Source organism: Homo sapiens, chromosome 2, assembly GCF_000001405.40.
Source record: "Homo sapiens chromosome 2, GRCh38.p14 Primary Assembly".
Classification (NCBI taxonomy): Eukaryota; Metazoa; Chordata; class Mammalia; order Primates; family Hominidae; genus Homo; species Homo sapiens.
This window is the reverse complement of record NC_000002.12, coordinates 207,326,609-207,398,697: the sequence shown is the minus strand read 5'-3', so window position 1 is coordinate 207,398,697 and position 72,089 is coordinate 207,326,609. Positions and strand designations below refer to the sequence as shown.

At 40.1% G+C, this 72,089-nt stretch overlaps 1 long non-coding RNA gene across 1 annotated transcript, besides 4 other annotated features; it reads right to left on the bottom strand.

Annotated features, from left to right (window-relative positions):
• Positions 3,115–4,314: an enhancer, noted in NCBI's record as "BRD4-independent group 4 enhancer chr2:208259108-208260307 (GRCh37/hg19 assembly coordinates)". NCBI's record gives its function as "activates an origin of replication core promoter dependent on BRD2, P300/CBP, MED14 and CDK7 cofactors, and independent of BRD4, by STARR-seq in HCT116 cells {active_cell/tissue: HCT116}" and the evidence as "EXISTENCE:reporter gene assay evidence [ECO:0000049][PMID:35650434]".
• LOC105373851 (uncharacterized) lies at positions 40,179–64,338 on the bottom strand. The gene is made up of 4 exons (XR_923809.3): positions 64,016–64,338; positions 58,448–58,480; positions 55,172–55,418; positions 40,179–46,860 (listed from the first exon to the last, which is right to left on the bottom strand). It is a non-coding gene; the product is annotated as an uncharacterized LOC105373851 (long non-coding RNA).
• Positions 63,716–64,125: an enhancer, noted in NCBI's record as "active region_17035". NCBI's record gives its function as "activates an Ori minimal core promoter by ATAC-STARR-seq in GM12878 lymphoblastoid cells {active_cell/tissue: GM12878}" and the evidence as "EXISTENCE:reporter gene assay evidence [ECO:0000049][PMID:35858748]".
• Positions 64,386–64,435: an enhancer, noted in NCBI's record as "active region_17034". NCBI's record gives its function as "activates an Ori minimal core promoter by ATAC-STARR-seq in GM12878 lymphoblastoid cells {active_cell/tissue: GM12878}" and the evidence as "EXISTENCE:reporter gene assay evidence [ECO:0000049][PMID:35858748]".
• Positions 67,613–67,792: an enhancer, noted in NCBI's record as "active region_17033". NCBI's record gives its function as "activates an Ori minimal core promoter by ATAC-STARR-seq in GM12878 lymphoblastoid cells {active_cell/tissue: GM12878}" and the evidence as "EXISTENCE:reporter gene assay evidence [ECO:0000049][PMID:35858748]".

Here is a 72,089-nt window from a genome sequence, read left to right as displayed (position 1 = left end):
TGCTTTCCCTTAAAAAATTCCTCAAATTTATTTGTTAAATTCATATGTAAATTGTTTAGAAAACATTCTCAGGCCTCTTATAAACTCATTTCACCTAGTTACAGATACACTGTAGCTGGATTTTGACTGGAAAGGAATTTTGGATGTATGAGCTGTGACATGACTGTATTCCTATCTTAACTCAGCATCTCACCGGTGGCTTTTCATTACTACAACTCTAACTGGTTTATTGAGGGTGGAGTTTAACTAAGAAACAACTTTTATCCTTCTTCCACGTCTGGCCTTAATTATTATACTTGATCAGATTTCCTTTCTTTGCCTCCTTGGTGACAACTTGCACAAACCGCACAGTCTTTCAGTCAATTTCAACGTGTTAACAAACAGGCTCATTTTCAAGTATAAAATAAAATAGCACAACCCAATCTAATGTAAAAACTTAAATCTTCCATTTAATGGAAGCTCCTTCCCCAACACACCCCCTTCTCCACTTTGTCCCAGGGTCTCTCAGAGGAAATGTGACTCCTCAGGGCTGTAGACAGGCAACGAAGCATGGCCTGATTCCCTTTTTTGGTTCTCCACTTGGCTCTTTCATTCTCAGCCCCACATCAGCAGGTTGCTCTCAGACTCTTACAGAGTTGGGCTGTCAAAAAGGGAGGAGGGGTAGACGGTGACCGAGTTTCTAATTTGGCTGCTACTCATACAACGGTGTCAGAGTTCCCTGTGTGGCAAATGCCCCATTGCCGAATTTCTTTAGTTGGTGTATTTTGTAGGTAATTGGGGACCCTCCCCACCAGAACCCCCGACACAGGGGACTCTGTCCTGCATAGGGGAGTGTGTTCTCTGGCTGACCTCTTGTGACACCCTCTCAGTTCTTTGCTCCATTCATATACTCCACTGAACTTTCCTTTGCTGGGGGGTCCCTGATCCTGATTCCTGTCAAGAGGCCCCTAGAATGGGTACCCCTAGTGGCATCACATGGCCCAGAAAATCTTCATCCTGCCTTGGGCTGATAGAGGTGCAGTTGACTCACTCTATTGTCTTTTCAGCTCATTTATTCTCCAGGGACAGTTATTATCTTGGAGGGCAGTCCAGGTTCTCTCAAGGACTCTTTCTTGCTCCATCTCCTAAGATCATTTCCTAGTGGACTAAGATGCTGGTCTCTCCAATGCAAGGGGTTGTGTTGAAGCCCCTTCCACTTGACTGGGAGGGTTTGTGGGGAATTGGGGGAGGCAGACCACCCTCCTTTCCTTTTCCATGGAAATGGAGACTGGAAAACCCACTCCCATGAATTTCTCTGAAGAATCTTCTCTCTTGTGTGCAGCAGGCTGTGAATGATGGGCTAAGATTCCCAGACCAGTTCGGGCCACTTCTTACCTCGCTAGTCCTGCAAGGAGGGTCTTTGAAATATGGGACATGTAACTCTTCTGGTTTTAGTCTTGGAGATGTCAGATGAAGTCTCAGTTAACACCATGTCATGATACAAAAACAATTTGTGGCACTAAATGTCTCATGTTCCCTTAGTGAAAAATAAAGTATAACTACACACATTCCTTCAATGTTTTTTCCAGATTCTTCTGCGTGATCCTTATAGGTGAAGCAAGGCATTTCCAAAGCCCAGATGTTTATTCCTTTCTTATTCTAATATCATACCTTTTACCACCAAATTCAAAACATATGATTACAAAATTAGATAGGTAAATATTAGAGTGTAGACTTGTTGAATAATATTTGAGTTCAGTATTCTTCATGTTGACACCTCTTTTGGTTGAACAGTTAATATTTACATTGAAATATTCTTTAGTGAAGAAAACCTGCTATAAAGAGAATCATATTGTGTGCAATTCTTGGCTTAAGCGATTCTGATTTCTCATATGTTTTTGAGATATCTTAATGCTGAGAATTGGATTAACTCGCACAGAGCTTCATATCAGGTGAACTGCTCAGGTTTGTAACCTTAGACAAAGCATTTTTATATGGGACTTGGTTGTATAATTTTTAAATTGAGAAGATTTCACTGGGTAATCTTTAAAGTCCTTCAAGCCTCGAATAGTTTGCCACATTTGGATAATATACATTCATGTCGGTGTGAGTTGAAAAGGAAGCTTAAAGAATGGTAACTGGTTTTTAAAATATATCTGATTCAATATTTGCACTGACAACAGTGTTGTTAGACACAGAACTTCGTCATTCACAGATTCATCATACAATTCATTCAGCCTTTAATTTTGTTATTTAATGTTGCTATACTTTTAGTAATGAAAAGCTAATGATCAGTGACTTTAATTATGTGCGTGTTCTTTTTTTTTTTAATTATACTTTAAGTTTTAGGGTACATGTGCACATTGTGCAGGTTAGTTACATATGTATACATGTGCCATGCTGGTGCGCTGCACCCACTAACTCGTCATCTAGCATTAGGTATATCTCCCGATGCTATCCCTCCCCCCTCCCCCCACCCCACAACAGTCACCAGAGTGTAATATTCCCCTTCCTGTGTCCATGTGATCTCATTGTTCAGTTCCCACCTATGAGTGAGAATATGTGGTGTTTGGTTTTTTGTTCTTGCGATAGTTTACTGAGAATGATGATTTCCAGTTTCATCCATGTCCCTACTAAGGACATGAACTCATCATTTTTTATGGCTGCATAGTATTCCATGGTGTAGTATTCTGTCTTCACTGGTTGTAAAAGAAGTTACTAGATGTTTCTCTTAGGCTATATATATGTGTATGTGTTTACATATATATATTTGCACAACCACTAGATAATAGATTAAGGTTTCTTATGAACAGTGAGCATAACACCACCAAAACTAAACTCAGAATATCTCCCTTGAGTCTGCTCCTCAGGCTTTCCTACCAGATGAAATGACACCAAGCCACAAACCAGGAGTCTCCTATGACTCTTTTCTTTCCCTCACCTTTGACATCCAATCAGCTAGAAAATCCTTGGCTCAGCTTTCAAAGTTGATCTCAGATTACTTCATTCCTCTCCACCTCCTCTGTTTCACCAATCTGCCAGTCCTTCCATGGATTAAGGCAGAAACCGCTTCAGTGTTCTCTCAGCTTCTTTTGCCCCTAGGCTCTGCATAGCAACCACAGTGGTCTTTCAACACCTAAACCACTTCACTTTCCTCCTCTCCCTAAAACCTTCCAGTGGCATTTGCTTGCACTTAGAATAAAATCCAAGTTCCTTATTGTGGCATGTTAGTTAAGGTGATACTGGCTGTGGTGGTGAATACAACTCTAATGTTCAGTGCTTCCTTCACACATGAAAACATATCCCTGGCTCAGGTAATAGTTTGGTGCACGTGTCCCTGGTTTTGAGCAATTTTCCTCCACATGGTGATTCAGGGACCCAGGTTTTTTCTTCTTGTGATCGTGTCGTCTGCTATGGCCTCAGAGCCTTCTACATCCAGCTGGCAGATGGAGGAAGAGAGAATGGAAAAGGCACACCCATTTTTTAACTGCTGTAACATTAATATGACCCCATTACAGCAACTCACATTCCACAGATGAGAACTGGTCATGATAACCTACAGGCCACATTTGGCAGGCTTCCAAATTACCACCCCACCCCGGGGGAGGTCTTATGATTCATGGAGTATATCCTGTCCTGAGTGAAGAATCTTATTGTGAGTTCTTCAAACTGTTAACACACTGATTAATACGTATCCTACTGACAGTGAAAAGGATGCTGATGTGTTTCTGAATCACGAAGTTTTGCTGATTTGTTTCTGAATCATGAAGTTTTACTGATTGTCTTGCACGTAGCACATTTTAGCCTGTATGATGTCACCTGCAGCCAATGATTGTAACCTCTGTATTGTAGCCTCCACTGAACAGGACAACTCTGGTATAAGGAGTCCTCCTCCCTTCTTCTAAACTTTCCCATAAAAGCCTTCCAGCTTGTAGCAGCCTCTGGCACACACACAACTTTGTTGGCCTGTCTTCCCGGGGGGACCCTCACAAATTATTTCTGTCTCAACAGCCTTAATTTCAGTTAAGAGTCACATGAACTTCCCTAGAAGCTAGTGGGGGGAGTGAGAAATGTAGTCTCTGTCAGGGAGATGCTCTCTAGGCAGTGAAAAGCGCTATGGAGGGCAGTCTGAATCCTTGGTGGCCAGCCAGCTAGCCATCCTGCTGCACATGGTCTTCCAGCCCCCCCATGACTTGCCCTTGCCCTCCTTTCTAACCTCCTCGCAACCCCTTTCCCTGGCTATGGTCCAGTCACACTGGCCTCCTTCCTTCTGTAACCTCAGACTCATCCTTGACTTAGGACTTTTGTGTTCTCTCCCTTCTGCCTGGAAAGTTATTGTTCCCAGACCTTTGCCTGGGTATTTCTCTTTAACACTCAAGCCTCAGTTCAAATGCCATCCCCTCAGGAGCCCTTCCTGACTATGCAATACAGACACATCACCAGGTTTAGTTGTCTTTACAACATGAATCAACTATCTGGAATTATCTGTGCTTTTTAACTCGGTTATTGTCTACTCTGCCCCTACTCGCCATCTGTGTAATGTAAACTCCATGCCTGACTGTCTTGCTCTCTGCTGTCTATATGTCCAGCACACAAAACCTGACTGGCACATATATGTCACTAAATACATATTTATTAAATGAACGGATAAAATCTTTTGGTCCTGGGTTCATATCAGTGAAGAAGAGTTGGTATAGGAACACCAGTGCCACTTTACATTTTCAATCACTAAGGTTCAGTTGTGCTGATCAATCATTCAACCAGTAAAATCAACCATTTCTTCTGCATTAAATCCTCATTGTACCATCCTGGAAGAACCTGGTGGTATATCTTAATCTAGTCAACCAACTAACCAACCAATCTATATCCTGTTAGAAATCCTTCTGTGCAAATTATTTTAAAATGTACTTAGTCTTTTGGAATTTTTTAAATAGTCTTTTCCTGACTAAATGTGAATCTGCATTACAAGTGGTACATTTTGCTTGCAAGTAATTCTTATTGCCACTAATAACACTACCGGGGAATACAAATAAACCAATGCAAAGCAATTCTAATGTCTGCTCCACCAGCCAGTTTTAAAGCTGCTAATGGAACTTGAGGCGTTAGAGTTTTGTGTGTGCTCAGAATTTCAGAATGACTTCTTAATTCCTTTTCCTTATTATTTCCAGGGTGGAAATTCAAAGCCCTTTTGAATTCTTATTGATGAAATTACTGGCAAAAATATGGAGTTTTATGAGCATATATTTTATTCTACTGCGAGGCAACATTAGACAATGAAACAAATATTTGTTTCAAAGCCAAAAGTCCTGAGTTTGAATTTTTTGGGTCTGCCATTTGTCAGCTGTGTGACCTTGGGCAGGTTGTTACTTTTTTTCTGTGCGTCATCAGTTTCTCAATCCATACAAAAACAGTGATAATCTTCACAGGGCCTTTGTGAGGAATAAATATGAGTGTTTAGCTTAAAGCCGACGCTTAGTAGGTGCTCAAACGATGTCAATTTTTCTCCTTTATGGTGTTCTTTACTCCATTTAGCCCAAAGTTCTTTAGAAGACAAAGTCTGAAAGAGCAAAAGTTTTAAAAAATATAGAACACTTTAACATAAAATTTCTCATATATGCTCAGGGTTGAATTAGAAATGTTGGGGTCATTTCTTTCTGTCTTGCTCATGTATCTCATAAGTTATAAGTCATGTTGAGTCTACTCCTGAATTATTCCTGGAGACCATCCACTTATCTCTGGATACTATACCTCCTTTTTCAGTAGGATAACTCCCAACTGGTCTCTTCAGCGCCTTCTTTTTCAACTCTATCCTCTATATTGTGTTACTGTTAGTTTTCTAAAATACTGATATAAACATATTACTTTCCTTCTTATGGCTCAGAGCCTTCAGTTGCCCATAGGTTAAAATTTGTCCATGTAAATTCTTAGCACGGTTTAGCTCTAAATAATTTCATTAGCCAAATTTTCTTCCTTTGTATTCTCACTCACCCTACATTCTTGTTATACTGACCTTTTCATTATTCCCCACTCTGTCTTCTGTGAGCCTTTCTGCCTTGAAAAGCAGTTTATTTTCTATCTAGAATATTCTACCTTCTCTTCTTTGCCAGGTTAACTCCTACTCATCCTTCAGGATCCAAGTCACATATCACTTCTTCAGCTCTGTTGTACATGTGGACCATGGCAATGTCTGTGCTCTACCACTATGTCTACTGCTGGAGTCCAGGCTTGTCTGGGTGAATCCTAAGGACTGGGATGGGGATGGGTGGCCCCTTCTGCTGACAACCCAGTAATGGCACATAAACTTTCCATAAAATTTAAAACATTATTAAATTCATTTTACATTATATTGCTTAATAAAGCAATTCATGTATTTCAGATTTGGAATCTGAAATAGAATTCAAATCAAAATATATAATATTAAGATGCTAAAAGAAATCACATTTAGCAATAAGAGATCTGCAAGTTCAGTCAAGGAAAAATAACATAAACCATCTTCAAAAGCAACTTACTCAACAATAAAATTTGATCAAGGGTACAACATTAAAATCAGATACTGCTGTGTATGATAATTATAAAATATATAAAATTTTAGCCTGTGATGAAAACCTCGAGTGAAAGGCAGATAAAAGAATAAGGCTTAAGTCGATGATATTGCATCTCCTGATAATAAAAGTATATAGCATCTATTACAAATGTGGTCTGGAAACTTAAAAAAAAAATAGTTATTAATTGATCTGCATGGAGAGAATGTTGCTTTTTACTGCTTTAGTCTGTCTGCCAAAAAGCAGTCAACAAACAGTTTCAGGGTATTCTCTATGCTTCGGGCACTGTGCTAGGCATTGTGGAGATTATAAAGAAGTGTAAAAAGGTGGTTCCTGGCCTCAAGGGGCTTTCAGTCTGTTTCTTGTTCAGCTTAGCTTAATCTCAGATTCCCTCTCCTAACCTTGTATTCAAGGGTTTGGTTAATGAGTACCATTCTCTATCCACACCCTTCTTCTAAATCCAGTATCAGCACTTGCATTCTTTCACATTTCACATCAGCTTGTCAAGTCCCACTCCAGTTAGGAGCACTCTGGCCTGCATCTGTCCCTCTTCCACAAGGGGTGCAATTAACTGGTTAATACAGCCCCCATCTTGCCCCAGAGCTTTCACCACTGTTTATAAGAGTTAAGGCCCCCCATTTATATCTAATTACCTTCACCTCTATTACCCTAAATCTTTCTCTACATACTCATGTTTCTGGAAAGAAATGAATCTTAATCCCATCTTCAGTTCTCATCTAGAAAGAGCTTTGTTTTCTTCTCCTTTTTTCTCCAGAAGACTCTTGAACTCCAAAATTACTCAGGGGAGGTGCTGTGTTACAAGTTAAGCTCTTTGACCTGAGTTTTCACTAAGATCTTATCGGGAGAGAGGATGAATGAAACATAGGGTAGGTGGAGGGAGGTAATTTAAGAACTTGGAGTGGGGTAGAAACTCCTGAAGGCACGAAGTAGCAGTTGGCAGAAGAGGTGGGAGAGAGAAATAGTGATATGCTATTTAGTTTACAGTTTTTTCTAAAGTCTGGTCTTGAGTATTGAAATGGCTCCTCTCTTTAGGGTCTAGTTTCATGAACTCTGCTGCTAGACATTTTTTTCCAGTGAATATTTATTACCCCAACTGTAATCCTTCATTTAACATAATATAAAAATTGTGGAAAAAGAGAGCAATTAGTAATAAATCATTATCTCATCCATTAGCAGTAAATAATACCACTTTGTCAAAGTCAATCATCAAGCAGTCAGCTAGAGGTGATTATGTGTGCTACCCAAGTGGAATCAGTCCAAAAACAAACCACAGCTCCCGTTTATTATCCTAATTATGCCGTAATATGATGCCATCTTTTTCTCCCATAAACTTGATGACAATAAGAGGGTAACAATGAAAATTGACAGGATAAGTGAGCAAGGAAAGGTAGCCTGAGATATGTCCCAGCCCTGCCACTTATCAACCTCTCTAATTTCTGATGCTGAAGAAAGCTCTAAGACTCAAGGAGGGAGTTGAACAGAACAGGGAAACCCTTGGTGTGTTGTATGTACCATTATATGGAATAATCTTTTGCCATGAGACTATTAATCAAATCAGAATACAGGCAGTTCTCACTTTCCATGGTACCATGTCGACTGAATTGTGTGCGTAGCAGAACTGTGTCATCATTTTACATGGTTCAGTGGCAGCTGAGATTGTTACCATGGAATTGTGCAAAAGAGAGGACACAGTGCCAATATGCACACAATTCAGTTAACATAGAACCATGCAAAGTGAGAACTGCTTGTAGTCTGTGTAAAATAGCCCTTCACCCCAAACCTTTATTAACTTGAATTTTATCAGACTCTTGGAAGCAGTGGCATTGATGGGTGAATAAATGCAAAAGGTTTCTATGACATCCTAATCTGTTATCTAGGATGAAAGATGCACATCAGCTGGATTGAGTGGATCCATGATAGGAAGATGAGACTTCTGTGCTGGAGAAGGTGAGAGAAGTATAGGGTAGGGGCCCAAAGCATAGTTTAAAGATCAGAGTTAGTTGGAGAAACCAGGTTGAAGGCTAGAGAAAGAATACTGGTATGGTGATTAATATGAAACGTCCAGCTAAAGAAAATTAGGACATTCTCCAGAACCAGGAGAAGGCCAGTTAAAGATTTGTTGGGTTAAAGTCTGGGGAATCCTCCCTGAATTAGCTGCTCAGGTGATGGTGCTGTTGGGATTGCAACCTGTCGTGGATACCTCCATAGAGGATTTGCACAGCCTAAAACACCCTCAACTGGTCCAACCAGCCCCAGTGGTTTGACCCGTGGGGACACTCCTGACAAGGTGACTCTGCTCCCTGGGCACATGGAATTGTCCAAGGGTATTCCCCTAACCTGAGCTGGACCAGAGTCCTTTCCCTGTAGATTTGGAATTGAGAATGATTGAAAACAGTCAGATTCCTATGTGGGGGCTGGATCATTGAAAGCTTCCTTGCTGTGTGGTGGGTATTTCTTCTCTGCCATGCACACCAAAGATGCAGAGCATGCCTTTTAGCTTTATTCTTTGGTCTCTGTGACTTGCAGATGGAAGCAGAGATAAGAGATGAAGAGATGCTCTTGAATGTTCTTCTGGTTCCTGAATCCACTCTCTTTTGAGGCCAAGATGTGCCCCTGTCTTGAGTTTCTGTAAGACATTCATGTACCCCATGTTAAACTCAACTTTTTGATTTAAACTTGTCTGAATACATTTCTGTTACTTGCAAGTAAATAATTACAACATATGATAGGAGTCTAAAGGGCATAGGATAGATAGAATGGGAATTAATGAGATCTTGATTGGGAGGAAAAGCAGTTTAGATGAACAAAAAAAAAAATTACTGTGATCCCCATTCCAAGGGCTGAGTCTGGGAGAGTGGCCTGTGGTCAGAAGGTTCACAAAAACCTTCAGTGAATAGAAATAGTCTTCAATGATCCAAGCTTATGCCATGTTGAGTGATGTGAGATTTATTTATGATGGGCCTCAACTGTACATAGTCGGTGCCCTGTAATTCAAAAACCCCACCAAACGAGGTCTAAGATCTCTGGTCCTTATTCTTGAGTTTCATGTCCAGTCATTTTCTGCCTCACGTCCTTTGCACCAGCCAATGTCCAGCTGAACTTCTTTCAGGTCTTTTAATAGACCATGCGGTTCACAGCCCCTGTGCCTCCCACATAATATTCCTCCTGCCTGGAAGTCCTGTTTCTTTTCACATTTTCTACCTGGTGGTCTGTGAGATGTCCTTCCAGGCACCTCTTTTCTATATACCTTCCCTGAACCCTCAACGCAGAGTAGATCTTTTCTTCCTTTATCTTACATACTGTCTTGTCTACTTGTTTATACGTTTTCCAAACAGACTCATAGTTCCTTCAGGGCAGACAGTATATCTTAATCATTTTTATTTCCTCTATGTGAGCACAGTTCCTGGACCATATTATATGCTCAATAAATATCTATTGACCCAACTTAATGAACCCCCTCAGGTTAGAATACAGATGAAGATTGTGCATGAATTGCATCAGTGTGCTGATGTAGACTTGCTGAGGAAGGTAGACCTCTAGCAATCTGGAGATGAGAAACAGTGGTAACTCTTCAGGCATGGCTGTTTTGAAGAGAACAGCTTCTCTCTATCTGATTTTAAAAAACCTCTTCCAGGTTATGGAAGTAAAATGTCACTCGGGTAAAAGTCAGAACATAGGCTGTAGGAACCGTCTTTTTGGGGGAGGCTCTGAAAATAAGCCATCTAATCACACAGACACAGACAGCCCAGGATTGGATGGAAACAGGATTTTGCTGATGCCTATTAAGCTGCAGTGTCTACATCTGAATCTCTAGTCATGACTTCTGAGTGTCATTACCACATTTTCAACCGCTGAACGGACATTGCCATCTTGAGTGTTTCCATAACTTCTGACTTAATGAATGTAAAACTAACTCATCAGAATACCTTCTACCCCAACTCCTTCTCTAGCCTCATTAAGGTGTCATCATTCTCTCATTCATCCAGTCTTAAATGCTGCAGTTTTTTCTCGTAGCATCTGATTAACCTGAATCTTTTCTTTCTCCTATTGTGATGTCTTTTAATCCATTCCCCCTCTCCAGTTTTACTGTCACCATCCCCCTTCATTCTTGGACTTTTACAATAATGCTAAAGTCTCCTAGCCTGAAGACATTTCACTCTACAATCTATCCTATATGCCACCACAACTAAATTAGCCTTCTATTCTCCTCATGTCAGTCTCTTGATAAAAATACTCGAAGCATCTAGTACAGTGTCATACAAAAAAGTTAATTAAAATTATAAACTTTATTGCAAGTGGGAATTCTGTCCATAATATAGAGCATATGAATTGCTGCCATGCCTATATTATTATAGATAAAAACATTATTTTATAGATTGTTAATACATTGTGCTATAAAAAAGGCTTTTTCAGTATTCTATGACCCTATGAGGTGGAAGCTGTATAAAGAGAAAAATAGTAATCATTCATATTGAATGGAGCAAGCAAGATACTTACAATGCAATTTGTTCCATTCCAATGTATCTATTTATTCCGTATATATTTATTGAGTATTTACTGTGTGCATGGTGGTAGGCTCTTGGGAGTGTTGAGGAGAGAAATATTTGAGTGAGGGGAGAAAAAGGAGAATGAGACCCAGTCCCTGTCCCCCTACAGCTTATTGTCTTCTGGTCTTATCTTTTCTATTGGATCAGGAACTATAAGACAGAAGACAATGTCAGGATGATTGGCAGTTTGATAGGTGGATATGGTGGCAGCATGAATGTGGGTGGAGTAGATCGGTTGAAGTTGTGGTGACAGAAGGATCAGCTTGCCTAGAAGTGTGGCGTGAGCAAAGGTTTATTCATCATTCATGATCTCAAGAAAAAGTCAAGGCCATCAAACTTGACTTTGGGTTTCTGTTTCTATTAACTGCAATAGTGATTCTGCATGAGAAGCAGTAAGTTGGCTGTGATGACACTGTCGGTTTTTTGGGAAATTTTTAAACTCTTGTAATCCCACTGCCTTAAAGGCTCAGATGACATAATAATGTGCCTATTAGCTTGGTCTGGGCTTCCTCTGAAAGCAGAGCCTAAGATGTGAGTATAAGTAATTTATTTAGGCAATGATCTCAGAAAACAGAAGTGAGGGAACAGGGGAACAAGACAAGAATGGAGGAAAAACCTGATAAAAGAGCATTCCTGAGTTGTTTAACACTGGGACAATTGGGGCTCCATCTCTCTGGGAGACCCTCTGAGGAAACTTGTAGGCCATCTCTCAAAATTGTGCCTAGGAGGGGGACATTTATGAGCCAACTTTGTCCTCCTTTGGAAGAGTACAGTGCCCTACACTTCCAGAGTGTCCTACTGCTCTGGCAGAGAGAGCATCATTGGCCAAGGCAGAAAATTGGAGATATGTCACTGGACCCTAATGACTTGCATAGGAATTGTTAACCCATGCTGGAACTTGAGGCAGCTGAGGACATATGGCTGGATGCAAAAGTTGCCTACCATGCCTATGCATCTCACCTGGAGTGTGTATACCTCTTTAGAAATGAGGCAGAGTGTCCAGAGTAATTAAAGAGGGCTAATAAACATGGACTACCTTCCTGAAACCACCATTTTTATCCACAGATTTTTTTTGGGGGTTAAAAAGCCTCCACATTATTTATATGTAAGAACAAATATGGATATACTCTAGACTAAAATGTTAACTATGCAAAAAAATTTAACCCAAAAACCAAGACTTCAAAGAAATGCTGCTTCAGACTGGCCTCAAAGATGCCTGTATTTTATTTTTATGTTCACTCCCTATGATGGTTAGTTTATGCCAACTTGGCTAGGAGATGGCAACTAGTTACGCAGTAAACACTACTCTAGATGTTGTTGTGAAGGTCTTTTGTAGATGTGGCTAATATCTATAATCTGTTGACTTTAAGTGAAGGAGATTATGTTCAATAATATGGGTGGGCTTCATCCAGTCAGCTGAAAGGCCTTCAGAACAACAGTGAGGTTTCCTGAGGAAGAAGAAACTCCGCCTCAAGATTACAGCATCAGCTTCTGCCTGAGAGTTCCAGCCTGCTGGCCTGCTCTACAGACTTCTGACTCACCAGTCCTCACAACCACAGAAGCCAATTCCTTGAAATAAATTTGTGTTTATATATGTGTGCATATATATAGTATATATGTATATGTGAGTATATGTGATATATATGTATATATACTCATATATGTGCATATTTGTATATATATAATCTTCATACATTGGTTCTGTTTCTTTGGTAGAATCCGGACTGATAATACAGTCATACTTCAGTATCCATGGGGTATCAGTTCCAGGAACACCCCAACCCTGTGGAATGCTCAGGTCCCTTATATAAGATGGCATAGTATTTGTGTATATCCTATGCATATCTTCCCATATACTTTAAACCATCTCTAGGTTCCTTATAATACCTAATAAAATCTAAATGCTTGTAATAGTTGTTAATACCATATTGTTTAGACAAGAAATACAATGTATAAATGTATCATATGTATACATTTATACAATTATACATTTATTTATACAATGTATAACTATTTACATAGCATCTATACAATGTATAAATAAATGTATAAATGCTGTGAAAATAGTTGTTATACCATATCGTTTAGGGAATAATGATAAGAAAATGAATTCCCATATTTTTCTTTTCTGCATATTTTTTATCTATGGTTGGTTGAATCTATGGATGCTGAGCCCACAGATACAGAGGGCCAACTGTAATTCTCTTCTGTTATTAGAAGAGCTTGGTAGAAATGTTTGGAAGGTACTAAGGAATGTTCTTTCTTTATATTTCTCAAAGCACTGCTGAGGAAGGGAAATAGGATCTGTCTCTTGTTTTGTTCTGCCCAGCGTGCTTTTTCTTTCTCCTTTTTTCTGGTAATAAAATTCCTTGGTCTTGTGGAGATTCTTGGCCCTGCACTTTTTTTTGTTCTTGTTGTTCTTTTGTTTTTTTAATTGGTGCATAATAGATATACATAGTTTGGGGATACATGTGATAATATATTCATATAATTTGAAAGATCAAATCAGTGTACTTGAGATATCCATTACCTTAAACATTTGTCTTTTCTTGATGCTAGAAACATTTGAATTACTCCGTTCTGCCTATTTTGAAATGTACAATAAATTATTGTGAGGTATAATCATCCTGCTGATCTATTGAACACTAGATCTTATTTTTTCTGTCAAACTGTGTATTTGAACCCCTTAATCAACTTCTCTTCATCCCCCTCGCCCCTACCCTTCCCAGCCTGTGGTAACCACTAATCTACTCTATCTTTATGAGATCAACTTTTTAAGCTTTCTCATGAGTGAGAACGTGGAATATTTGTCTTTCTGTACTTGGCTTACTTCACTTTACAAGTGACTTCCAGTTTTATTCATGTTGCTATAAAGAGAAGATTTAGTTCTTTTTTATGTCTAAATACTGTTCAATTTTGTATACATACACCACATTTTCTTTATCTTTTTATCTATTGATATTTTGGCTATTGCAAATAGAGCTGCATTGGAGGTGCAGATGTCTCTTTGATATATTGTTTTCCTTTCTTTTGGATATATACCCAGTAATGGAATTGCTGGACCATATGTAGTTCCATTTTTAGTTTTTTAAGGAAGCTCTGTACTGTTCTCCAGAGTGGCTGCACCAGTTAACATTCCCACCAACAGGGTACAAGAGTTCCCTTCTCTGTACATCCTTGCCAGCATCTTTATTGCCTCTCTCTCTCTCTCTCTCTCTCTTTTTAAAGCCATTTTAACTGGGGTGAGATGAGATGATATCTCATTGTGGTTTTGATTTGCATTTCTCTGATGATTAGAATGTTGAGCATTTTTTCATATACCTGTTGGCCATTTGGTATGTCATCTTTTGAGAAATGCCTATTCAGATCTTATGCCCATTTTTAAATTGGATCTTTTTTTTTTGTTATTGAGTTGTTCAAGCTCCTCATGTATTCTGGTTATTAATTCCTTGTCAAATGGATGGTTTGCAAATATTTTCTTCCATTCTGTGGGTTGTCTCTTTACTTTTTTGATTGTTTCCTTTGCTGTGCGGCAGCTTTTTAGCTTGATGTGATCCCATTTGTCTATTTTTTATTTTATTATCTGTGCTTTTAAGGTCTTACACAAAAAATCTTTGCCTAGACCAATGTCTGGGAGCATTTACCCAATGTTTTCTTTTAGTAGTTTCATAGTTTCAGTTCTTAGATAAGTCTTTAGTCTATTTTGATTTTATTTTTGTGTATGATGAGAGATAGGATATCATTTCATTCCTCTGTATATGGATACCCAGTTTTCCCCACACCATTTATTGAAGAGACTGTCTTTTCTCCAGTTTATTTTCTTGGCACTTTGGCAAAAACCAGTTGGCTGTAGATATGTGGATTTATTTTTGAGTTCCTTATTTTGTTCCATTGATCAATGTGTCTGTATTTATGCCAGCATCATACTGTTTTGGTTACTATAGCTTTGTAATATATTTTGAAGTCAGGTAACATAATACCTCCAGCTTTGTTCTTTTTGCTCAGGATTGCTTTGGTTATTCTGGGTCTCTTGTGGTTCCATACAAATTTTAGATTTTTTTCTATTTCTGTGAATAATGTCATTAGTATTTTGATAAGGATTGCATTTAATCTGTAAATTGTTTTGGGTAGTATGGTCATTGTAACAATACTAATTCTTCTAATCCAGGAATATGGAATATCTTTCCATTGCTTTGTGTCTTCTTCAATTTCTTTCATCAGTGTTTTATAGCTTTCCTTGTATAGATCTTTCACTTCTTTGGTTAAATTGATTTCTAGGTATTTTATATTCTTTGTAGCTATCATAAATGGGATTGCTTTATTTATTTCTTTCTCAGATTGTTTGCTTTTGGTATATATAAATGCTACTGATATTGGATGTTGATTTTGTATCCTGCAACTGTACTGAATTTATTTATTAGTTATAACAGTTTTTTTGTGGAGTCTTTAGATTTTTCTAAGTAGATGCTCCTGTCATCTGTGAACAAGACTAATTTGACATTTCCCTTTCCAGTTTGGAAGCCTATTTCTTTCTTTTGGCTAATTGCTCTGGCCAGGACTTCTAGTATAATAATAAACGAAAATGACATTCTTTTTATTACAGATTTTAGAGAAAAGTCCTTCAATTTTTTCCCCATTCAGTATGATATTAGCTGTGGGTTTGTCATATATGGCCTTTATTATTTTGAGGTATGTTCCTTCTAAACCCATTTTATGAGGGTTTTTTTTTAATCATAAAGAGATGTTGAATTTTATCAAATGCTTTTTTGTCATCTATGGAAATAATCATATAATTTTTGTTCTTGGTACTGTTAATGTGATGTACCATGTTTATTGATTTGCTTATGTTGAACTATCCTTGCATGCCTGGGATGAATTCTACTTGATTCTGGCGAATGATTTTTTTTTCTTTTTTTGAGACAGAGTCCTGCTGTGACACCCAGGCTGCAGTGCAGTGGCACAATCTCAGCTCACTGCCAGCTCCACCTCCTGAGTTCAAGTGATCCTCCCACCTCAGCCTCCCAAGTAGCTGGGATTACAGGTGTGTGCCACCACACTCAGTTAATTTTTGTATTTTTAGTAGAGGCAGGGTTTCACCATGTTAGCCAGGCTGCTCTTGAACTCCTGGCCTCAAGTGATCCTCCCACCTCAGCCTCCCAAAGTGCTGGGATTACAGGCATGAGCCACCATGCCTGGGCATGAATGATCTTTTTAATGTGTTGTTGAGTTCAGTTTACTAGTATTTTGTTGAGGATTTTTGCATGTATGTACATCAGTTTTGTACTTTCAGACAATTTCTTATGGCTCATTAATGTCCATTTCTTTCTGATTGAAGAAGCCCCTTTAAGATTTCTTGTAGGACAGGTCTGGTGTTGATAAAATCCCTCAGCTTTTGTTTGTCTGGGAAAGTTGTTAGTTTTCCTTCATGTTTGAAGGTTATTTTTGCCAGATATGCTATTCTAGGGTAAAAGTTTTTTTCCTTCAGCACTTTAAATATGTCATGCCACCGTCTCCTGGCCTATAAGGTCAGACTTTTCCACTGAAAAGTCTGCTGCCAGATATATTGGAGCTCCATTGTATGTTGTTTCTTTTCTCTTGCTGCTTTTAGGATACTTTCTTTATCCTTGACCTTTGGGAGTTTGATTATTAAATGCCTTGAGGTAGTCTTCTTTGGGTTAAATCTGCTTGAAGTTCTATAACCTTCTTGTGATTGGTATTGTTATCTTTCTCTAGGCTTGGGAAGTTTTCTTATTTTCACTTTGAGTAAACTTTCTATCCTCATTTCTTTCTCTACCTCTTCTTTAAGGCCAATAACTCTTAGATTTGTTTTTTTGAGACTATTTCTGGATTCCATAGACATGCTTCATTGTTTCTTATTTTTTCTTTTGTCTTCTCTGACTGTATATTTTCAAACAGCCTTTCTTCAAGCTCACTAATTCTTTCTTCTGCTTGATTGATTCTGCTTTTAAAAGACTCTAATGCAGAGGGAGGGGCCAAGATGGCTAAATAGGTCTGCAGCTCCCAGTGAGACCAATGTAGAAGGCTGGTGATTTCTGCATTTTCAACTGAGGTACCAAGTTCATCTCAATGGGACTGGTTACACAGTGGGTGTAGCCATGGAGGGTGAGCAGAAGCAGGGTGGGGTGTTGCTTCACCCAGGAAGTGCAAGGAGCCAGGTACCTCCCTCCCCAAACTAAGGGAAGCTGTGAGGGACTGTGCTACCTGGCCGGGTTACTATGCTTTTCCCACGGTTTTTGCAATCTGCAGATCAGAAGATCCCCTCGTGTGCCTACACCACCAGGGCCCTGGGTTTCAAGCACAAAACTGGGCAGCTGTGTGGGCAGACACTGAGCTAGCTGCAGGAGTATTTTTTCATATCCCAGTAGTGCCTGGAACCCCAGCAAGACAGAGCTGTCCACTCCCCTGGAAAGGGGCTGAAGCCAGGGAGCCAAGTGGTCTCGCTCAGCAGGTCCAACTCCCATGGAGCCCAGCAAGCTAAGAACCACTGACTTGAAATTCTTGCTGCCAGCACAGCAGTCTGAAGTCAACCTGGGATGATTAAACTTGATGGGGGGAGGGGTGTCTGCCATTACTGAGGCGTTAGTAGGTGGTTTTTCCTGACAGTGCTAAGGAGGCTGGGAGGTCTGGGTTAGGCGTGGCAAAGTGGCTGTGACCAGACTGCTTCTCTAGATTCCTCCTCACTGGGCAGGCCATCTCTGAAAGAAAGGTAACAGCCCCAGTCAGGGGCTTACAAACAAAACCCCCATCTCCCTGGGACAGAGCACCTGGGGGAAGGGGCAGCTGTGGGTGCAGCTTCAGCAGATTTTATCGTTCCTGCCTGTTGGCTCTGAAGAGACCAGCTGATCCTGACAAGAGGGATTCTCCCAGCACAGCACACCAGCTCTGCTAAGGGACAGACTGCCTCCTCAAGTGGATCCCTGACTCCTGTTCCTCCTCACTGGGAGAGACCTCCCAACAGGGGTTGACAGACACCTCATACAGGAGAACTCTGGCTGGCATCAGGCCAGTGCCCCTCTGGGATGAAGCTTCCAGAAGAAGGAGCAGGCAGTAATCTTTGCTGTTCTGCAGCCTCCGCTGGGGATACCCAGGCAAACACGGTCTGGAGTGGACCCCCAGAAAACTGCAGCAGACCTGTAGAAAAGGGGCCTGACTATTAGAAGAAAAACTAACAAACAGAAAGCAACAACATCAACATCAACATAAAGGACTCCCACACAAAAACCCCATCCAAAGGTCATCAGCCTCAAAGATCAAAGGTAGATAAATCCATGAAGATGAAGAAAAACCAGTGCAAAAATGCTGAAAATTCCAAAAACCAGAATGCCTCTTCTCCTCCAGAGGATCACAACTTCTCTCCAACAAGGACACAAAACTGGATGGAGAATGAGATTGATGAATTGACAGAAGTAGGCCTCAGAAGTTGGGTAATAACAAACCCCTCTGAGCTAAAGGAACAAGTTCTAACCCAATGCAAGGAAGCTAAGAGCCTTGATAAAAGGTTACAGGAACTGCTATTAGAATAACCAGTTTAGAGAGGAACATAAATGACCTGATAGAGCTGAAAAACACAGCAGAGGAACTTCATGAAGCATACCCAAGTATCAATAATCAATCAAGCAGAAGAAATGATATCAGAGATTGAAGATCAACTTACTGAAATAAGGCATGAAGACAAGATTAGAGGAAAAAAAATGAAAAGGAATGAACAAAGCCTCCAAGAAATATGGGACTATGTGAAAAGACCAAACCTATGATTGATTGGTGTACCTGAAAGTGACGGGGAGAATGGAACCAAGTTGGAAAACATACTTCAGGATGTTATTTAGAACTTCCTCAACCTAGAAAGACAGGCCAACATTCAAATTCAGGAAATACAGAGAACACCACAAAGATACTCCTCGAGAAGAGCAACCTCAAGACACGTAATCATCAGATTCTCCAAGGTTGAAATGCAGGAAAAAATGTTAAGGGCAGCCAGAAAGAAAGGTCAGGTTACCTACAAAGGGAAGCCCATCAGACTAACAGTGGATCTCTGCAGAAACCCTATAAGCCAGAAAATAGTGGGGACCAATATTCAACATTCTTAAAGAAAAGAATGTTCAACCCAGAATTTCATATCCAGCCAAACTAAGCTTCATAAGCGAAGGAGAAATAAAATCCTTTACAGACAAGCAAATGCTGAGGGATTTTGTCACCACCAGGCTTGCCTTACAAGAGCTCCTGAAGGAAGCACTAAATATAAAAAGACAAAACTGGTTTCAGCCACTGCAAAAACACACCAAAATATAAAGACCAATGACACTGTAAAGAAACTGCATCAACTAATGTGCAAAATAACCAGGTGGCATCATGATAACAGGATCAAATTCACACATAACAATATTAACCTTAAATGTAAATGGGCTAAAAGCCCCAATTAAAAGACATAGACTGGCAAATTGGATAAAGGGTCGAAACCCATCAGTGTGCTGTATTCAGGAGACCCATGTCATGTGTAAAGACACACATAGGCTCAAAATGAAGAGATGGAGGAATATTTACCAAGCAAATGGAAAGGAAGAAAAGGCAATGGTTTCAATCATACTCTCTGATAAAACAGACTTTAAACAGAGACACAATAAAAAAAGAAAATTTCAGGCCTATGTGCCTGATGAACATCAATGCGAAAATCCCCAGTAAAATACTGGCAAACTGAATCCAGCAGCACATCAAAAAGCTTATCCACCAGAAACAAGTCAGCTTTATCCTGGAATGCAAGGATGGTTCAACATATGCAAATCAATAAACATAATCCATCACATAAACAGAACCAATGACAAAAACCACATGATTATCTCAATAGATGCAGAAAAGGCCTTCAATAAAATTCAACACCCCGTCATGCTAAAAACACTCAATAAACTAGATATTGATGGAACATATCTCAAAATAATAAGAGCTATTTATGACAAACCCACAGCCAATATCATGTTGGACAGGCAGAAGCTGGAAGCATTCCCTTTGAAAACCAGCACAAGACAAGGATGCCCTCTTTCACCACCCCTATTCAACATAGTACTGGAAGTTCTGGCCAGGGCAATCAGGCAAGAGAAAGAAATAAAGGGTATTCAAATAGGAAAAGAGGAAGTCAAATTGTCTCTGTTTGCAGACGATGTGATTGTATATTTAGTCTCTGTTTGCAGACGATGTGATTGTATATTTAGAAAACCCCATCATCTCAGCCCAAAAACTCCTTAAGCTGATAAGCAACTTCAGCAAAGTCGCAGGATACAAAATCAATGTGCAAGAATCACAAGCATTCCTATACACCAACAACAGACAAGCAGAGAGCCAACTCATGAGTGAACTCCCTTTCACAATTGCTACAGAGAGAATAAAATACTTAGGAATATAACCTACAAGGGAAGTGAAGGACCTCTACAAGGAGAACTACAAACCACTGCTCAAGGAAATAAGAGAGGGCACAAACCAATGGAAAAATATTCCATGCTCATGGATAGGAAGAATCAATATCATGAAAATGGCCATACTGCCCAAAGTAATTTATAGATTCAATGCTATTCCCATCAAGCTACCAGTGACTTTCTTCACAGAATTAGAAAAAACTACTTTAAATTTTATATAGAACCAAAAAAGAGCCCCTATAGCCAAGACAATCCTAAGCAAAAAGAACAAAGCTGGAGGCATCACATTTCCTGACTTCAAACTATACTACAAGGATACAGTAACCAAAACAGCTTAGTACTAGTACCAAAACAGATATGTGGACCAATGGAACAGAACAGGTACCTCAGAAATAACACCACACATGTACAACCATCTGATCTTCGACAAACCTGACAAAAACAAGCAATAGGGAAAGGATTCCCTATTTAATAAATGGAGCTGGGAAAACTGGCTAGCCATATGCAGAAAACAGAAACTGGACCCCTTCCTTACACCTTATACAAAAATTAACTCATGATGGATTGAAGACTTAAATGTAAAACCCAAAACCATAAAAACCCTAGAAGAAAACCTAGGCAATACCATTCAGGACATAGGAATGGGCAAAGACTTCATGACTAAAACACCAAAAGCAATTGCAACAAAAGCCCAAATTGACAAATGGGATCTAATCAAACTAAAGAGCTTCTGCACAGCAAAAGAAACTGTCATCAGAGTGAACAGGCAACCTACAGAATGGGAGAAAATTTTTGCGAGCTACCCATCTGACAAAGCACTAACATCCAGAACCTACGAGGAATTTAAACAAATTTACAAGAAAAAAAAAAATAAAAAAATGAGCAAAGGATATGAACAGACACTTTCCAAAAGAAGACAGTTATGTGGCCAAGAAACATATGAAAAAAAGCTCATCATCACTGGTCATTAGAGAAATGCAAATAAAAACCACAATGAGATACCATCTCATGCCAGTTAGAATGGCAATCATTAAAAAGTCAGGAAACAACAGATGCTGGCGAGGCTATGGAGAAACAGGAACACTTTTACACTGTTGGTGGGAGTGTAAATTAGTTCAATCATTGTAGAAGACAGTGTGGTGATTACTCAAGGATCTAGAGCTGGAAATACCATTTGACCCAGCAATCCCATTACTGGGTGTGTACCCAAAAAATTATAAATCATTCTACTATAAAGATACATGCACATGTATGTTTATTGCAGCAGTGTTTACAATAGCAAAATATTGGAAACAACCCAAATGCCCATCAGTGATAGACGGGATAAAGAAAATGCAGCACATATATACCATGGAATACTATGCAGCCATAAAAAAAGAATGAGTTTATGTGCTTTGCAGGGACATGGGTAAAGCCAGAAGCCATCATTCTCAGCAAACTAACACAGGAACAGAAAGCCAAACACCACATGTTCTCACTCATAAGTGGGAGTTGCACAATGAGAACCCATGGGCACAGGGAGGGGAACATCACCCACTGGGGCCCATTGGGGGGTGGGGGGCAAGGGGAGGGAGGGCATTAGGACAAATACCTGATGCATGCATGGGTTAAAACCTAGATGACGGGTTGATAGGTGCAGGAAACCACCATGGCACATATATAACTATGTAACAAACCTGCAGGTTCTACACATGTATCTCAGAACTTAAAGTAAAAGAAATAAAAAAGACTCTAATGCATTCTTCCATATGCCAATTGTATTTTTCAGCTCCAGAATTTCTGCTTGATTCTTTTTAATTATTTCAATCTCTTTGTTAAGTTTATTCGATAGAATGCTGAATTCCTTTTCTGTGTTATCTTGAATTTCTTTGAGTTTCTTCAAAACAGCTGTTTTGGATACTCTGTCTGTAAGGTCGCACATCTCTCCTTCTCCAGGATTCTTCTTGGTACCTTATTTAGTTCATTTGGTGAGGTCATGTTTTCCTGGATGGTCTTGATACTTGTAGATGTTCATCTGTGCCTGGGCATTGAAGAGTTTGGTATTTATTGTAGCCTTCACTGTCTGGGCTTGTTTGTACTCATCCTTCTTGGGAAGTCCTATTCAAAAGGATTTGGGTGTTATAGTCTAAGCTGTATCTGCTTTAGGGGGCATCCCAAGCCCAGTAACACTGTGGTTCTTGCAGACTCAGAGAGGTACCACCTTGGCAGTCTTAGGTAAGATCTGGAAGAATTCTCTGGATTATCAGGCAGAGACTTGTTTTCTTCTCTTACTTTCTTCCAAACAAATGGAGTCTCTCTCTGTGCTGAGCCACCTGGAGCTGGGGGTGGAATGACACAAGCCCCTCTGGGACCATGGCCACTTAGACTACACTGGGTCAGACCTGAAGCCAGCATAGCAATGAGTCTTTTCCAAGGCCTACGGTAACTACTCCCTGGCTACTGTCTATCTTCACTCAAGGCCCTGGGGTTCTACAATCAGCAGGTGGCAAAACCAGTCAGGCCTGTGTCCTTCCCTTCAGGGCAATGAATTCCTCCAGGTCCTGGGCAGGTCCAGAGGTGACATCCAGGAGCCAGAGATTAGAGTAAAAAACCTTAAATGTCTACCTGGTGTTCTATTATACTGCAGTTGACCTGGCACTCAAATCACAAGATGCAGTCCTTCTCACTCTTTCCTATGCTTTCTGAAGGCAGAGGAGCCTCACCTCATGGCCAGTGCTACCACAGTCCCATGGGAAGTACTGCCAGACTGCTACTGATGTTCCTTTAAGGCCCAAGGGCTCTTCAGTCAGCTTGTGGTAAATCCTGTCTGGCCTGGGACTCACCCTTCAGGCAGTGGCCTCCCCAGGAACCAGGGCAGGTCCAGAAATGCCATCCAAGAGCCAAATCCTGGAACAAGGGACCTCAAGAGCCTGCTTAGTGCTCTATCTTCCTGTGGCTGAGCTGATACCTAAGGTGCAAGACAAAGTTCCCTTTTCTTTTCCCTCCACTTCTCTTAAGCAGTCTTGCCTTGTAGCTACCACAGCTGGGAATGTGTTGAGTCTCACCTGAAGCCAGCAAATCTCAGAGTTTCATCCAAGGCCCTCAGTACCTGGGTATCTCTGCTGGTTATTCAGGGCCCAAGGTTTCTTCAGTTAGCAGGTAGTGAATCCTGTCATGACTAGGTCCTTCCCTTCAAGGCAGCAGTTTCCCTTGTGTCCCAGGGTGTGTCTAGAAATGTCATCTGGGCCTAGGGCCTGGAAAGGGGCCTCATGACTCTGACTGGTACCCTATCCTGATGTGGCTGAGCTGCTATCCAAGATGCAAGACAAAGTTCTCCCTGCTCTCCCCGCTTCTCTCCTCAAGTGGAAGGAAGGGGTCTCTTTTGGAGCCACGAGCTGTGCAGCATAGGGTTAGGTGAGGGCTGATTCTAGCACTCTTTTAGCTGCCCCAGCTGGTGTCTCAGTAGGTCATATGCCCCCGAGTCCACTGACTCTGGGCCCAGTTCAGCACTAGAAGTCACTTGGGAGTTGCAGTCCTTGTGGCCTAGCCTGCCTTTCGAGTTTATTTAGAGCTCCAGAGTACTTTAGCCCATGGTAGTGAGGCTTGTGAGAATTCAAGTTCTGACCACTGGGATTGGTGATTCGCCTCTGGCTAGGGCTGGTTTAAATGCCGCCTCCGTGGGCAGGCATCAGCTGCATTTGGTCCTATTTTACTTTCTGCTAGAACAGCACAGCACTAAGTTCAGTGCTTCACAATGTTTCTGGGCACTTCTTCTCCCCAGTGCACAGAAATGCTCTCTGCACCATGCTTCCATGGTTGGGGGTTGTGGGAAAGGGGTGGTGTTGGCAATCAGTTGGCAAAGACTGATTTTCCTACCTCTTTGGTGCCTCTTTCAGCAATATAAAGTTAAAACCAGGTACTGCAAGTACTCACCTGATTTTTGGTTCTTAAGAAAGTGCTTTTCTTTTGTGTGTGTGTGTAGATAGTTGTTAAATTGGTGTCCTCGTGGAGGAGACAGTCAGTGGAGCCTTCTATTCTTCCATCTTGTGCCACCTCCCTCATGTATGTGCATTAGTAGTATTGGCCTATAGTTTTATTTTTTGTTGTGTCTTTGTCCCGTTTTGGTATTAAGGCAGTGCTTGTTTTGTAGAATGAGTTTGGATGTTCCTCTTCAATTTTTTTTGAAAGGGTTAGAGTAGAATTGGTATTAGTCCTTTAAATGTTTGGCAGAATTCATCAGTGAAGAAATTAGGCCCTGGGAGACTTTTTATTATGGCTTCAATCTCATTACTCATTATTGGTTTGTTGAGGTTTTCTATTTCTTCATGGCTCAATCTTGGGAGGTAGTATGTGTCCAGAAATTTATCAATTTCTTCTGGGTTTTTAAATTTGTTGGCATATAGTTGTTCATTATAGTCTCTAATGATTCTATGTATTTCTGTGTTCTCAGTTGTTATGTCTTCTTTTTATTTCTGATTTTATTTGAGTCTTTTCTCTTTTTTAGTCTAAGTAAAGGTTTGTTGATTTTATTTTTTCAGAAAACCAAATTTTCATTTCATTGATCTTCTGTATTTTTTAAAATCTCAATTTCATTTATTTCTGCTCTGATCTCTATTATTTCTTTCCTTCTCCTAATTTTGGGTTTGGTTTGTTCTTGCTTTTCTAGTTCCTTGAGGTGCATCATTAGCTTTTTAATCTAAAGTCTTTTTAATTTTTTGATATAGGCATTTGTTACTATAAACTTTCCTGTTAATAGTACTTTTGCTATGTATCCCATAGATTTTGGCATGTTGTATTTCTATTTTCATTTGTTTCAAAAAAATTTTTAATAGCCTTTTAAACTTCTTCTTTGACCCATTGCTTGTTCTGGAGCATGTTTTTAAAATTTCTTTGTGTTTATGTATTTTCTGAGGTTCTTCTTGTTACTGATTTCTGGTTTTATTTCCTTGTGGTAGGAAGAGATACTTGGTATGATTCCCACGTTTTTGAATTTTTTCAGACTTGTTTTGTGGCCTAATATATGGTCTATTCTGGAGAATGTTCTATATGCTGATGAAAAGAATGAGTATTCTGCAGCAGTTGGGTGAAATGCTTTATAAATGTCAGTTATGCCTATTAGGTCCAGTGTGAAGTTTAACTCTGATATTTCTTAGTTGATTTTCTGTCTGAATGATCAGACCATTACTGAGTGGGTGTTAAAGTCCCCTACTATTATTATATTGCAGTGTATCTCTCCCTTTAGATCTATTAATGTTTGCTTTATATACTTGGGACCTGTGGTTTTGGGTGCATACATATTTAGAATTGTTATATCCTCTTGTTGAATTGACCTCTTTATCATTATATAGTGAACTTCTGTGTCTCTTTTTACAGTCTTTGATTTATAGTCTATTTTATCTAAGTATAGCTACTCCTGCCCTTTTTTTGGTTTACAGTTGCATGGAATATCCTTCCCACCCCTTTTCTTTCAGTCTATTTGTGTCTTTGTAGGTGAAGTGGGTTTCTTGTAGGCAACATACAATTGGATCTTGTCTCTTTATTCATTCAACCGCTCTATGCCTTTTAATTGTTGGAGAATTGAATCCATTTACATTCATTGTTGTTACTGATGAGTAAAGACTTAGTACTGCCATTTTGTTGTTTGTTTTCTGTTTGTTATATAACTCCTCTCTTTCTTTCTTCCTTTATACTATCTTCCTTTGTGGTTACATGACTATCTCTGGCAGTATGTTTTAATTTGTTGCTTTTATTTTTAGTGATTCTATTATAGGTTTTTGCATTGTAGTTACCATAATGGCCCTGTACTTCGAATGAGATTGACTGACTCACTTCAGGAGTAGGCACTTGACCCACTCTAGCCAATCAAAAGAACACATTTTCTAGGCCACAGTGAGTGGTTTAGGAATGGGAATGTGACTTAAGCTGGGCCAATAAGATTTCCCTTGGCATTTTTGCTTCAACTCTCAGGAAAGTGGCAGTTTATTGTATGGAATTTGCCATCTGAAAGGGCAATGTAAAGCTGGAGCCATGGACAAGGCCATCTCCTCTCCTTGTTACAGACCCTGCCTGAGAATAAAATCAGCAAACAGGAAAAAAGGCAGATTCCTGATGACATCATTTCAACCTTAGAATCTAGCTGTGCCCTAAATTTTTGTTACATGTCCCAGGAAAATCATCCCTGCCTCTTTTTTAATTAGTTTAAGATGGTTTGAGCTGTGTTTTCTGAAACTTGTAACCAAGTTTTGACTAACAGGGAAATTGAGCAGGAAAGCCATGCAGTGGTAGAAGAGGTTACCATTATAGAGGGGGCTGAAAACAAGGCAAAAACTGTTGTATCAGAAGACATAAGAAAGATATTATAGCATGAAACATAGGACACTGAAATAATTCCTCAATAGGGAGGTGGTTTTGCTCTTAGTGAGGCAATCAAATCATAAGACAGCAGCTAAAGGCAATTTCCTAGGGATTCAATTGCAATTTGAAGAATGCAGGTAGAAATTTTTTCCCCAAAATATAAAAAGATATTAAAATAGTTTTTACATATAAGTAATTTAATTGAATAGCGTGAGTTGTTTTTAGGACCAGACCATATGATAAATCCCATAGTTAATTTTTGAAAATCTTGTTATTAGGATATTGATAAAAGCAACATCAATTCTTGGTCAGGTTGATCCATCCGTATTTTAGATACTAGGTGGACCCAATGGCCATTTCTTTAACACTTAGATTCTGATTGGCGAAAAGTTATGCTTTCATTGACTAGTGAAAGGAGCAGCTCTGAACTAGCATGGTAGACAGGTAAGTGGACTAGCATTTACTGCACAATAGCATGATAAGTACTATCTTAGAGGTAGGTGCAAGAACATTAAGAACAAAGAGCAGGGATATCTAGATCAGAGTGGGAGTTTTGGAAAGGTTCCTGGGAGATAAGGCTTGAACTGCTATTATAGGATGAGAAAGAATTAATTAGAGATGGGGTGGGAGGATGAGGACATCCCAGACATCAAAAGTACAGAAACATGAAAAATGTTAAGTAGCTCAGGATGGTAGAAATAAAATGTACCTATGGAAGAGGTGGGAAATGATGGTAGGAAGATAGGCAGAGGGCAGCCACTAGGGAATTTGTGTGTTAAGCTTCAGAATTTGAACTCTGAACTGAAATTTATGGGGTACCACTGAAGAATTTTTAAACAGGATATTGATCATTTATTTAAATTCTCTAAGACATAGACATATATTTTAAAAGCTGTAATCACAGTTGAGGTTAGTCATAATTGCATGGCAAATAAGGAAATGAACAATTGCTCTGATCTGTAGGGTGTTATAGGGAAAGCCTTGACTATCTATGAGGCTCTGATCAACAGGGCTTCCAAGGAGTGACTGGGTCATTGTTCTTATGGGGCTTCACCAAACGCCTTGAGCAGAAAGACAGCACTTTGAGAGAAGGAGGCTTTGTACCAGAGGGTGGTTACTGATTCAAATTCATGTATGTTGAGTCCCAGCTGGGGCCTTGACATTGATATTCTGTACTCCTGGATCTGAAATAAATTCAGAAATACAGTTCTTTGGAATGAAAGCAAAAATAAGGGTGGGAAAGAAAGGCAGAATACAGAAAAGAATTAGCCTTACTTTAGTGAGACATTCCCAGCAGGGCATTCTTTTAAGTAGCATGTACTCTGTTCTATTCCATTAATTTTAAAAGCAGGACCACTAGAAATGACTTATCTGAGTAACCCAAAAGATTCAGATCAGCTAGTCAACTAATGGGACCCAGGTCACCTTTTACATGAATGATGCATGAGTAGATGATAGATACAAAGAGCTTTGCTAAGTCTGCCGATGTTTAGTGTCTAAGAAATTGAAGGGTTTCAGTCAAATGAATAAAGATTCTTTCAATATAGTGATTTCCTGTGTTTTGGGAGACTAACTAGTGTATGCTTCTGCTAGCAGTTTATTTTTCTGCTCTGACAAAGAGAAAAAAATTAAAGAAAAAGAAAGGTTGGTGTGTACACATATTAGAAAGATGGAGGATTTATGGAACTGCACTATTTTACTGTTTCTGAACGACCCTTTTTTAATGGAAAAGAGACCTGTGACCTCATTTGCATTTCAAATATTCCTGGAGTGGAATGGTGAAGATCAATGAATTGATTGTCAGAGGAACAGCATGAGTGACAAATTTCTTAGTAAAGAAAAAAGAGACACAAAGAAGAAGGATAGTGAGGTCTTCTTGATTTAGGAGTAATGGAACAAAAAGGTCTCAGTTCTATTCTTCTCATTTTTCTAAAATTTGAATAATCTTAGAGGATAAAATAAAAATGCTGACCTGAAAGTGTGGTTAAATATTTTCTCAGTGTATAATTATGTGGCACTTGAATATGTCCCAACATATATTTTAGTGGTGGGCTCTAGTTTCCCTTGTCTGGGGATATTTTGAGAGGCAATGCAATGTAACAGAAAGTGGATTACATTTGGAAGCAGAAAGCCACTTTTCTAGAAAGCCAGGCCTCAAATGTTTAAGGCCAGAGGTTGTACTTCTTTTCAGAAGGATTAATAGTAGAAACATTTATTATATTCAGAGGACATTGCACTCCATTGTCTCCAACAAAATAATCACTTTAGCACATAATTGTCCCAAATCTAATCCTTAGCAGTCATCAACCGGGTTAGGGTATTTTGAATAGCATCGCATGTTTAATGCCAGTTGTCCTGAGTATGTGGAGCTGCAGCAAGTTAAGCACAGCTCCTTTTTATGACCCTTCTCCAATTCAAGGTGAAGGTCTGGTCTGTGCACTTCCCTTCAGTTTGCTACATCTCGTTAACCAGTTTGGACAAAAAGAGACTTAGATAAGGAGATGAAGATCTACCCTGATTCATGGGCATGTCTGATGGTTTGGCAGGTTGGGCAGTGACTTGGCAAGAACAAAGGTGGAGATTGTTGACCTAGAGGTTTGGGGACCAGCTCTCTGGTTAGAAATCTCAGAATGAGCCCAGTGTTAGAGAATTTGTATATCCTATGTGGATCTCATTGTAGTGGGTTGATTTGTGTCTTCCTCCCAAAAAATACATCTAAGTCCTAACCTCTGGTACCTGTGAATGTGATCTTATTTGGAAAGAGGGTCTTAATAGATGTAATTAAGTTAATGATTTCAAGATGAGGTCATCGTGGATTTAGGGCAGATCCTTAATCCAATGACTGGTGTTCTTATAAGAGAAAAGAGAAAGAGATTTGAGACACAGAGCTACACTGCGAGAAGGCCACGTGAAGACAGAGGCAGACATTGGAGTCAGGCTGCCATAAGCCAAGAAGCAGCTGGAGCCACTAGAAGCCAAAAGAGTGAAGGAAGAATATTCCCCTGGAACTTTTGGAGAAAGTGTGGCCACGCCAACACCTTGATTTCAGACTTTTCCTCCACAATATCCAGAACTGCAAGAGAATACATTTCTGTTATTTTAAGCCACCAAATTTGAGATAATTGGTTATAACAGCCCTGGGGAAAAACAAACCCTTACTGGAGACTCCAATTACTACCTCATGCCAAAAGGGGTGAAAAGGCCAAAGCGGGGGGCTGCAGTGTTGCTGGGTTGAATGACAGACATGGAGAAGAACTATATATTCCAGGGAATGCCTCATACTTTTTTTTGTGAGCAACTGAGGGAAGAACGGGGACATGGAACTACTGAGTCCCCAGGTGTTCTAGAGGGGCTGTCTCTTCATGGGGAATGGGAACAGTGGAGATGGCACTGTATCAGCAGGAGAGCACAAGAGACAAAAAAGCCACATGTTTCAGGCAGTGTGAGTGTGTGTGTGTGTGTGTGTGTGTGTGTGTCTGCATGCGTATGTATGTGTAGAGATTTGACAGAGTAAGAGGCTCTGGAGAAGTTAACAAATCAATACCTAGAGAGAAGAGAATATGGGGATTTTTAAAAAGTGTTTTTGTGGATAGGTGCGGTGGCTCGTGCCTGTAATCCTAGTGCTTTGGGAGGCCAAGGTGGGTGGATCACTTGAGGTTAGGAGTTCAAGACTAGCCTGGCCAACATGGCGAAACCCTGTGTCTGCAAAAAATAAAAAGATTAGCCAGGCGTGGTGGCAGGCACCTGTAGTCCCAGCTACTTGGGAGTCTGAGGCAGGGAATTGCTTAAACCCGGGAGGTAGAGGTTGCAGTGAGCTGAGATCGTACCACTGCACTCCAGCCTGGGTGACAGAGCGAGACTCTGTCTCAAAAAATAAATAAATAAATAAAGTGTTTTTGTGAGTCATACATTTAATTTTCTCTAATACTCTTCAAAAGATAAAAGCAATTTGGATTGCTTTTTTTAAAATGAACTTTATTTTTTAGAACAGTTTTAGATTTACAAAATAATTGAGAAGATGGTAGAGAGTTTCCATATCCCTGTGGTTGGTTTCCCCTATTATTAACATCTTACATTAGTATGATACATTTGCTATAATTAATAAACCAATGCTTACATTTTTATTAATAAAATCCCATAGTTTATTCAGATTTTTTTATTTTTTACATAAAGTCTTTTTCCTGCTCTAGGCTCCTGTGTTAGCCTGTTTTGCATTGCTATAAAGAAATACCTAAGACTGGGCAATTTATAAAGAAAAGAGGTTTATTTGACCGACAGTCCTTCAGGCTGTACAAGGATGGCACCAGCATCTGCCTGGCTTCTGGTGAGGCCTTGGGGAGCTTTCACTCATGGGGGAAGGCAAAAGGAGGAGCCAGTGTGTCACAGGGCGAGAGAGGGGGCAAGAGAGAGGGAAGAAGGTTCCAAACTCTTTTAACAATCAGATCTTGTCATAACTCATTACCACAGGGAGGGCACCAAGCCATTCAGGAGGGATCCACCCCCATGACCCAAACATCACCTATAGGCCCCACCTCCAACACTAGGGATCACATTTTAACATGAGATTTGGAGGGGACAAACATTCAAACGATATCAGATCCCATCCAGGATACCCCATAACATTTAGTTGTAATATGTGTTTAGACTCCTTTTGGCTGTGGTGGTTTTTTAAGCTTTCCTTTGATGTTCTTAATAGTTTTGAGGAGTACGGGTCAGGTATTTTGTAGGATGTTCCTTTATTGGAATTTGCCTGATGTTTTTCTTATGAGTAAACTAGGGTTCTAGGTTTTGAGGAGGAAGACCACAGAGGTAAAGTGCTATTTTTTGTTACGTCATATCAAGGCTACAGATGACTGCCCTTTAAAGTCACCTGTTTATTGAACTTTTCTTTTCTTTAATGGAGCTCTATGCAACAACTGGGTCTGAGGAACCACGGGATTTATTCTGGTTACAATGAACATAGAAGAAACACCTTCTCATTAAAAAAAATCAACAAGCATTACAGAAATATTATATATTGCTTTTAATGAAGACTGTCACAGTATATAAAGACTGCTATTGAGCATCTATATTACATTTCCTAGCTTGAGCTCTCTCTCCTTCCCTGGGCTCTGTTAGAGTTTGGAAAATGCTTTTGTGTATGTAAAGTTTTGATCCCAATAATAAATTTGTGAGACAGATAAACCATGTATTATTGTCCTGGTTTTATAGGAGAGGGTCAAGGATTCTAAGTAACTTGCCCAATATGACACAACAAGTGAATGATGAGGATAGAATTCCACACAAGGCCTGCTAGCTGCAAGTTATTACTCCAGTGCATTAGTTTGCCAGGGCTGGCGTAATGAAGTACTGTATGGCACAAACTGAGTGGCTTAAACAATAAACAGTTATTGTTTCACCAGTCTGGAGGCTAAAAGTCCAAGATCAAGGTATTAGCAGGGCCATGCTCCCTCTAAGGTGCTGGGGAAGGATGTGTTCCAGGCCTCTCTCCCAGCTTCTGGGAGTTCCTTGGCTTCTGGCAGCACAATTGCCATCTTCACATGGTGCTCTCCCTGTGTGCATATCTATTTCCTGCGTTTCTGATGTTAATTGTTGAGCTGCGCTGCCTCTCTGAGTGTCCCTTATTTCTTTTATTAGCACCTCGCTGTTTGGTTTCCACCAGAGGTCTAGCGCAGAGTTTGGAGGCACCCTGATTTCAGAATCTCAAGATTGCATCTCCTGTGAGTGGGAAGAGTTTCTCCCCTGCATTTAGTGTTCTGCAAAGGTGCAGATGTTCCAAACAGCCCTGCTGACCAACTTCCTTTTAAAATGCCAGAGCCATTAAGTACAGTGAATTTGTTCTACTTGAGAAGGGTGGGTTGCAGTCAGCAGGAGTAAAAGCCTGTCACTTATTGGTCTAAAAACGTGTTTAGCAGCTACAAATAACCCTTTGGATTAATGGAATCAACAGTCTTTAGGTCTCCAGATGTAAAGAGGCCTTTTATTAGACATGCATTCATTTATTCAACAAGCCCTGGTGGCGGTTTGAGTTGAGCTAATGCTGATTTGAGGCTGATGTCCTTCCTCTTAAGGCTATCTTCAATAATTATTCTGTTATTGACACATCACTGACCCAGGCATGACTAATGGTTTAGTATTACTGAGAGATGCAGCTAAAGGTCAACTAAAAGGGGACGTGCGGGGAGTCGCGCTGACATTTCTACTGTACAACGGTGGAGCAAATGGAGATTTTAAGGGGGTAGACCCCACTCAGTATTTACAGCAGACTTGAGTGCCATTACAGTGCTGCGTAATCGAATTTCTCCCTTTTCTGAAATCTTTGTTCTGCTTATTAATTAAGTGAAATGACACAACAGGGTGAGCACTGGAGGTCTGTGGCACACTTAGGTGCATTGTTAGGCTGGCGGCATGGGCTTGATTACAGTCAGTGCACACAGTAGCACGTTACTTATTGGGTAATAACACAGACCCAGGAGTGTCTTTTTAAGAGTTGAGAGAGGCATTTTCAGATACAGAAAAAAAAATGTTTTTAATGAAATTTAGAAAATGGGGTCAGAGTATAATTTATCGACTATATCATTCCCTTCAGCATCTGCAAAGATAGAAGCCAGGGAGGAAGAAAGAATTTAGAGCTCTAGGGTATTTCTCATTAGCTACATCCCCCTTTTTCACGTCCACCTATAACCCTATGTCAATGCATCGACTGTTTTTCTAGGCAAGGTTTACTATCATCTCCTCAAGATGCCTTTTTATTTTAAATACTGAAGGGCTTGCCTGTCAAAGACTCTGGTCAATTGCTTTTTGCTGTTATCAGTTTTCTAACGTGTAAAATGGGCAGGCGAGTCCTTGAGGCAGTACTGCCTCACAGAGAACTTGGGTGAGGCAATGGGCCCAAAACTCTTTGTGTTCTGTGCTTGAAGACTTGCTGGAAAACATTAAAGTAAACCATAATCACAGATCCGTGCCATGCCCATTAAAATGATACAACACATGTTTCCTGAATGCACACAGGAACCTGAGTGGGACTTTTCTCCTTGTTCTCCGTGGTGGACGTGGAGATGTGCTGCTTAATCGTCTTTCAGGACTTAGGTCTGACTTCCCAGCCACTGGTCTGCAAGCAGATGGCTCACGGCATTCAGTTCCTTTCAGGGATGTCTCAGATGAGGAGAGCAGCCTTGAAGAGGTCACAGCCCCTTCCTGGGCAGCTACATCCAATGACTGGCTGATGAAGGGGTAGAGAGGCCTGGCTCTCTCCCCAACTGGAATAGCATTGAGAGGTCAGTCCATCTTCAGAATTCCCCAGTGGGCCAGCGAGATGTCCACTGAAACTTCATTGTAGCCCAGCTTTCTCCCTCTGCCTAGTCTTACTCCCTTCCTTTCCTACCCCTTCCCTTCCCTTCCCTCCCCTCCTTTCCTCTCCCGTCCCCTCTTCTCCCCTTTCTTTTCCTAAGAGTTAAATCCTAACAGCACTCCCTAAAAATGTTCTGCACACTAATCTCTGTCTCAGAATCAGCTTCCTGAAAACCCAAGCTGCAACATTCATAAAATTATATATGTATCATGTACTAGGCTCCAAATACAGAAGAGATTTGAGGACCGACTGGATGGGGTGGCAAAGACAATATGCTCCTCATTGATGAGAGAACTCTGGTTTGTGATTAGAGCTGTTATGTGGAATTTGCAGGCTGGAACACAGCTGCTCACAGCCCCCTGCTTTAATCTGGGATCTCATGGCCACAGCCCCCTCAGAGCAAAACTCCTTTCAATTCTCTCCCCTTGAAGGCTGAACCATGCTGGGCCTGGTTTACTGGAACCATGACTGTATTCCACAGCAGATGTTAATGAAGAATGGGCACATGAGGTGGAGAGTACTTTCTGATTGGCTAGTGCATTTTGAAGAGAACATTGAATCTATTAAAATGTGTAATTGGGAAACAGAGCCTATGATGCCAACTACATATTTTTTGTGACCTTTGTTTAAAGGGTTTCATTCAGTTCTCTAATAAGTGAAGGGAACAGTTCCAACAGTGCCATCTATTTATTTTCTTCCCCCTTTTCCCTTTTTCAGAGCAGACAACATGATGCAGACCTTTCCTATGTCCCAGATCTGTGTTTATTTGCTCCTGCCATTTGCTTGGCTCTATTGTTAAAAGAAGAGAATATGGGAAAAAGAAAAGTTATGCTCCTTAGAGTCTTTTCTAATTAACTGTTTGAAAGAGACTTTAAAAAATGCCTAAGTGTGAGGTTATTTGTATGTCTAATTTCGTTTTTATGTTACACTTACTTTTAAGTGTAATTTACCAAGGCTTAACACTTGTATTCTTTCAGGGGCATTACGAAGAGCATTGCACATTTATTACAACCCTTTAAATGGCTGTGTTTTATTTCCATATGCTTTTAAATGGTTATTGAGTGGATTTGGTGCTCTTCCTGTAGTTAAAGTGCATTTTTTTATTGTACATAAATGGTAAATAATTGATACCTGCCATATGCTTCTCTCCCTTTCTGAGCTCCCCTTTCCCTTTCTCCTCTTCATTCTCTTCCCTTCTCTCTTCCTATTGGTTTATGCTCTTATTGTGCTCGCCATCCTTTCCTCTCCTCTCTGCAGGTTTCCACTGCTTTCAACACCATTTTCCTTGCCTCTCAATGTGCTCATTTGAGAGAGAATTTTCACATGGGTTCTGAAGACCGTTGCATTATCCTGTGGGGGTGAAGTGGGGAGGGTAAGGGCAAACAGCTTTATTAGGTTATTCCTGAATCAAGAATTTTAAATAAGAGAGTGGTTTCAGAGAACGTTTTTTAAAAATTATTCCTTTCTTCAGATTGCCGAATTGATATTGGACTAATTCTTGTTGGCTGTCCCTTTTTCTCTGGCCAGTGAGAGCCTCTAGAAGCCTGAAATTAAGGATGATGTGGCCAAGTGTCTGAGAGCATTCTTAGCAGGCAGTTTCTCAAGGCCAACAGTTTTAAAAGATCTCTCATTAGGGAAATGAGAAGAAATTGTGCAAGAGAAAATTTAAAGAATGTTCAGTCTTTGATAAACTTGTTTTCAGGAAATTCCTACTATATTAAGGACACAGAACTATAGAAATTTTAGATTTCTTTGCTTTTAAGTCTAAAGAAGGCAACAATTAAAAGCCATTTATAGATGTTGCAACCCACTAACACTAGAATAGTTTTCCTTTTTGAGACAAGAAGGAGTTGAAAATTCATATGGAAATGCAAGGGACCCAGAATAACCCAAACAATCTTGAAAAAGAACAAAGTTAGAGGACTCACACTTTCCAATTACAAAACTTACTACAAAGTAACAGTAATCAGGACAGTGTGGTTCTGGGACAAAGATAGGCATATTGATCAATGGAACAGAAATGAGAATCCAGAAATAAACCTACATGTCTATGGTAAATTGGTTTTCAACAAAAGTGCCAAGTTCATTAAAAGGAGAAAGAATGGTCTATTCAACAAATCGTGCTGGTGTAACTGGATAGCCACATGCAAAAGAATGAAGTTGGATTACCACTTTAAACGATATACAAAAATTAACTCAAAATGAATTGAAGACCTAATGATAAGAGCAAAACTATAAAACTCGTAGGTGAAAACATAGGGGTGAATCTTTGTGACCTTAGATTTGGCAATGGATTCTTAGATATGACACCAAAAGCACAAACAAAAGGAAACAAATAGATAAACGGGACTTCTCTAACATTTAAAACTTCCCTTCTTGTTCAGAGAATACAAGAAAGTAAAAAAGACTGACAGAAAGGGAGAAGAAAATATTCAAATCATATATTTGATAAGGGACTTATATCTAGAGTGTTAATGCTTACAGCTCAATACTAGATAACCAGACATTAAAATGGGCAAAGGATTTGAATAGAAATCTCTCTAAAAAAGATATATAAAAGCCCGACAAGCACAAGAAATGACACACAACACATTATTAGCCATTGGGGAAATGTAAATGAAAACCAAAATGAGATACATTTCATACCCACTCTAATTAAAAAACAAAAAATAACAAGTGTTGGCAAGGGTATGGAGAAATTGGAATCCTTATGCACTGCTGGTGGGAATGTAAAATGATGCAGCCATTTTGGAAAACAGTCTGGTCATTCCTTAAAAGGCTAAACACAGAGTTACCATACAACCCAGTAGTTCCACCCCACCAGTATCTACTCAAGAGAAATGAAAACATCTGTTTGCACAAACACTTGCACATAAAATGTTCCTAGCATCATTATCCATAATAACTAAAAGGTAGAAACAAACCAAATGTCCATCAACTGATGATTTAATAAATAAAATGTGGTATATCCATACACTGGAATATTATTTGGCTATAAAAGGTGTGGAGTACTGACACATGCTAGAGCATAAATTTATTTTCAAAACATCACGCTAAGTGAAAGAAGCCAGCCACAAATGTTCATATACTGTGAGATTCTATTTATATGAAATATCCAGAATTGGTAGAAAGTAGAGACATAGAATTTGGGAGGCTGAGGTGGGTGGATTACTTGAGGTCAGGAGTTCAAGACAAGCCTGGCCTACATGGCAAAACCCCATCTCTACTGAAAATACAAAAATTAGCCGGGTATGGTGGTAGGCGCCTGTAATCCCAGCTACTCAGGAGGCTGAGGTGGGAGAATTGCTTGAACCCAGGAGGCAGAGATTGCAGTGAGCCGAGATCAGCTCTCGCAACAGAGTAAGACTTTGTCCCCCGAAAAAAGAAAGTAGAGACACAGAGATAGAAAGTAAATTAGTGATTGCTTAATGCTGAGGGAGAATGGGGAGATTAGGGAGCGATAACAAAAGGATATAGGGTGTCTTTCTGGGGTGATAAAATGTTCTAAAACTGCTTGTGGTGATGGTTTCACAACTCTATGAATATACTAAAAGCTGTTGAGCAGTGTACTTTAAATGGTTGAATTGAGTGGTGTGTGAATTATATTTCAATAAAGCTGTAACAAAAAAAAATCTCCAATGATTAAAAAAAAAAGGAGTTGGAATATTTTGAAGTCAGGGAAGTGTATCTTTACCCAAAAGCAAAGCTACCACTTCCTTGAGTAATAACTTCCAAAGTTCAAGAAACACTTGGTGCAAGTAAACAATTATTCCTGCTTTACAGATGCAACACTCAAGACTCACAGGGTTAAGTGACTTGCCCAAAATTAAATAGATAATTGGTGGTAGCTATGGGGAACCTAGGTTTCCATCTCAGTCTCTTAGTACAGGGCGTTGTTGTTATACCAGCTCTTCTCCATGTTTCCTTCTCAGAGTCCTCTGGAGGCAGCAGAAATAGGAAACAATGCTGCCTTTGCTTGTTTTCTTACATTTTTGTTATGAACTAACCTAACACACAATTCTCAAGTCCTTTTTGGTAGGTAACAAGAACCTCTGATGAAGTTTGTGGCGGGTGTGGGTTAGCTATTGCCTCACAACCTTCATATCAGGTTATCATGAAAGCAGATCTCAGTCCAAATTCTGCCACACACGTGAACATTCATGAAGCAGTCATGTAAGTAGGCACAAAACAGCTCTGATAATCTGCTCTGCAAACATAATGGCATCCTAAGCTTCTGTCCTTTTGGGTGCATGCATCCCTGCTTGCATGAAAATCCACTTGAGGTGGACATGAAGATATTCCAGAGGCAGGATTCTGTTCCAACTGCAGTTCAGGCAACCAGAGATCCTCCTGGCTAATGGCTGGACGTGGGGCCATTCAGAAAACAAGCTCTGTGCATCATCTCAAAAGAGATCGTCCATAGGCCTGGCTAGATTCTGATACCCTGTTTAAGCACGGGTGGGGAGAGTGTCTTAAATATTTTAGTGTATATATATATATATATATCTTGAACACAGTTTTACCAACAAAGCCCATTTCTAACATTCTTGAACCTCAGAATCCACTGCTATAAAATAGGGTATTTAAGGAGTATAATAAATATGTGAAAAATCCTGTAATATGCCAATTAGAAAGTCATTGATTTATTGAATAAGTAGCCCCTTTTAATAGTTCTAAAATTCACTATGCTAATTAACAAAATATTGGGTGCTGATTGAAATATAGAAAGAAGCAGCATTTTTTAGTAGCTGCTTCTAGGGGCATCCATTCTGATATCTTGCCAACAGAGCACCCCAGAAGTATGGGTTTTCCATTAAGGTGACTGACTTCTCCTGGAGTGGAAGCCTAGACTAGCATATAAGCATATCTGACAGACTAGGCTGAAATCCTTCCAATTAAATTGCAGACATATTAATAAATATGCAACAAAACTCCAAGCAATGTACTAAAGCTGTCACTTGCTTTACGTATTTTAATTACATATTGTGATGCTTATAGCCTCAGGCTTGTTACAAATGATAATTTTTTCAAATCAAATAAAGAGAAAATATAAGAAGAAGAGGGGGGAAGAGAGTAGAAAGAAAACAAACAGCGACAGAAATAAATAGAAACTGAGGAAGAAACAGAGTGGTAGATTTGGGAATCAGGCTCTGAGCGAGACACACAGAGAGAACGAGAGATTAGGACCAAAATAGTCGTGCATCCTCAGGTCGCTCATTTTTCTAATTTCCATACAATCCCTTCAAGGACCTCCTTTCTATTGGCGAAGAGTAACATGTCTGTCTCGACAAAACTATCCCCAGCCAGGCTGGAGGGATCACTGAAGTTCAACAGAGATGTATGCTGAGAGAATAACCTTAAGCTGACTCTCCCTTCCTGGGTCTGGGAGGCTGCTGTTGTGCTGTTGGTGCGGTGGGAAGCATCCTCCACAGGACAGGCCCGGAAAGCTGCAGCGACACAGCATCTGGGGGCAGATCCAGTGGCCCTTTCACGGGGTGGAGCAGATGGCTGTCTGTGGGCAATGATGTGAGGGGGCTAGCCAAGGCCCTTCTTACTTCACTATTTCTGCTCATTGCGTCTTGGCTTTGCCACCTAGGGTTATGTGATGTTGGACAAATTACCAAACCTTTCTGGACCTCAGATTCTACCTTTAAATAAAATGAGGTGTATTGAGGACTACTGTCATAGTTGTAGGTTCCAGGACCCCCACAGGTACCAAAATCCATGGATGCCCACGTCCCTTATATAAAATGGTGTAGTATTTGCCTATAACCTACATGCATCCCCCTGTCTACTTTAAATCATCTTCAGATTGCTTATAATACTGAATATAATGTAAATGCTATGTAAATAGTTGTTATACAATATTGTTTTAAATTTGTAATTTTTATTGTTTTTTTTAATTTTGTTTAATTTTTTGGAATATTTTCAATCCATGGTTGAGTCTGAAGATGCAAACCCGTAGATATGAGGAGCCAACTGTAATGCCATAACTATATGAAGACTCCTGTAAACACTTCTTTCATTTTTTACTTTTTCTTTAATTCTGTTTTTTTTTTTTTTGTAACAGTTTTTTTTTTTTTCAATACGAGTACCTTGTTAAAATGTCAATAGCCCTGGGAGAGGTACATATGGACAGTTTTTCTCAAATACCCATCAAAGCACCCCTAATGGAGGAGGAAAACAAACATTGTGTCCCCCTGAGATCTAGGCAAGGAGTGGGAAGCTCATGCCTCAAACTCAAAATGTATTTGCAGTTTTAAGTTTTATTTTGAAAGTCCATGAATTTTGCGTTTTACTACAAGTTTGCGTTTTACTCTAGTTTGTAATGCTCCAAAAATAGTGCCATTTCCTCTTCTATTGGCACTCCAGGAAAATGTACCATGGGTTTTCCTGTGCTTCTTGTCCTCCTGCATGTCACCTTGTACTCCTCAGAGTCTGTAATCCCTGCTTGAGTAGAGTGAACTTACCTTATCAGCTAATGTGTTGTGTTGACAAATAAAGCTACGAGGGAAATGGGATACCCGAAGATGACTCCGGTTTTCTCTTGGGCCCATTGGGCCTGGTATTATACCCAGACTACTCTAAATCTCTGGATGGAAACCATGCTGATTTCATTTCCAGACAGAGGCAAAAAGATGATAAGAGAAGAAGTGGGTTAGAGAACTAATAGTTTTCTGATGTTCTCAGCCTCCTGAAAATTTGATTTTAGACTTGAGGTCTTCTTGGCCACGTGAAGAAGGCTGAGGGATTCCAGTCCTCTCAATGATCATCTTTACTAAATTCAATTATCCTGAGCTTATCAGAGAGGGCCAGAACTTGGGAATGGTACTTGAACCTGAAGTATCCTTTCGGGTAATATTTATAGTTTTGGGGCCCCTGAAGTTCTCAAGGACCTCTGGTTCCAAGGTATAAGCATTACTTTAAGATGGTCATGCCAAGTGAGAAGACATCATCTCATCTTCTGGGGACGTTAAATTCATGATCCTGCTGTCATGAAAAGGTACTAAGAAGTTAAACATTTATTGGAAGAGGATCTTTTTAGAGTCATCTCTCAACAAGTTCTCTTATGCTGCACAGATTGTCTCAATCATTACTAACAGATGCATCTGCAGCAAAAGACAATTTTGCAAGCCCAGGCAGAAAAGAACTCTTGCTTTTCTGAAATCTTTCCCCTGGCTCATACTAAAACTAGCCAGGACAAGAGACATAGCAAAGTTTATTAGGGACGGTTCCCTGGAGGGGAAAATAATGGGGATAATGAGACAAATATTCTTAAGGCATCCAGGGGGCTTCTGAAAGAAGCAGACTCTGGTCCACTGAAATCGCTGTTGGAGAAATGGTTTTGCTATGCACAGTTTTACACAATGTGTTCTGTTATGTTACATTCCAAATACATTTGAAATTATCTAAAGGGGTGCTAGTCACGTTTAAAAGCGCCATCGCCAGAAGTAGCCAACTGAATAACAACATAGATCACCCTTACTGATATGGATGGGGTAACACAATCGTTTCCTTTGTGGGTAAAATTCACCTGGGCCTCAGAAATGGCCAGAGTGAGCACTGCTCACGTTTGGAGCCAGAACAGACTGCAAGGATAGGGATTTAGGGGAGTCAAGAAAGGAGAGCTCTCATTTCTGCCTCAAGCCTGGTTCTCTTTAAGAAGTTAGAGTGTGGGCTTGGGGAAAATGTGCTGAGACAGCAATTCTGTTTGGGAAGTTTGGGAACTGCCCCATTGTAAAGTCCAGAGATGAAGAAAGGAACTTTCATTTATTCCAAGTGACACTGCAGGGTCTTGTTTAGCTTATGTTTCCTAGGGCACTGTTGCTAGCCATGAACACAGATCATATAATAGGAAGGTGTGGGAGAATGTTCTGTGTACCAACCAGGGAGACTTCATGTTTCTCTCCTGGCCATCTTATGGCTTTTATGCAGGCCATCTTCCTACATGCCAGGCCCTACGGGAATGTAAAGTTGAGTAAATCTGCACACATATTACATGGGAGGAGCTCCCAGTCTTTTGTAAAAGATTTATGTAGTGGCATTATATAGTGGCTAGAAGCACATATGGGGCATGATAGTGTAGTGTTTAAGCTCATAGGCTTCTAAAGTTAGACTGCCTGAGTTTATACCCTAGAATGTCTCCACTAATTAGCATCTCAAGCTCACTGAGTCTCAATTTTACCATTTGTAAAATGGGAATAGTAGTTGGACTGGCTACAGGATTTTTTTGACCATAAATGATCTGACAAATGTATAGTGCCTGATCCATAGTAAGCATTCAAAAAGTGAGGCTATTATTATTTATAGAAAATCTATAGTAGATTATTGACATTCCTGAAGGAAATGCATATAAGGAGACCTTTTGTAATCCCTTGAGAATAATGCCATAACATAGCCATGGAAGCAAAATTTTAGAAGAGGCAACTAAGCCTCAGTAAGAAATTTTGATTGTACAAACCAACCAACCTTCTTCCCTAGAAAATGCAACATTAGAGAGAGTTCTCAGCAAATGACAAATTGCTTCTTGCCATGGACTTTTGGAGTTAGATGGGTCTAGTGCAAATTAGGGCCATTAAATTCCTGAGAATGTAGAAGGTCCATAAGAGTAAAGTCATCACAGAGAAATGCAATTCGCTAGGGGAGCAACGGGGTGGGATGCACCCAACAAACTGTCTTGTGACAAACTTGGAAATTCCAGCTTTGCCTAAGTTCCTAGGTGAGAAGGTAGTTGTCTGGGGCTTCAGGAGCTGCGCTGGGGTTACGAGTTGTTGGCTGACCCAAACCTAAGGTGTATGTTGTGGGGTGGCAGGCGGGGAGAGAGAGAGAGAGGGAAGGAGAAAGTGGGAGGGAGAGAGGCAAAGTGAGTGAGCATTTTGATGGTGGGCCTGTGGACTTCTTGGTCAACAGGGAGGTAACTCATAAGGATGTCGAGCCAATTCAGACAAACTCTACTACAGATTCAATCACAGACTGTATGGAATAACTTCCTTAGCTCTTATTATTAATCTGAAAAGTTCAGATAGCCGCCTAGAGTAGGACAGTGAAGCCACATTTTTGTGAGGCTGAATTAGACCATTAGACTGTCTGGCATTCTATGATGCTCTGTAGACACTTCCCGTTCTTCTGAGAGAGGTGTTTATGCTCTGTCTGATTCTGAATGACCATAACTGGACACTTTTACATAACCCTGACATTGAAGGGTAGAGCAAGTTCAAGGCAAAGTGGAACTCCATACCCAGTTGGCCTTCAGTGAACTAGCCTACGTTTTCTGCATAATTTTCTCTCATCTACTGAGAGCTCCCTTTCTTTTAAAGGGCTTGACACCCTTTTCTATCTTCATCCTTTTCTCCATCAATCTCTGCTTCAGCAAAATATTTGATATTAGTCATTTATATTTCATGTGAATTTAAGCCAAAACATTACTTCCCCCAGAAGTAATTTTCCCTTAGCCTCAAATATGAACTCATCTTATGTCTGGCTTTGACTTGGCTCTTATGTTCGTTGAGCCATGAAAACAACTTCAGGGAGGACATTGTAGGTTTTAGTGTGGTACAACATGGGACTTTGGTAGCAGGAGTTTTGATTCACAGGTCATACTTTGTTCAAAGAAAGTTATCTGTACCAGGAGAAGAAACATGGTTGTAAGTAAATCAAGAAAGGACCTCTATACCAAACTGGATTTAAAAGCAAAGGAAGGAGAATAGGGAAAAAGATGAGGAGATGGAAGAGAAGAAGAAGAAAAAAATAAAAAACAAAAAGAGGAAGAGAAGTAGAGAAACAATGACCACTTTCTCCTGGCAACTAAGAACAAAGAGCCCAAGGGACAATGCCCAGACAAGGGCCCTGCAGAGGCTAGAGCTGACTGGTGCAGGCAGGGGCTCAGGGAATGGCACTGATTGCACGACCCCTTTCTCTTTTCCTTTGCTTTACAAATATTTGCCTTATAAAATGACTTCAAAAGCAACTACCAGTTTCCTCATTTTCTTATTTTTTTTTTCTCAAATGTTGCTCAAATCACACATATACAAATGAACAATAAGAACAACAACATGCACACACACACACACACACATACAAACACACAATTTTAGGAATTTTCTATGACTTTCCAGCCTTGTTTGATTGTTTTCCATTCTGCTCTTTACCTAGTTATTTCTCTGCTGATTGATTTATTTGAAGATTTTAAAGGTCAAAGTTTAGTTTATTATTACCTTTAAAAATGTATGTTAAAAAATAGAACAAAGAATATCCTGAAGAACTAGCTAGGTGCTGTGCAAAGCCCAGAAGTTGTTCCAATTTCTACTTACAGGATTTAAAATCTTGCTTTTGAACAGAGATAAAAACTAGAGGGAGAAAAGGAGAAAAGAACACCATCAAAGCAAAGAAAAAGGAGGCTGAACTGTCCAAAAGTGTCGTGTTAGCTTTTTTTTTCAATAGATTAAAATAATCCAAATAACCTCTGAAACACAGCAACTTTATATATAGGGTGTGTTGAAAATGATGTATCAGCTTATAACTGTTTTTCTTAAAAAATTGCTCTTTTTGTATGTATAATGTCAAACCAATGATATTGTTGATGAGTGGGAATGTGTAGCTTGAGGAAACTTGGTACCTGAGTTACAGGTTAAAATGTAAAACTTTATGAAATAATGGCTTGTATGAAATAATGGCCTGATTTAGATTAGGCTATTGTGGCAAAAAGATCCCTGTAATATAAATCACAGTTTCCAATCAAGCTGTCCAATGAATGATTTCACTTTCTGCTGTGTGCCACTGCTTGAAGGGCAGAAAGAATTGGGGTTTCTCCCTGAAAAATGTGGGTCCCCAGGGATCTCTCTGTCTGCCACTCTCTCATGCTATATTAGTGGTAGCTTCTCTTCTTCTCAGCACTAGAATCCAACACGTCTTTTTAAAAAAAGACGTATGACTATATTTTGTTAGAGACTGTGGGAATGAAAACTGTATAACAACACTAGTCATGTGTTGCATGTTTCATATGCTCCAAGCACAGTACCCGGAGCTGTACATTCATACTTCGTTATCCCCGAACCTCACAAGTCAGCCAGCTTCTTTAGCGGTGCTTCCAATCCGTGGAAGAGAAAGCCTTCCTGTTTAGGCTCCAGGCTCATCTTTTTTCCTATTAGCAAGGTCCTTTCTATACATTGGTGAAGGCATTCACTCATGGTCAAGCTGACAGTGGGGTTGGTAGTGTGGGAGACAGGGACTTTAACAACCTCGGAGCCTCAGAGTGTTAGAATCCTGCAAGCAGGATTGGTGTTAGCCCTCAGAGTGTTAGACTTCTGCAAGCAGAGGCAGGAAGCAGATCTGGGTCATGTGACTGCCTCCCCAAACAATGCAATCCACCTGCAGATGGTGCTGGGCAGTTTCTGTCTTAAAGTTGAGCCCTACTCTCTTATGTTTGAGCTCTCTGTCTGAAGAACAGATGGAGAACATCAAAGTTTTTCTGTTTTTGCCATGTCGTGATGTGACTTGTGTTTGAATATCCTCACTCACTTTTTCGTCCTGGGCCGTGTGCCACTCGCTGGCCCCTTATAAGTAGAACTTTAAGGTGGTGCCTGGAATGATTGTGGGTTTTTAGTTTGAAATTCAGTGGCCTGTATTTGAACCTCAGCTTAACCACTTATCAATCACATGACTCTGTGCAGCTCACTTCTGTGAGTCTCAGGAGCCTCCTTCGAAAAATGAGGATTAAACAAGGCATATAACATTATGCAAAACACTTAGTGTAAGGCCGGGCACAGTGGCTCATGCCTGTCATCCCAGCACTTTGGGAGGCTGAGGCAGGTGGATCACCTTAGGTCAGGAGTTTTAGACCATCCTGGCCAACATAGTGAAACCCGGTCTCTACTAAAAACACAAAAAGTAGCTGGGCATGGTGGTACACGCCTGTAATCCCAGCTACTTGGGTGGCTGAGGCAGGAGAATCGCTTGAACCTGGGAGGAGGTTGCAGTGATCCAAGATCTCACCACTGCACTCCAGCCTGGGTGACACAGTGAGACTCTGTCTCAAAAACAAAACAAAACAAAACAACACTTAGTGTAGTGCCTGGCACTTAGTAAGCATTCGGGAAAAGTTACTCATAATTGTTATTCTGATCATTAGCCTGAGAGCCTGTATGTAGCCTGTGGTACATGGGCTACATGCTTTTGAATGCAGATTGCTAGCTTTGTCAATCATGTAGGAAATATGCTGTGTAAGGAATATTTTCCTTTTGTAGCCACACAGATGTGACAGTCTTGCCCTTTGTTTATCTTTTCTTTCTTATACTATTTAAGGCTCTCTTAAGGTATAAGCTATTAGGCAGTTATACACACACACACACACACACACACACACACACACACACGAATAAATAAATGAGGTTGGGCATGGTGGCTCACACCTGTAATCCCAGCACTTTGGGAGGCTGAGGCAGGCAGATCACTTGAGGCCAGGAGTTCAAGACCAGCCTGGCCAACATGGCAAAACCCCATCTGTACTACAAATACAAAAATTAGCTGGGCATGAAAGAGCGTACCTATAATCCCAGCTACTCGGGAGGCTGAAGCACGAGAATTGCTTGAACCCAGGAGGTGGAGGTTCCAGTGAGCCAAGATCACGCCACTGCATTCCAGCCTGGATGTAAGTGAAACTCCATCTTAAAGAAAAAACAACCACAACAAAGACAAACAAACAAATGCCAAATAAATTAGTAAAATAAATGTAAATATACAATAAAATGTTATATATTTATAGTAAATATATAAAACTGCTATCATACTTACATTAGAATATGATGTTTTATGAAGCATATCCATTGTTTTTTGATCTCATCAAACATACTACAGAAATTATAGGTTGATTAGTATCTTTCTTTGGGCACAAAAGTGGTAAACAGTGTGGCACTGGGGCCTTGAAAATGTTACCCCAAAGTACTTGGAACTGCAGGAGATTGGGAGGGCCTCAGAAATAAGAAGGTCACTGTGACCTTACCCTGCCTTTCTGTGTGAAGCATGGTCATAAAAGAATTCTCCAACCTACCTTGCTTGAAAGTAGGACATAAGGCTCTCATCCCAGGGTGACGTGCCCCATACTCAGGGAGAAGGTATGCTACATAGAGGCCAAGAAGAATCTGAGCAAACAGGCCTTCCTAGGTTCCCTTCTCAGTTGATTACCAGTAGGTCAGATCTTTCTAACCATGTTTCTCCATAACTATTTACTTCTTTCATCAGACTTAGCATACAAGTACAAAATTTTCCTGGGTCTTCAGGTCTTCATTTCTGAAGGCTCCTGTGTCAAGTAAAACTTTGCTAAATAAATTTGTTGTGCTTTTTTCATGCTAACTTGTCTTCTGTCATAGGACTGTTGGCCATGACTCTTGTGATGGGTGAGGAAAAGGTGTTACCCTTTCTTCCTTACAGTGGTAAAGTGAGTAATTTGCATTTAGAAGCATGCCATATACCATGCTACATATGTGTGTGTGTGTATTTATATGTGTATATATATATTTGGTCACGTTAAATCAAGAAACTTAAAAAGTAATTTAGTCTAAACTGTCTTAGACAGAAATAAGTTGACTATTCATTTTTGGTGTCATGAACATTGCAGAAAACCTAGTACTAGTTAATGTGGTTAATACAATTATTTCTGAGATTCTCCCATGTCTAGAGGAGTGGCTTCCTCCTGAAAATTTGCCATTTTGTCATCTGAGTGCTTTGATTCAGTCAATTGTGAGAACTTTGTCTTTTGATAAAGCAATTTAAACATGGATTTGTTATATGGAAAGAAGAACTTTCTCTAAATTCTCTTCCTGAGGAAGTTGATCCTTTGAACATGGTATTATTTTTCCCTCAAAGGATTATTTCCTAAATAAGGAAACTTAGTTTTCCATAAAGAACCTCTAAATTTGTTGAAAACTGTTTTTTTATTATTATTATACTTTAAGTTCTGGGATACATGTGCAGAATGTGCAGGTTTGTTACATAGGTATGCATGTGCCATGGTGGTTGGCTGCACCCATCAACCTGTCATCTACATTAGGTAATTCTCCTAATGGTATCCCTCCCCTTGCCCCCAACCTGCTGACAGGCCCCAGTGTGTGATGTTCCCCTCCCTGTGCCCATATGTTCTTATTGTTCAACTCCCACTTATGAGTGAGAACATGCGGTGTTTGGTTTTCTGTTTCTGTGTTAGTTTGCTGAGAATGATGGTTTCCAGCTTCATCCATGTCCCTGCAAAGGACACAAACTTATCCTTTTTTATAGCTGCATAATATTCCATGGTATATATGTGCCACATTTTCTTTATCCAGTCTATCACTGCTGGGCATTTGGGTTGGTTCCAAGTCTTTGCTATTGTGAATAGTGCTGCAATAAACATATGTGTGCATATGTCTTTATAGTAGAATGATTTATAATCCTTTGGGTATATAGTCAGTAATGGGATTGCTGGGTCAAATGGTATTTCTAGTTCTAGATCTAGATCCTTGAGGAATCGCCACACTGTCTTCCACAATGGTTGAACTAATTTACACTCCCACCAACGGTGTAAAAGCGTTCCTATTTCTCCACATCCTCTCCAGCATCTGTTGCTTCCTGACTTTTTAATGATCGCCATTCTAACTGGTGTGAGATGGTATCTCATTGTGGTTTTGGTTTGCATTTCTCTGATGACCAGTGATGATGAGCTTTTCTTCATATGTTTGTTGGCCGCATAAATGTCTTCTTTTGGAAAGTGTCTGTTCATATCCTTTGCCTGCTTTTTGATGGAGTTGTTTGTTTTTTTCTTGTAAATTTGTTTAAGTTCCTTGTAGCCCTTTGTCAGATGGATGGCTTGCAAAAATTTTCTCCCATTCTGTAGGTTGCCTGTTCACTCTGAACAGCTGTGCAGAAGCTCTTTAGTTCGATTAAATCCCATTTGTCAATTTTGGCTTTTGTTGCCATTGCTTTTGGTGTTTTAGACATGAAGTCCTTGCCCATGCCTATGCTCTGAATGGTATTGCCTAGGTTTTCTTGTAGGATTTTTATGGTTTTAGGTCTTATGTTTAAATCTTTAATCCATCTTGAGTTAATTTTTGTATAAGGTAAAAAGAAGGGGTCCAATTTCAGTTTTCTGCATATGACTAGCCAGTTTTCCTAACACCGTTTATTAAATAGGGAATCCTTTCCCCATTGCTTGTTTTTGTCAGGTTCGTCAAAGATCAGATGGTTGTACATGTGTGGTGTTATTTCTGAGGCCTCTGTTCTGTTCCATTGGTCTATATATCTATTTTGATACTAGGACCAAGCTGTTTTGGTTACTGTAGGCTTGTAATATAGTTTGAAGCCAGGTAGTGTGATGTTTCCAGCTTTATTCTTTTTGCTTAGGATTGTCTTGGCTATATGGGCTCTTTTTCGGTTCCATATGAAATTTAAGGTAGTCTTTTCTAATTCTGTGAAGAAAGTTAATAGTAGCTTGATGGGAATAGCATTGAATCTATAAATTACTTTGGGCAGTATGGCCATTTTCATATTATTGATTCTTCCTATCCATGAGCATGGAATGTTTCTCCATTTGTTTGTGCCCTCTCTTATTTTTTTGAGCAGTGGTTTGTAGTTCTCCTTGAAGAGGTCCTTCACATCCCGTATAAGTTGTATTCCTAGGTATTTTATTCTCTTTGTAGCAATTGTGAATGGGAGTTCACTCATGATTTGGCTGTCCATTTGTCTATTATTGGTGTATAGGAATGCTTGTGATTTTTGCACATTAATTTTGTATCCTGAGACTTTGCTGAAGTTGCTTATCAGCTTAAGGAGTTTTGGGGCTGAGATGATGGGTTTTCTAAATATAAATCATGTCATTTGCAAACAGAGACAATTTGACTTTCTCTCTTCCTATTTGAATACCCTTTATTTCTTTCTCTTGCCTGATTGCCTGGCCAGAACTTCCAATACTATGTTGAATAGGAGTGGTGAGAGAGGACAACCTTGTCTTGTGCTGCTTTTCAAAAGGTTCCAGCTTTTGCCCATTCAGTATGATATTGGCTGTGGGTTTGTCATAAATAGCTCTTATTATTTTGAGATTAATTCCATCAAGACCTAGTTTATTGAGTGTTTTTAGGAGGTGTTGAATTTTATCAAAGGCTTTTCTGCATCTATTGAGATAATCATGTGGTTTTTGTCATTGGTTCTGTTTATATGATGGATTACATTTATTGGTTTGCATATGTTGAACCATCCTTGCATCCCAGGGATGAAGCCGGCTTGATCGTGGTGGATTAATGTGCTGCTGGATTCAGTTTGCCATTATTTTATCGAGGATTTTCGCGTTGATGTTCATCAAGGATATTGGCCTGAAATTTTCTTTTTTTTGTGTGTGTCTCTGCCAGGTTTCAGTATCAGGATGATGCTGGCCTCATAAAATGTGTTAGGGAGGCTTCCTCCTTTTTCTACTGTTTGGAATAGTTTTAAAAGGAATGGTACCAGCTCCTGTTTGTACCTCTGGTAGAATTTGGCTATGAATCTGTCTGGTCCTGGGCTTTCTTTGGTTGGTAGGCTATTAATTATTGCCTCAATTTTAGAACTTGTTATTGATCTATTCAGGGATTCGACTTCTTCCTGGTTTAGTCTTGGGACAGTGTATGTGTCCAGCAATTTATCCATTTCTTCTAGATTGTACAGTTTATTTGCATAGAGGTGTTTATAGTATTCTCTGATGGTAGCTTGTATTTCTGTGGGATCAGTGTTGATATCCCCTTTATCATTTTTTATTGTGCCTATTTGATTCTTCTCTCTTTTCTTCTTTATTAGTCTGGCTAGTGGTCTATCTATTTTGTTAATCTTTTCCGAAAACCAGCTCCTGGATTCATTGATTTTTTTGAAAAAATTTTTTTTGTATATCTCTATCTCCTTCAGTTCTGCTCTGACCTTAGATATTTCTTGTCTTCTGCTAGCTTTAGAATTTGTTTGCTCTTGCTTCTGTAGTTCTTTTAATTGTGATGTTAGGGTGTCAATTTTAGATCTTTCTCGCTTTCTCCTATGGGCATTTAGTGCTATAAATTTTCCTCTAAACACTGCTTTAGCTGTGTCCCAGAGATTCTGGTATGTTGTGTCTTTGTTCTCATTGGTTTCAAAGAACTCATTCTTTCTGCCTTAATTTCATTATTTACCCAGTAGTCATTCAGGAGCAAGTTGTTCAGTTTCCATGTAGTCATGCAGTTTTGAGTGTGTTTCTTAATCCTGAATTCTAATTTGATTGCCCTGTGGTCTGAGAGACTGTTTGTTATAATTTCTATTCTTTTATATTTGCTGAGGAGTGTTTTACTTCCAATTATGTGGTCAATTTTAGAATAAGTGTGATGTGGTGCTAAGAAGAATGTATATTCTGTTGATTTGGGGTGGAGAGTTCTGTAGATGTCTATTAGCTCTGGTTGGTCCAGAGCTGAGTTCAAGCCCTGAATATCCTTGTTAATTTTCTGTCTCATTGATCTATCTAATATTGACAGTGGGGTGTTAAAGTCTCCCACTATTATTGTGTGGGAGTCTAAATCTCTTTGTAGGTCTCCAAGAACTTGCTTTATGAATCTGGGTGCTTCTGTATTGGGTGCATATATATTTAGGATAGTTAGTTCTTCTTGTTACATTGATCCCTTTACCATTATGTAATGGCTTTCTTTGTCTTTTTTTATCTTTGTTGGTTTAAAGTCTGTTTTACCAGAGTCTAGGATTGCAACCCCTCCTTTTTTTTTTTGCTTTCCATTTGCTTGGTAAATCTTCCTTCATCCCTTTATTTTGGGCCTATGTGTGTCTATGCATGTGAGATGGGTCTTCTGAATACAGCACATGATGGGTCTTGACTCTTTATCCAATTTGTGAGTCTGTGTCTTTTAATTGGGGCATTTAGACTGTTTACATTTAAGGTTAATATTGTTATGTGTGAATTTGATCCTGTCATTATGATGCTAGCTGGTTATTTTGCCCATTAGCTGATGCAGTTTCTTCATAGTGTCGATGGTCTTTACATTTTGGTATGTTTTTGCAGTGGCTGGTACTGGTTTTTCCTTTCCATATTTAGTCCTTCCTTTAGGAGCTCTTGTAAGGCAGGCCTGGTGGTGACAAAATCCCTCAGCATTTGCTTGTCTATGAGGATTTTATTTCTCCTTCACTTATAAAACTTAGTTTGGCTGGATATGAAATTCTGGGTTGAACATTCTTTAAGATTGTTGAATGTTGGCCCCCATTCTCTTCTGGCCTGTAGTGTTTCTGCAGAGAGATCCGCTGTTAGTCTGGTGGGCTTCCCTTTGTGGCTAACCCAACCTTTCTCTCTGGCTGCCCTTAACATTTTTTCCTTCATTTCAACTTGGTGAATCTGACGATTATGTGTCTTTGGGTTGCTCTTCTCGAGGAGTATCTTTGTGGTGTTCTCTGTATTTCCTGAATTTGAATGTTGGCCTGTCTTGCTAGGTTGGGGGAGTTCTCCTGGATAATATCCTGAAGTGTGTTTTCCAACTTGGTTCCATTCTGCCATCACTTTCAGGTACACCAATCAAACGTAGGTTTGGTCTGTTCACATAGTCCCATATTTCTTGGAGGCTTTTTTCATTCCTTTTCATTCTTTTTTCTCTAATCTTGCCTTCACACTTTATTTCATTAAGTTAATCTTCAATGTCTGATATCCTTTCTTCTGCTTAATTCATTCAGCTATTGATACTTGTGTATGCTGCATGAAGTTCTTGTACTCTGTTTTTCAGCTCCATCAGGTCAGTTATGTTCTTCTCTAAGCTGGTTATTCTAGTTAGCAGTTCCTGTAACCTTTTACCAAGGTTCTTAGCTTCCTTGCATTGGGTTAGAAGATGCTCCTTTAGCTTGGAGGAGTTTGTTATTACCTCCTTCTGAAGCCTACTTGAGTCAATTCATCAATCTTATTATCCGTCTTGTTTTGTTCCCTTGCTAGCGAGGAGTTGTGATCCTTGGAGAAGAGGAAGCATTCTGGTTTTTGGAATTTTCAGCCCTTTTCACGTTTTTTTCCTAATCTTTGTGGATTTGTGTACCTTTGGTCTTTGATGTTGGTGACCTTCGGATGGGGTTTTTGTGTGGTCGTCTTTTTTGTTGATGTGGATGCTATTGCTTTCTGTGTGTTGGTTTTCCTTCTAACAGTCAGGCCTCTCTTCTGCAGGTCTACTGGAGTTTGCTGGAGGTCCACTCTAGACCTTGTTTGCCTTGGTATCATTCAGCGGAGGCTGCAGAACAGCAAAGATTGCTATCTGTTCCTTCCTCTGGAAGCTTCGTCCCAGAGGGGAATGCGCCAGATGCCTGCTGGAGCTCTCCTGTATGTGGTGTCTGTCGACCCCTGCTGGGAGGTGTCTCCCAGTCAGGAGGCACGGGGGTCAGGGATCCACTTGAGGAGGCAGTCTGTCCCTTAGTAGAGCTTGAGCGCTGTGTTGGGAGATCCAAGGAGCTGGCAGGCAGGAACGTTTAAGTCTGTTGAGGCTGCACCCACAGCCGCCCTTTCCCCCAGGTGCTCTGTCCCAGGGAGATGGGAGTTTCATCCATAAGCCCCTGACTGGGGCTGCTGCCTTTCTTTCACAGATGCCCTGCCCAGAGAGGAGGAATGTAGAGAGGCAGTCTGGCTACAGGGGCTTTCCCAAGCTGTGGTGGGCTCTGCCCAGTTCGAACTTCATGGTGGCTTTGTTTACACTGTGAGGGGAAAATCACCTTCTCATGACTCAGTAATGGCGGATGACCCTCCCCCCACCAAGCTCTAGCACCCCAGGTTGACTTCAGACTGCTGTGCTGGCAGTGAGAATTTCAAGCCAGTGGATCTTAGCTTGTTGTGCTCCGTGGGGGTGGGATCTGCTGAGCAAGACCACTTGGCTTCCTGGCTTTAGCCCCTCTACAGGTGAATGAATGGTTCTGTCTCGCTGGCATTCCAGGCACCACTGGGGTATGAAAAAAAACTCCTGCAACTAGCTCCGTGTCTGCCCAAATGACCACTCAGCTTTGTGCTTGAAATCCCGGGTCCTGGTGGTGTAGGCACTGAGGAAATCTCCTGGTCTGCAAGTTGCGAAGACAGTGGGAAAAGCATAGTATCTGGGCTGGATAGCTCTGTCCCTCATGGCACAGTCCCTCACAGCTTCCCTTGGCTAGGGGAGGGAGTTCCCTGACCCCTTGCACTTCCTGGGTGACGGAACACCCACCCTGCTTCAGCTCCCTCTGTGGGATGCACCCACTGTCTAACCAGTCCCAGTGAGATGAGCCGGGTACCTCAGTTGGAAATGCAGAAATCACCCCCCTTCTGCATTGGTCTTGCTGGGAGCTGCAGACCGGAGCTGTTCCTATTCGGCCATCTTGCCCGGGAAAATCTGAAAACTGTTTTTAATAATCTGTTTCATTTCCAGTGTCAAATATCAGTGTAGAAACATATTTTTTGAGTATCATAGTTAATCCATGGGCCATGAAATGCAATACATCAAGTGCTGCATCAGCAAGAGGTGCACCTTTGTGTTCTCACTTACTGGCAGAGGTGTGTTTTTACTTGTTTGAATAAACTTTTGAAAAGTAACAATAATATAAGAATTTTAAAATTAAAAAATGGAAAGTTATTTTTTTTGAGACGGAGTCTCACTGTGTTATCCAGGCTGGAGTGCAGTGGCACCATCTCAGCTCACTGCAACCTCTGCGTCTCAGGTTCAAGTGATTCTCCTGCCTCAGCTTCCTGGGTAGCTGGGACCACAGGCATGCACCACAATGCTGGGCCAGTTTTTGTATTTGTAGTAGAGACAGGCTTTCACCATGTTGGCCAGGCTGATCTCGAACTCCCGGCCTCAAATGATCCACCCGCCTCAGCCTCCCAAAGTGTTGGGATTATAGGCATGAGCCATCGTGCCACACCGAAAGTTTGTTAATGACATTCTATATGACCTTGCACTTTACATTACAATCTGGAGTTTTTTTGAGTATGTCTATTATTTTTGTGTAAACCATCAAACATACCTCCTTACAGCAATTACAAGCTGGTTAGCATTTTTCTTTGGCCACAAAAGTGGAAGCTGTTGCTCTGTGGGCCCAGATGAAGAACAGGGTCTGAGGCTTGGACAGGAAAGTGCAAGTTGTACCTAGACAATGCTTTATGATGTATCTTGCTTCAAGGTGAAACTTAGAAAGCCTTGGAAATGTGAGCTTCTTGGTCCTCATGGCTTCCTATTATTCTACCAACTTTTTATTTTGAAAAATGTTGAACCTATAAAAGAATTGAAATGATTATAGAATCCTGCTCTGCTTTACTAGATTCAATAATTGTTTTAGCATTTTGCCACTTTGTGCTCCCCCTACCCCCACCAGGCACACACACACACATCCATGTCCCACACTCTGGATTTGTGTGGATTTTCCCTGCGTGATAAGATTCAGGCTAAACATTTTTGGCAAGACTGCAACACAGCAGAGATTGAAAAGCATTTAGAGTAGAAAGGAATGTGGACAATTGCCCTCTCCTGTGTAAGTGAAGAACTTGGGCAGGATCCTTCCTCAGATCAGGGGACAGGGTGACAGTTGCACATTTGGGGAGGGACACAGAGTGACTTAAGGAGCTAGTGGGTGTGCAGGGCGATATAGAAAGATGGTGGCTTCTGCCAAGTTGCACATTTAAATATTTAAATATTCTCGAGGCTAACACACTTATGTGTCATTGGTTTGCAAAACTCTTCCCCACTGTCTACATTTCCAAGGCAAAATCTGTGATGATGATGATGTTCCTTTCCTATCTGCTCACAATTCCTTCCAAAAATTTGTTGATCTTCCAAAAGTTTGTTTTTCACTTCAGTGATATTTTTGATCACCATTTATATCAGGTTTGACTTAAATAAAAAGGTTTGTGGTTTAGGGTAAGGAAAGGGAGGGAATCACTGTATGATTTGCCCCATGTCTTGTACTTATTAAAGTCAGCCCCAAACTTGTTTTTATTTTTCATTTGAAAACCATGATTCTCTGTGGTGAAAGGGGCAGAGGAATACTTAGGAGGGAAAATGTTGAGAAGGATTCTCCAAACTGGCATCCGAAGAAACCATGATGGAAATCTGCAAGAGGAGGTGAAGCAACTAGAAGGATGAGGTCAAATGCTTGAAGTCCTGGAGTTTCCAGGAAAGGCTGTATACAATAGATTGTTTACCTTAAAATATGACTAAAAAAGTAAGTGACCAAAAAAAATGGTAAACTTCAGAACACTTCCTAGAATTATCTAATAGTTATTAATTTTTTAAGTAAATATTTTAAAATAAATAAATGTTTATTTATTTATTTTTCTGTGTCCTGGGGCACATTACCTCTGTGGCAAAGATGTCAGAAAACTGATTTTAAAAAATACTGGCCAAGACTTGTAAACAACAATGGCAAACAGCTATCTAGAAGTCCTGGAAGAATGGGGCTTCTGGGGCCCACCCAGGCTCTAGCTGGAGTCCCCAAGCCAGATCATGGAAAGCAGTGGTAGCTATTGGGCTTTTTCCCTCTAGGTGGTTCTCCAGGCCTTACAATCTCCTCTCTCTGACAGGTAGTGGAGGCTGCAGAACAGGACAGCAACACAATAGTGAACTCTGGGCAAAGACTGAGTTTCCTAATTTTCTGCTCTTTTCAGTGGCTTCTTGAAGGTCAGGGCTGAGTTCACAGAAAAAGTGGCACAATGGCTTTAAATTAATTATTGCTATAATTTCCATTCCTGTCTTTCTTTACCTTCCATTGGCAGGTGGCTCATGCTTAAGTGCTCAAAAAGTTCAGCCCCAAGATGCCCGGGCAGCGGTTGGCATGTGAAATGAGCTATGCCCCTCGGAACACCATCCTTATCAGTAGCTGTGCTAAAGAAACATCTGCCCCCACAAAAAGTCAAGGGCAAAGGTCATCTGGCATTCCAAGGGAACTCTCCGCAGCAGGGAGCCTTCTAATTGGCTGGTATTGATCGGTAAATTGTGTCCCTGCTGTGATTAATTCCAGCCCCCCCACAAACTCCCACAGCATGAGCGTGATAGGTCAAGGTTTGGGGTTTCTAAGCATCCTTTACAAATGGACCTCAGGTCCTTAAAGGTACCAGTGAAGGATTGCAGCTTGTTAACTCTCCCTGGCTGCTAGTGCTAACCCAGGAAGCCGGTTTCATTCAGTTTCCTTGCTATCACTAATAGCAGCTTAATGGGATGCTAATGTGAGGAACAGACGTTATCTGATGGCTTGTGCGATTTATGATGGATTTATTGCCACTCTGTGTTCCCTTGGTGTTCAGTGCATCTTTTCCCCATCCATCCCTGTTATCAGCCTTAGCAAATGGTTTCATAATTAATTAATTTTTTTTTCCTGAAGGGGGTTAAATTATTTTTGCCCTGCTGCTTTTCCTCCATATTTAATTCCCAGTGGGCAACTCTTCTCTGTGTGCCTACCAAAGAGGGAATATACTAACTCACAGCTGTTCTCTCCATGGCCTCCTCTCTGCCCCATCTTTCCTGCCAGCTAATGTCTACTCATCTTTGTAGAATAGTGGTTCTCAGGCTTCACTCTTCACTGGAGTTACCTGGGCGAGCTTTTAAAATATTTAGACCTGGGCCCTATTCCCAGAGACTATGATTTAATTGTTCTGGGGTGCTGCCTGAGTATTGGGTGTTAGAAAAGCTAATTCTAATATGCATAGTTGAGGACCACTGAAGTAAGATTCTAGACCATGCTGAATGCTACCTACCCCATGGTGCTTGCTTTTTCCATGTCTCCCAGGGGGCACGATCTCCTGTTCCTTGTAATCCAAATAACGCTGTATTTGGAATCCACATAATACTTCACACATTTCCATTGGCAGCCACCTTACAGTTCACCTATTTGTGAACTTGTCTCATTGCCACTATCAGACTGTGAGCTACTTTGGGCAGGGACAGTGCTCAAACCATCTTGGTGCCATTGCAGTGCCTTGCGCATAGCAGGGATCCAGTAAGTATTTATTGACCTGAGTTTTCTACCAATGACAACACTTTTTGAGAAGTGTGCTACCAGCCCCCAGTCCTGAATCCATATTGGGCAACTGGAATGGATTCTATTTTAGGGCCCCAAAGGCAGATTTTTCCTGCCAGTGTGTCCCTGCTATCTTCTACCATCCCCTCTCACCAGGGTGACCACATGTCCTGGTTTGCTGGGGACAGTCACTGCTTATGGCTTTTGTCCACTGTTATTATGAATAGCACCTTCTTTCACTCTCAAAGGTGTCCCAGTTTGGATAACAAATTATAGGGTTCCTCTACTCACCCCGCTCCTCCAGCTCTCTTTCCTCAAGTCAGCCTAGAAAAGAAAGACTGCTTTAGAACCCATATCTTCTTTATGAACTAAGCTTAAATAAGCTTAGAAAGATCTGTACTAATACTACATAATTTTTTAATTCCATGTATAAAAAATTATGAAAACTGGTAGAACTAATCTATATTGTTAGAAGTCAGGAAAGGAGTTTTCTTTAGAGGAAAAATGCCTGGAATGGGGCACATGGGGCTGGTTCTGGGACGCTGTAGGGGTTCTGTTTCTTCATCTGAGTGTTGGTTTCACAGGTGTGTTTATTTTATGAAACTTCATCACACGTAACATTTATGCCCTTTTCTATATGTAATACTTTCATAGTTTTTTTAAAAGAGGGCTAAATTATAATCAGTACAGAACTGCAAAAGTCAATGTTTATTCTTATTAATGAGTATAACTGTTCTGATTGACAAATTCATGTCAACACCAGCAAAGTGCTGCAACACACAGAACACCCGAGAAATCTAGTGTTCGTCTTCTTGGAGACATATATTATTATTGTTTTATTAAAAATGTTATTTTTTATTAAGAAAATGTATGTTGTCAGTTAAAAAATGTAGTACAGTCTTGTTTATTATATAATTCTTCCAACAATTCTGTGAACTAGGTGAGTGTTTTCTCATATTACAGATGAGAAAGCTGTCACAGAGGTGTTGGAAATGGGCTGAGTTTATATGGACTGAACTTACCCAGAGTAGGCTGTAGAATTGCCAGGGTGTTCAGCTGTCTCAATGACAGAATCAGATTAAATGTGTGGCTGATCTTATTGATTGGGCAGAAATCAACTAAGAGAGCTTAAAACAAAACAAAATTAAACTATGACTAGAAAATAAACAGTCAATTTTGTGGCTTTAAATAGAAAAGACCAGAATGTCAATAGCTGAATTGAGATTAGGACCAACAGTTTCTGAGTTTCCAGAAAGCATTACCAAAGTCTAGGCACCATGAGAGACTCAGTCCCAAATTGAGAGAATTTGCCAGGGGTTTGACATGAACCCTGCCTTGTTTGAGCCCAGTTCTCCAAGCCCAGAGCAGGGGTTCTCCAGGATGGAATCCTCTTAGAGACTCCTCAGTGACTGTACCCATCTCCTTTCCATTCTACCCCTCTCTGTATGACCAAGAGAGAATTGTTTTCCCTTTTAGGCATAGCTAACATGGGCAAATGAAACAAATTAGTTTTCATTACTGCAGATAATAAATAAATCTTGTGGTGAAATAAATAATATAATATGTAATAATGGACTGAAAAAATACAGCTCAAAACAGACAAAGCTGGGTAAAAACAGAAACCATCAAAAGTAGAGAAAGCCAGAGAACTATCCAGTCAAGCAATAAAGCAACAACATCTGAGAGGCCTCATGTACTGTCCTGAAGTGACTTTTAGCTACTCACGCTGTGTTAACTGTTGATGAAATGTCATTGAGCTTAAAATAAAATAAGTTTGTAGTCCTAGATAACACTCTGCAAGAGCAAATAATATTAGGCCACTATACACCGATATAAATAAATAACTCATAGCAATGTACCAATATGTCAAGATTTTTCACAGGAGGGAGTATGAAAACTAGCTGGATGGTGTCAGGCTCGTTTAAAAGCTCATTTGCTCCCCTTAGTCACTGTCCTTTCACCTTTACATGGCATCTCTCCTGGTCTCTTGTCGACGTGGTTGTCAAAGCACCAGCTCAATAGTGCTGGTCTGTCAGCAGAGATGTGTTAAATGTAAAGATGGCAGAGTTCCCCACAGAAAGCTACATGCAGACTCTGGAGCCAGCTGAAGTCATGGGGCGTCAGGTGACAATGAGACTATGTCATCAAATGACATGTATCCCTGAGGTGCCCAATGAACTTTACACAGAGTTTTTTTTTTTTTTCCTATTGTATTATTCTGACATCTTGCTAAAAAAAAAGAAAAGAAAGAGGACAGACATTTCTATTCCACAGAAAGGAAAGCTTGGACTCAAAGAAGTTGCCTGAATTGCTCTAGATGACTTTATTTTTTGGGATTTCCTGGTTTCCATAAACAGCCACCCATCTGCCTACCCTCCTTCTCCCACTCACTTCTGACCACAACTGCACCCTGCTGTGTGTTAGGAGGAGCGGATTTGATGTCTCGGAGGCGAGGGGTGTGTCTGAGGTGAATGGGCATGTCTATACCTCCCTACTTTGTTAAATGATTGCAACAGAGATCACCCACGTACTCCCAGCCTGGTTCAGTGCAACACATGTCTAGTTCATTAGATGCAGCCTGTTCAGGCCTCTTCTACCTGCTGAGACTTCACACCCATAAAATCCAGTTAAACCTCTGAGTCACAGGAGGCTGCCCTATCAGAAGACTACACACTTTCCAGCTTCCCAGCTTGGGAGTCACAAGACCTGAGTTCAGATTTCAGCTCTGCCACTTACTGAGGCAAATACTTGTATCCATCTTAATGTCAGGTGGTCATGTTGAGTAACCTCTGATTTCTTATCTAAAGGGGTTTTTTTTTTAGGATAATTGAATGGAAAAACTATCTTAAATTGCTTAGTACAGGAGTCATCAATGTATAGTCTGCCTGCTGCCTGTTATGGAAATAAAGTTTTATTGGAACACAGCTGTGCCCATTCAGCTAAGGCTAGCATTTATGTTTATTGTTGACAGCTGCTTTTTTGCTACAATGTCAGAGATGAGTGGTTTTCCCACATAGTGGGTCTGCACTATGTATGAGTTGCTTACTCCTTTTCTTCTTTCTGTTTGTCCTTACTCTTAACTGTATGCTCCTAATTAGTTGCTCTCTAATTATCCAACCCCTCCCCAGAAACAGACTGACTATACTTTCTTTTAACAGTAATTTGCTGGAGAGTTTCAATTTCACTTTGGGCACTGCTACGTCTTAGTGACAATAAGTAATTCATCTGGGGTGGATGGGGGTGATAGGGTGGGGGTGGGGGTGGGAGGAGGTGAATAGGAAGCATTGTAGCTTCGTACTTTGTGAGTGGACTCAGTGAGGGACAACCACAGACACAGACCCTAGTTCAGTGTCATATCTCTATGTTTCATCAAACAACTACAGGATTTTGTTTGTTTATTGTTAGCAGGAGTACATGGTGTAAGGGCAGGTCGAAACATTTTTTCCCCTAATTTCAGTATGGTTAAAAAAAGTATATTCTCCAATGTATTGTGAGATTGATGTAGTGAAAAGATGCCTGGTAAGAGAAGTCAGAAAATCTAGGTTCAAGTCTGGGTTTATCTTAGTTTTATTATGTTGGTCAAGCCACTTCTGAGTGTCAGTTTCTTCAGAACTAAGACTGAGGGTAATAATACGACTTGATTCCTAGCATGATTCTGAAGCATAAAAGATAATGCAAGTGGAAAACTTTGTGAACTATGAGGCCATCTATAAAATGTGACACATATGTATATAACAGGGTCTGTTTCAGGGGATTTCATTATTTTCTTTTTCTTTATATTTTTATATTTACATCAAACACAGTTTCAGTTTTTACAATAGGTTCTGATATCTGACGAGGCTGATCCCTAAGAACATTTGCATTTTGCTAGTTTTCCTGTTTATAGTTTTGAATGTTTTTAATAAGATAAGCACTAAGCTTAGCAATTCGTCAGTGTTCATTCTAATGACCTTCAAGAAACGTCCCGTTGGATCTTTAGACAGAATTATTTCAGTAAGTTTGAGGAGCCTTGGCATCTTTATGTTGAATTTTTCCATCTAATAAAAATATAACTCTTCCTCTTAATTATTAAAAATATATCCCCCAATCAAGGTTTTAAAACTTTTAATACATTTCTTATTGAGTTTATAAATATTTTATATTTGTCGCTATTTGAATAGCTTTTCTTTTGCTTTATATTATCTATCTGTTTACTGCCAGTATATAGAAATACTGTTGCTTTTTAGGTATTTATCTTATTCCAAGCCACTTTATGACTCTTTTTTAAAATAAAGAAAGCTTTTAGTTAATTCTTTTGACTTTTTCAGATTTATACTTGTGTGATTTTCATGTACTTTAGTACCTTAGTTCACAAAAATTTATTCCTTTTGTGTTTATAACCTACTGCATTAACCAGAGAATCTAAAGTGATAATGATGCTAGCTGATAGTCCCAGCTACTCGGGAGGCTGAGGCACGAGAATCGCTTGAGCCTGGAAGACAGAGGTTGCAGTGAGCCGAGATTGTGCCACTGCACTCCAGCCAGGGCGACACAGCGAGACTCTGTCTCAAAAAAACCCCAAAAAACAAACAAACAAAAACCAGAAACAGTGATAATCATACTAAAGGACATTCTTTGTGTTTGTTTCTGATTTTCAATGTTTGCCAATTAATTATAATCTTTATTTACTTTAAGCCAAGAGCATCTTTATCACATTGAAGGAGCATCCTTCTATTCCTATTGAAATGTTTACTCTGTAATTAGGAAAAGGTGTTGATTTTATCAGATGTGGTATCTATGAAATTATCACATTGGCTAATTATTGTTGTATCAGTGAATACTCAGTGGATTATTTTCTCCTTGGAAATCAATCTCTGTGGTCAGCTGACTGGCTCTGCTAACAGTGACAGATGTGTAAACGGTGCCTTTACGAGTTCAAACATTTCAGGACCAAACTTTTTGCACAAGAAGGTGGTCCAATGCCAGAAGCAAGGGTTGCAGGAGTAGGAATCCCCCCGAGTTTCTCTCCTTGGACACATTTTCCAAAGTTGGCCGCTTTGAACAATCCTTTAAGGTAAGGACAATGGACATGGCAGTTGTTAACACTATGAAGAAAAGACAGTAGAGGAAGGAGCATGGAATATGGGAACAAAAATCAGCTGGCTGCTCAAGAAATGTGAAATTAGAAAGTAGAGAAAGGTGGTGTCTTTGTATATGCTCCTCCCCTCCCCTCAGCCAGGCCTAACAACACCCCAGCCGCACCCCTCCAACCAAGACTCCGCCTTGGACCCTGCTCATGCCTTTGGGCTTAAGACTGGGAGTGGAATTTCAATGCCATGGAACTCGCATTTTAAAATGCCACGCTCAAAAATATCGCCTGAAATGTAGGCAAATGAACTGCTAACATCAGTGTCTATACCGGGCTCTTGCTGGCACTCTGGCCGCGTGTATGACCTTTCAACACGATATTTTAAAAAATGAGCAGCGCTTTCCTCTTCCCCTGGCAGCTCAGAATAGCCCTGTTTCCTTTCCTATAAACAAGTCATATCTCTGGGAATTTCTAAAGCTGAATATTGTCTGCTAAGAAGACATGACTCACGCCATTTCCTGGCAGTTCTCACAAATTCAAGAACACCTCTTGAGGAAAGAATCCCAGACAAGAGTGGCCACAGAGAGCCTCGGATGCCTTCATTTCAAACACAGGAAGCTGAGAGACAAAGGAAAACACTAGGAATCGTCCCTGGCCTCGGCATTCCCCTCTTCTGGACTGAGTTCCTATTGTGGCTGTCAGAGCAGCCAGGGGACGCCCACTGGGAAACTCGTCTGGGCCGGTCTTCAGGCCTTTAGTCACTCACCCACCCCCTCCGTTTGGAAACTCACCTAGCTCAGCTTCCTCCTAATTCTCGGGGTAGAGGTTCTCTGAGGCGGGATTCCCCAAGGAAATTACCAGGAGTTCACGCACACTGGAGCCGTGGGGCTTCCTAGCTGCTTTTAGCAAAAACTCTGTGGCCAAAAAAAATCTCCTTTCTGCATTCTTTTCCCGGCACGTCCTCTCCTCCTCCACCCACTGGCCCTGTCTCTCTAAGTCCCCTCTTCAGTGCCACGTCATTTTCCTCGTATTTGCTAAATAGTCTAGAAACAAAAGAAAAAGTGTTTTACTTGGCTTCTCCCAGCTCAGCCATATAAAAACCTCTGTGTGTATGTGTGTCCCTCTGTGTGTTTATGTGATGCGTATGTCTCTATGTGCTTGGGTGTCGAGCATATGGGAACAATAATGCAAGGGGGTTGCTTGAAGAGATTGGATGAGAAAAGTTGGAAAAATTCTGGGTAATCAGGATGTTGCTGCAGTTATACCTACTTCTTGCTTTCAGTTGTACCTACTTTTTGCGTTCTCATTAATGAAACGTCAAAGGATTGATTTGCATAGGGCTCTGCAAATGCACTGCGGTGGGAAGGTTTAATTCCTGTTGATCCATAGCATGCCCTGATATTGGTCTCATTAGAACCAGAACCCTGGAAGCTGGAAGTATCCATAAGGGCATGATCCAGAGACAATAGTGACTAACATGTATAAAGCATGATGTATGTGTCAGGCATGATGGTATGTACTTCATATGCATTTTCTCATGTGTCACTAGTAAGGAAGCAGGACTGGAGAAGTTAAGTCAATTGTACAAGATTTTTAAAAAGTCATGGCAAAGCTGGAATTTAGACCCGTATCTATTTGGAAACCACAATCTGGTTCTTAGTCACTGTGCCATAGAGCTATCCTAAGAGAGTAAGATGGGATAGGAAGGGAAGGAAAGAAAGACAAGGAAGAAGCAGAGGACAAGTATGTGATTACTACACTGATATAATTGAATGATGTCATTTCTCCCTCAACTCTCTAGGATGACCAACTTATCCAGGTTTGCCTGAGATCTTGGTTTTAGTACTGAAACGTTCACAACCAAGGAACTCCCTCAGTCTTGGGAAAACCTGGACAGTTGGTCATTCCATTGCTTACCATCTGGAAAATCTGCTACAGATCGTGTGGATTGTTAGAAGATAAAGCCCATCCATTTATGACCTGAAGAACCTGGGTTATTGGGGGATACAGTTGAAATCCATGTCATGGATAGCTGTGCGTTATATATATGTTGTTTGTATGCCTCTCACAGAGTTCTTGAAATTTGGAGTCCATAAAAGACATGTAATAGTTGTTGACTTGATTTATAAAGAGCAAGATAGATTATGAGTAAACATCTGTGGGATGAGCACAACTGCAAGTAATAGGGCTTTAGGTAAAACCTAATCCATGAACAGTAAAGATTTTTTTCAATGTAAAGTTGTTTTCTACATGTATGTGCAATTTCTTTCAACAACACTGTATGATACATTTTGACTAGATTTTTTTTTTATGTTAGAGTCTAGGAATATTCACTTTCTATCAATGCTGTGCTCCTGAATGGTTCTATGAAAAAAAAGTGGATTTTTATAAATCATATTTTCTGTGTATTAGGGATGTGAATTCTTTTCCAGAGCCAATATGGCCCCTCACCTGTTTGGTTTTGCAAATGTCAGTTTTAGATATACAGTTAAGATGCTAGCTGCAAGTGGAAAATACCTATGCCAAACACTTGAGGAGCAATAAAGAGTACTACTTTATTGGTGGATCTGGTTCGGCCCTGATAATAGGTTTAATCTTCAACAAAACAACTTCTTATTTTCTCTGGAAATAGAACTGACTTTCTCTCTTCGTATGTCTGTCTCTTTCTCCCTAATCTAAAAACTCCCCTACACAAGCATCTACTTCCTCTTAAGCTTATAAAGTTTCTCAATGCCTCATCTTTCTGATGTGATGTGTTTGGGTTTTGTTTTCTTTTAGAGTTTTCGAAGAACTCCAGGAAGTGGCTGCAGAGCAAAGTAGGATCCTGATACTGGTAAGGAGGCTTCTGCAGTAATGGTCTGGGGGTGACCAAAGTAGTATTGATTACAAGCAAACCTTGAAATATGATCAACCTACAGCTCAGTTCAGCTCAGCTCTCTCCAGTTCCTCCATGGGAGCTTTGTTCTTCCATTTGAAGGGAGTAATTAAGACTGCAGACACCCTCCACAGTAGAAAAAATTTGGTTTCCAGTCACATCAATTTTTGGGACAACCTGTTCCCTCCTCCCAGTTTGTCAAAGGCAAAGGGGAAATCTTGGGATATTTGTGTGTAATAGACACTGCTTGAGACTGAGCAGTCACTCGTCTCTCTCAAGGGTCCTTCCTTGCCTCCCTTTCCCCAAACATTCATATATTTGCTTTAACGACCCCTTCAATTTAAGTCCGGCTGACCCAAGCTGCGGAAGGTTATCTTTCTTTTTTACCTCTCCTTCAGGAGAGAAACAAGGCTGACAAATTTATGGATTTTGGTTATTTCTTTAATAAATTACTCCCTGGGATGTGATTCCAGGAAAAAGATGCTTTAGAGGATAAATGTCTTAGAGAAAGTGGTGACTAGGCAGAATTATGCACTGTGGTGAAAGATACTCCACACTCCACGTTAGGCACTTCTAGGAGACTAGACATTGTCAGAGAAATACCCACAGAAGTGTACATGTGTTGGTAAAATGTCTTCCATGGACATTATAGTCATACATCACCTAATGATGAGAATACGTTCTGAGAAATGCATCATTAGGCGATTTCATCGTTGTGCGAACATTAGAATGCATTTACACAAACCTACGTGATACAGCCTTCAACACACCTAGGCTGTGTCATCTAGCCAATTGCTCCTGGGCTGGTTACAAACCTGTGCAGTATGTTACTGTACTGAACATTGTAGGCAATTGTAACACAATAGTAAGTATTTGTGTATCTAAACACAGAGAAGGTACAGTAAAACATGGTGTTATAATCACATGTGGTCTATCATTGACCTAAACAGCATTATGCAGTGCATGACTATACTTTAGGATAAAGAGAGAAACACTTTTTTTTTCTCTACCATTCCTGCTTGTTTAGTGTTTCAAACAGAACAAATAGTGCTGAAACAACCTGGAGAACTTGTCAGTCATTTTTGAGTATCTAAAATATTTTTTAGGAGAACAGTTCCCGCCACTTCTTTTTATGACATTCTTTTTTTTCTGTTGAGGGAACAGGAAGCAATGCCTTTGAGTATTTCATAGGGTGTGGAAGGAGAAAGGAGTCTTTCTGTTGTGCTACAATTCCTCATTTTTCGAGATAAGGAAACTGAGTCCAAGAAAAGTAAAGGAAGTCACCATAGATCCTACAGTGCGTTTGCACGCATGACCCAGGCCAAAGCTCAGTTTCCCTTTTTGGCGCTCTATAATTACATGGGAATTACCTTCAGATGATGTGTTTCAAGCCCTGGAACCACATGGATCAGCCCCTCCCTCTCCCTGTGCTATAGCTCATTGCTCACCTGTGCTTTGTTCTGTGCTGGCCCCGATATAGTTGGTTTGCCAAGCTGCCCCTGCGCTACTCAGAGAGCATTAGTCACGAGCTCCTGTCTCAAGGGCACTGATTCATTTCTAGACGTGATTGCATCAGTGTGCATGTGTGTCCTTTGTGAGAGATATGAGTCCATGTTGCATGTGTGGGAGTTTGCCAGAATTACAACCTTCTGCCCCTTCCTTGCCATGGCTAAAGAATAAAGCAAAGAAGAAAGAGACATCCACTTGGGGCTTTTTACAGACTAGAGGTCCTGTTTTCTTAAAGGTTATAAATGCTGCTGTAGGAAATGTTAAGAATTAAAATCATGATTACATTAGGCATCTGCTTTGCTTTCCGGTGATCCTAACTAGCATTTGGAGTCAGTGAATAAAGTGAAGGCGGCATTTTAACTGTCTCCTTGCAAAAGTGGCTGGGCAAGGATACTCAGGCTTGTTGGGAAAGTGCATAGAGATCTCAAGATAAAAGGTTTTACTTGAGGGAAAGGTTATTGTTATTATTTTGAACTTTCAGAGTGGTTTCCTTTTTGCATATTTATGATATTAATATAATCTTAATAGAAGGCTTAATGTGCAAGTTGCTAAGCACATTGCCCAATGGAAAAAAATAAATTATACAACTACTGCAATGATAAGGCAGTTTTCTACTACATTTAATTATCTCTTTCTCAAATGGAGAGACTGCAGAAATCTTAAAAGCATACTGGAAAAGTTTCAATAATAAAATAGTCTAATTTTAAGATTTAAGTTTCAGGTAAATACCAAGTGATACAGGCCTTTACAAAATATAAAATAAAATAAAGTGAGATGAAAAATTTTCATGATTGTTTGATATCTCTTACTACTGGAGAAACTGGATGTTGAAATGGACAAGACTGAAAACAAACAGATATATTCTTCAAAACAGTGTGTGAAAGAAGCAAAGGATTTGGAGCTCTTTAATGAAATAAATCTGAATTTGGCCTAAACCTATTTTAGCACTAGGCTTTGATGTAGTTTTGCACTGTACATAACTTAAACGGAAAAGTGTGGGCACCATTCTTCTTAAATAGTTGAAACTGTGGCTTTGGCCCTGTAGATCATGTTTTATCAATTCATAAGAAACAGAGATGAGACCCACTGTGTTATTGGATTGAGGTATATTGTATAAGCAGTTTCCTGCTATGTAGGTCAGTTTCTTAACAATCATGTGAATTGATTCAGCTACGTATTTACAATCTCCAGCTTTTGCAAGGTCCTCATGGCAGCCCATATCCTATGCTTCTTTATTCCAAGAGAATGTTAAAAATTTTCACCATTCTCACTCTGAACAACCTTACATTTGGCTCATGATATTACTTTCTAATTCACAGAAAGAAGTATAGCTTGTCAGGGAGGAACTCCCTCAATTTCTCCCTTCCCACCCCAGAAACACTGACAGCCATACCCCTCCTTTCTTCCTTCTTTCCCTTCAAAATCCTCCTGTGTCCAGATCTGGCCCCTCCACCTGTGCTTTGGGCTACATCACTCCCACTCCCATCTCTTCAGGAGGTTTGCTCTTTGTATTCAGTGTTTTCAATCACTCTTTCTCTATTGCTTTCTTGTTCTCAGCACATAAACATACTTAATTCTCTCCCATCTTAAACATATTTATATGCATTTTCCTTAACCTAGGGTATCCTAGCTACTATCAAGTCTCCTCTCCACGTACACACAGCATAGTTTATACTTATTACTTCTACTCCCTTATCTTTCATTTATTACTCAATTTAGTCCCATCTTACTTCCACCCCTACCACTCCCCAGGAAATGCTCTCACCAAGGCCATCCAGCATCTCGTAAACTCTAAGTTCAACAGCCTTTTGTTAGGCTTCAGATGGCTTGACTTTAAGGTAAATACTTCAGTCATCTTTGACTCCTCCCTTTCTCTCACTTCCCACATCTGGTCCCACAGCAAATTGTGTCAGCTTTACTTTGAAAATCTGTCTGGAGTTTAACTACTTCTCACCATCCCACTGCCACCTGGTCCAAGTTACTATCATTCTTGCCTGAATTACTGCAATGGTTTCTTAACTTGTCTCACTGCTTCTGCCCTCACCCTCCTCCACCCTGTTATCAACCCACAACCAAAGTTGAGGGCTTAAATTAGATAATGCTATTTCCTCTCCTAACACCCTCCAATAACTTCCCATCTCAGAGTAAAAGCTAAAGTTCTGACTATAACGCACAGGGTTCTACATGATCCTCCCCTTCTGCCTGTTTTCATCTTCTGTTATTCCTCTACTTCCCCAGAGCCAGGACTAGCTCAAGGCCAGAGAGATGCCTAGGGTGCGAGATGAAAGAATTAAGAAGGTGCTTACTCTCAGGGGTCGGCTGCACTATCAACAACTTCTTAAAATCGCGCTTCTTGACGTTCTCCTTTGCTTGCTTCTGTTGCCCGGTTTTCCTTCAGCAACTTTGACTTTCTCCTTAATTCCACATCTCCCACCCTCATCTAAGCAGCATGGTGTAGTCATGGTATTGTTAGATTTTTGCAGTGCAGATACAGAGTTATATTGCTTGAGTTCACCTTTTGCTTCTAGAACCATGTGGCCACAGATAAATTATTTAAACTTTCTAAGCCTCAGTTTCCCCATTTGCAAAATTTTAATCATACTGCCTACCCCATAGTGTTGTTATGAAATTTAAATAAGTTTAAATTAAATCACATAAGCATTTAGTGCAATACTAAGCACATAGTAAATGTATAATAAACATTATAATTAGTAATTATTTTTAGTAGTATTAATATTACTCTTGTACCTGTCCCCTTAAAGCCCAACATCCTCTCTGTTAAGCCATTTGAGTTTTTCCAGAACAACTGCAAAATAAGAATTCCTGGTACATAAGTGAGTAATTTTGTCTCTAAAAGGTAGAGAAGAGAATAGCATATTTTACGTTTCCTTTTTTTGTGGGAAAAATGTTACAGATCACACTTTTGTCAAGAAGCCAAAGAACAAAGTTGATTAAAGCATTATGCCTGGAAATAAAGGGGAACAGGACATCAGCAAAATTCTTTTTATCCATTCACACATTGAAGACATGTAAGATCAATGACACACAAAATGGAAGAGAAATCTTAATCACACGTGTGAAGACTAGCAGGTATTTTTTTCCTGTGCACATCAACGGGCTGTATTGTGGCATATACATGAAAGGGTGAAGTGCTTGATGTCTTTAGTTTATGTTTTCCTAAAACTCCATGCTACTAGGAGAGAGGATTTTGTTTAATTAACAATTATTTCAAGAGTCATACTGTGAGATGCAATGTTAGGATGGATACTGGGGGAGCACTAGCAGTGGGTTCAGCAAGGAACTAGGAGATCCTTCTGCCTGGAATACTCTCTCCCCAGATTTTATCATGACCATCTCCTTCTTGCCGCTAAGGTACCAGTTCCCTAATCAATCAGAGTCAGAACTCTCTGACTCATTTCTCTGTTTTGTTTTTTCTCAGACCTTATTGCCCTGAAATTATTTTGTTTACTTTTTTGCTTTCTTGTTTACCATCTGTCTCCTTTCTCCATGAATATAAGTTCCATGTGAACATGAGACTTCTTTGTCCCTAGAATCTGTAATAGTGCCTGGCTCTTGAAGACGTACAGTCAATGTTTGCTGAATAAAATAAGTCATACTTGGATACCAAAGCACTCATAACTTTATTCCCAGAGAATAACTGGTGATTGACAATATGCTTCCTTAACTTGATTGTGTTGAAAGAAATAGTTAAAATTGTGAATATGACAAAGCCACAGCCAGATGTTGTGATTTCAAGACACTGTGAAAAAAAATATTTGTTTACCCTATAAAGGTCCACAGGATACCAAGCAGAAGGTCTCATACAAGTGTTGAAATGAGGGAAGAAGTGGAATCAGTTTTTTAAAAATTAATTAAGTAATACAAACAAGCACCCAGAGAGAACAACGCAGTGAGCATCCATAGCTGCAGCTTCATCAGGCTTCCATGTAGCTTCACCAAGAGTTTATGCGCCATAAGTACCCTCAGGCTTTTAAAAAGTGTTATAATATTTCAGAGTCAGTTAAAGGACCCTATAAATTCCTCCCAGATCCTATTTTCTTTCCTCCTCTTTCAGAATTTACCACTATACCAGAGAGTTAGAGCTCGCTAAAAAATCGAAGTTGGGGTTGTATGAAATTTTGGCCAGAGAAATATGAATTGAAACCACTTTTGGATCAAGGCATTCAGAGCAAGGGTGGTCACCCGCCTCCTTCTCTTATGTGGTGCATCTTGCAGGCCATGTGCCCCAAATGTCCGGATACAAGCGCCACTTGACTCATATCACACTCACATCAGATGAGGAATATGTCTTTATAAGCCAATGGGATTTTGGGATGTGGTTATTGACACTCCATAGCCTATTCTCTCCTGAGTAACATAGACATAACTGCTCATTTGGGTGTTTATTATTTACTGTTTTAATAACATTGCTGCATGTATATGATGTACAGATAATATTCAGGTTATTGTAATGTTTTAAA